A 72,089-nucleotide genomic window follows, 5' to 3' on the forward strand; every position below is an offset into this window, starting at 1 on the left:
TGGATGTAATGAGCAAAGCATCAGCGTTGTAGGAGTAGTGGGCTGTACGCCTGTCTATAAAAGTCAACTAATCTGTTTGTTACTCTGATTGCTGTGTAAAACACTGTTGCACGCAGTGAAGTAAAACATGTTTAAACATGATAACCATTGTCTTTTTCTATCATATAGCTCACACATAATTAAGCACAGCACAGGGTAACTGGCCTCCATGTTGTGTCGCTGCATGATGGCGACATCTAGTGTTAGTCCAGGACACGTGGGATACAATCCCAGAAAGAAAGAAAAACAACGCACAACGGTAGACAATAATACCATGGCCAAGTTCACTAAATGAATGAATAGATGGATGAATGAAGAACTGGATTTTAATCGCAGGGTTGTACTGCAAATAGTAATCGACTTATGTCAGCATAAAGTGTCTGCTTTGTGAGACAACCTAGAGGCATGACCCTTTTTAGCTGAAACAATTACTCTGTAGTAAAATTACACCATTATATCTAAATGGGCGAATGCATGAAAAGATCCTCAGGTGAAAATTAATTACATGTTACAGTATAAAATAGCAAGTTTACTCTTAACCATAACGAACAAAGTTGGAGAATTACGAACACTCTGGCACTGGGTTTCAGGGTAATGAAGTCTTCAGAGCGCTGCCGAAATGCAGGGAAATTCGTTGATTTCTAGCCAACTTATGTATATAATTATATTAACACAATTTCATCATGTTGGTTTTGCGTTACTGGGTTATAATCCACAAGATAATTTATTCATGATTAAGAAAGCCAATCAATGAAAAAGGGAAAGAGTTAGGGAAAGAGTTTTCTGAGTTTATATGTACACTAGCCACACCCAGGCACGATTACTGCCAGACCTGTTGAATTTAAACATCATTTAAATAAAACTTGTCTGGCAATGTGAAGCAGGTTTGAAGATCTCAAAAAGCGGTACATGATGCCAAGTTCTAAAAAGATCCAAATACAGATGTGAAACAAAGTAATTGAAATCAGTCTGGAAAGGATTACAAAGCCATTGCTAAGGCTCTGGGACTCCAGCAAACCACACTGAGAGCCATTATCCACAAATGGAGCAAACTTGGAACAGTAGTGAACCTTCCCAGGAGTGGCCTGCCTGCCAAAATTTTACCAAGAATGCATCAATGACTCATCCAGGAGGTCACAAAAGAACCTAGACGAACATATAAAGAACCGCAGGACTTTTGGCAAAATATTCTGTGGACTGATGAAGACATGGGTCCTGTGGTGTAAAGCTATCATGGCATTCTACCATAAGAACATTATAGCAACAGTCAAACATTGAACAGTCATAATTCATGAAACCTCCATGTTTGACTGCCCTGAGATGGACTGGCGGCCTCTGTCCAGGGCGTTTCCTGGCCAATGACCACTGGGATAGGTTCCACTGACCCAGGAGGACAAACAACTTGTGACTGGCCTTTTCTTAGCCAGAAAGCTGTAGACTACTCCATCTACTGGAATACATAGTGCCAACAGTAAAGTTTGGTTTCCTGTTTCAGCATGACTGGAAGTTAGGTCCATTGTTAGCCACTCCTTCTCATCCAACATCAGTGCTTGACCTCACAAATTGCTCTTTTGACTGAATGGCACAAATTCCCACACTCCAAAATCTTGGGAAAAGCCTTCACAGAAATGTGGAGACTGTTGTAGCCACAAAGGGCAGGCTAACTTCGATGAATGCACATGAGTTTGGAATGGCATGTTCAACAAGCTCATATAGGTATGATGGTCAGGTATTCACAGACTTTTGGCCATGTAGTGTATATCGATAGTTGAGTAGGCTGTAGGAATGAATGAATAAATAAATAAATAAATAAATAAATAAATAAACAGACAGGAACAATTTGTTTTGTTAAAACGTTTATATGGCTTTATTATTGGAGCACATGTGGCTTTACCTCTTTGTTCAACATTGGTAAAGCTTAAAATCACATTCTGGCTCATGTGGTCAACAGGTTGCAACAAATGCTCTGCATTTTTTTTTAATGAAAATATGAGCAAAATGTATTGTACATTTTTTCCACCGGGGAGAGGCAATACATGGCCCAGAGTACTTCTAAGTTGTTATCATGGCCCTTTGATCAAAATATCAACAACATTTACAATAGTTTTATAATAATGATCTTATATCATATTACTTTAAATTGAGTAAGGTCCTTTGCGCTGGGGCCCTGGGTACGCAGTCTTTAAATGTTGTGTGATACCTGACCTTCTCTCTCTTTTGTGTAAATAATTCTGCAAATCCTGGCAGGATATTTACCCCAAACCCATGACCCTCTATTTACATAAATAGGTTGAACCTGCAACACAACAATATTTGCGATATGTTTTGCACATTAGTGAGCATTGATATGTAAGTTTCCCAGACCCAGTCTGTACGTGTATATTACTTGTACAACTCTAAGCCCTGAGACACATCAATGCGTGCATTATTAGTTTATTTATTCATAATATATTACTGAACTAAAAAGTAGCTTTTACCAAACAGGAGTACCAGAAGACTTCTCTTTTTTCCTGTATGCTTGAATACATACATACATACATACACACATAGGTAAATGTGTGTGTATATACTTATTTTCCCCACACACGGCACAAGCAACGCATGCCCCCTAGCCCACCCCCACCCATCCCCTCCCCATCCCTTCCCCCACTCACAAATGCCCTCCTATGTCTCATATACCACTGTAATACTTAACCTAGCACTCACACTCAAAAAGGAAAAATAATACTAGAAGTGAATAGAAAAGCCCTGCCCGAGGGGTGGCGGGCACCGCTACACTCTTCAAACTAAAGGCACCAAAAGGGTCTCTGAATTGATGCCAAAGATGAACCATTTTTGGTTTTGATAGTTCTGTAAGGAATACTCCATTACTTTTCAACCTAAGTGTACAATGTTGCCCAGTATTTAGTGAAAAAAAAGATAGAAAGAAAGAAAGCATTTTGACTCAAATCACACGTATAATGTGGAAGCCTATAAGGAATGTGTGCTCTGAGTGAACAGATTTTTGTTCTGCAGGGAAAAGCATTAAAATTATTGCCCATGATAATCGTCCGTATAGAGATGAGGCTGAAAAACACTATTCCTTTCAAGAATCATCCATAGAAAGCTTCTATAGGAAAACAAAAGTGGTTCTTTTATGACACTGTGGTACGATACTCTATTGTAAGAACTCTTTAGGTTGCTTTATTTTTAAGAGTGTAGCTGGTGGGCGGTGGCAGTTGCGTGCTTAATCATGAGGCCCAGCCCTCAGCCAGGCGCACGCGTTTGACAGATGGACTCTCACTCTCCTCGTGCGAGGGTGGACGCAGCAGTCCCATTGGTGAGTGGAAGTCAGAGCGGTGCTCATCGCGTTCGCTGCCCTCGTAGGAGCTGCCGCAGCTGCTCAGGCTGTCAACAGGCGAACGGCCCGAGTCCTGGCGCAGCAGGGGCTGCTGTGCCGGTGGCGGTGGCTGCTGCTGGGGAGGGGGGTTAGGAGGCTGGGTATAGCCCCCAGAGCCACTCCCAGTTCGGTCTCTTGGAGGAGAAACAGGTTCGGACTTGATGGTCATGCTCTGTGTAGAGGGCAGCGAGAGATTCGAGCTCTGACATAACTGAGTGCTAACACAGTTTCTGTGGGAGGAAAGGAATGCTGGTTACACACACAAGCGGTCACACAAACACATACACTTGTGTATAAGCTCTTAAAATTAAGGTTCTTGCCTTGAACATCTGGCCCTACATGAAAAAAAGCTTTTAAAAACTGTAAAATGCTGTCAAAACCCATTGATTAACAGTAAAAGTATGTTTTCTCGATTTTGTCAAAAATCTGTCAAATTAGTCATTTAATTTCTTGGAAATACTGCCTTTTACTGTAATTTAACAGTTTCACTAGTTCAACTAGTTATTTTGAAATACAGTAAAGTACCATAATAACAGTAAAGCAAATGTCTGTGAAATAAAGGTGATAACTTGTTTTTATAAATGTACATTCTATTTCTGTAAATTAACAACAGCAAAAATACAGTATATGCATGCTTAATTTACATGCATTTTACCTTTTTTGACCATTACATTTTACAGTACTTTGACAGTGAAAATACCTATTTTTTTTCTTTACAGTGTAGGAAAAACATTTAAAACCTTAAAACGTTTTCTAAAAACATCTTCACACTCACATACCTCATCTACAAAAATTTTATTTCATTCAAAGGTTCTTCTGTGAACCAAAAGTAATTCTTCTATCGTATCATTCCAAATAACCCTTTTTGGTACTTTTAGCACAATTATTCCCAATAGTAAGTACAACTGTAAAAGAAAGTACATAATTGTAAGTATATATATAAGCATATAATATTTTAACCTGTTAAATCCTAAGTGTGAGTCCACACTTCAGTTCTTCACTCGCGTAACTACTTTACCTACTTATTAGTTTCATAGCAGTTAATGAATTATACGTTTTCAGATTAATAACTGAATAATAAGAGTAAGATGTTAAATGACCCCTTAAAAAATGTCTCTCATCTCTCACAGTCCTGTAATAAAATCTAAGTTCACAGATATTCCTGGTGTGTGGAATGAAAGCTGGAGGTGGTGCTCACCCTAGGTGTCCAAGAGCTGGGTGCTGCATGTTTTGAAGATTTTGTTGCTGCCACCCTGTCATGGAGCCCAGGTGAAGAGAGCTGGAGCTGTTGAAGCCCGACAAACAGGTCAGGTCTGTGCTGCTCAAAGAATATTCTGCAGAGAAGGAGAAAAACATTTTTCCTACCCAATCTGTATTTAGTGTTGTTAGCAAGTACTAATTATCAAAACTGAATGGCTCCATTTTGCAGTGACAAAAGACTTCCAGATAGTTCAAAGAGCCACAGCTGCCCATGAGATCCAGCTTCTCACCTATTTTACTCATTCAATCTCTATGGCTTTTTACAGATGATAAAGCATGCACAAATGCACACATCAAATCTCTATACATTTTTTGGATTTAAAAGCTCTGAGGTCAGTTACTACGACAATTTAGTTGTAGTGGTAGGATGAGTTAACCCTTTCTTACCTAAAGTATTGTCTGTGATGCATTCAGACATTGGCAATGTCCCTTTTAATCCATTTAAAATGCCCCCCAGAGTAATTGAGAGTGAACTGATGTTCACAGTGGGCATAACAAAATGTATTAGCATGAGAAATCTGGGTGCTATCACTATGTAAAAAGAAGCAGAATGCTGCCTTTATTGTTGGATTTTGCTGTGATAGTTTCTGAGTGAGCATACGCACACATGTTGAATGGAAGTCAGATGGCTAAGGATTATTATGTATTATCCGAATAATTGCACACTCAGTATATTTAACATAATAAAATTTGACTTAAGTGTTAAGTATACTCCTATTTATATATAGCTTTTTTATATAACAAAAGACATCACTGACAAATCCCATTATTAAAAGAGAAGAGTAGATTAAAAGAAGAAACAGCAATGAAATTCATTCTCATTCTCACCTGTACCATATGAAGCAGAGATGGCTAAGGGGTATCCTCCCATTCCCTGCCCAGGCAGAGTGGGTGTCGCAACAGACACCACTGGGGTGGCCAAAGATTGGGCAGACTGGGAGTTGTTTATTCTCTGGTTCTGGGGAACAGATAATGCAGGACTTCAGACATAAAAGAGGACAGTGAAGATGTGTAAGTGCATGTTTAGATATCTCCATAGATGCTGCTTCCTAAATGCTTAATAGACCACATGATGCAAATAGCTAGCAATTACCACTCTACCGTGCAATTACGTAACATCTGAACAACTCTGTCATTTGCCACCCTCTCAAAGGTCTCACTGTTGCCATGGGAACGCCTAAAGCAGTCCCCTTGGCAATAGAGCACTGAAAATGGGGCTGTTTAGTAAGTAAGCGTAGAGGACAACAGAAATATACTGCTTTTATGTTTTTTTATTGACATGAATACTTCAATGCTCTCCAGAAAAATTAATTCTGCAGAAGGATATTGCAACAAATGGAGTGATGGTAACTCAGCAGGATTACTGCATTTAAGGTAAAAAAAAAAGGTAACTGTATGTAGTGGACTGTAATGTATGTAATCACTTTAAACCCCATAGAATCACTACTTCCACAAAGGTCTGTGAGGAGATACAAGTATAACATCTGTGACAGTAATGATTTTATTGTACATTATTTTTCTGATTTATTTGTTTGTTTGTCTCCAGTCTTAATAAGTAAGCCCCTTATACTATGCAACAGGGTGACAAATGTGTGAAGGAAAGGATATGTACAGCTCATCTAAACTGCATGATTTAAGGAGCCAGCCATACAGCACTCTTCTAAGTGTCTAAAAATATCTGTCGGAGAGCATGTAATGTTTGACTTTCTATACATTGTTGTAGCAAGCTGATGTGTGATTAACTCATTCTGAAACTCTTTGCAGTTGATAGAGCTGACCCTCCCCACTTTTAATGCAGCCAGCTGCATTTCCCCCAAACTCAGGCCACAGACAACACATTGCGCAGCTTGGATTTGAGCTGAGCTTTCCTGTGTTTGAATGTCTGTTTTATAGGCAGTGCTTTTACATGAGCCCAAAACGTTTAGTGTTGGCTGTATGTCATTAGATAAATGTGTAATTCTACAACTTACCAGTAGCATGTCAACATCCTCTGACTGGCAGCAATTAAAAGCAAGAGAATGCTCATTAATGCAGGTGATTTCATGGAAATGATCTCATTCAAAGGCATTTCTGTACTGGACTTAGATCTTAGACACAGGCATTTCTCACTGTTCATTCACAAAGTATTGTATGTACAGAAGTCTTTTTTTAAGTACTCGATTAATTATTAATTTAAAATAAATAAATAAATAAACAAAAAGATTTAAATCCTAGATGAATCAGCAGTAATTGGTTGGCTATTTTGCATCATGATTTGATGATACAGCACATTTTAAATTCTTATGATTTCTTTTTTGCATGTATTTTTTCCACACTTTTATTTTAAAGTCATTGTGTTTTCAAAGACTTAAAGTTCACTTTTTCCAGTAAAGTATTTAAAAATTTTTGAAAGGGTATGCATAGTTTTATTATCGTACAGTTATATGCTTTTTGATTGTTTCGCTTAAAAAAAACATCTGATTACTAGATTAATCATCAAAGTAATGGGTAGACTATCTATAGTGACAGCTCTAAAAAGATTATACACGCTGGTCTTAGAGAAATAACTTACAACAGAGGGCATGGTGTTCTTAGCACCAGGGGGGATCAGCACGCGAAGGTCAGGTTTGCGGTTGCTCATGTTAATGGACATGGGTGGGGGGGTCTTGGCCTGCATGCCTTTGTTCATGCTCCCTGGAGAGACCAGCAGACCAGGGGAGTTACGATGGTTCCCATACCCGTTTCCTATTGGAGTGATAGAAATGGGAAAAAAAAGATCTCAAAATCCGTATGTAACCACTAGGGGGTGCTTACACCACAGTTTACCATAGCAGACTATCTGCAGAGTTTGTCTACAGGCTAGGAAACGTATATAATTTTACACTTATGAGATTTTGCTTTAAAGCGACTTTGCTTAAGAGACAGTGCTTTAAAACTATGATAAAAATTTAACATTATTACTAAAATTCAGCATTTACTGCACCTCCTTAGAAGGCATGTAACTATTGCAAATCATATCAAAACCTCGTAATTCTATTTATTCACACCATTTAAAAACACCAGCTGCCCTTTGCATTCAGCGAACTATTGCTGTAGAACTACTAGTGCAGTCAGAACTCGAGATGTTTTTTCTGTCTCGGACATGTCTTGGACATTGGTCTCACCAAATTTAGTCTCTTGTCTGGGCTGAGACCAACTACCATTTAAAAAGTATATTTATTTATATTTTCTTTCTTTTAACTGTCATCAACGCTTACGGACTCATATTCAAACTACTCAAACCAAATCATTGCGTTTGTGTTTTATTTAGGCATCGGCACTGGTTGGATTCTTTAAAAACAGGCACTGGACACCACAAAACTCAGCATTTTAATGCAAGATCATTAATCATATCATGTTAATACTGTTGTCCCAAATGAATCTGTAGGTGAATAGCTTACTTTTAAATGACTCCACTAAACAATGTGAAGACTAAGGCATTTGGACTGGATGCAGAAATAAAACTAGTTAAGGCTTGGGCTCATTTTTATTGGTTTTGTTTATGACCCTCATTGTCATTCAGACTTGGTCTTTAATTTGGTCTTGGAATACTTTACACTCAGTCTTTACTTGATTTCGAATAGTCATAATTTTGGACTCGAGAAAGGTTGTACTGACTGCAGCCCTAGTGTGAATATATCATGACAAATGGATATGGCACAGGTCTTCTTGAAAAAAATCTCCTTTAATTTACATAGATTAAAAGCTAAGAACATTTTTTTCTTCTCCTGTAAAGTTTTCACTTTCACAAAACAAGCTTTAGGTTATGACTGCAAGTATCAAAACTGATACAAAAGGCTGTCTGTGGGATGATGAAGGGAGCCTCGATGCTTACTGAATATGCTTTGGGGGGGATTTCAACATTCCATAAGATGTAAACAGAGGTGCTGAAAGCTTTGTCATATTCAAAGTCATTATAAATTGTTATTCATGAAACTCTTCTTTAAGTATACTATTTGAGGTCCTTTACCTCAATATCCTACAGCAGTGTACTGAGTAAATATCTGGAGAGAAACTAGCCAAGCGAAGGCAGGCTTTAAATCAAACCAGTTGCCTCTATTTGGACATTAAGATGGCAAACATGCATATATGGTAAATATACATCACTCTTACCAGCACTGGTGCCCATGCTGCTGGTCAAGTCTGAACCTATGAGGCCACCTGAGGTAAAGACACAGCAGACATTAAACAATACTGACATGGAAACACATTTGTGGAATACCTTACTGCCTCCCCTTTCCTGCCTTTCCAGAAAAAGCTAGACAAAATCTTTCATCATTTGAGTTGTCAAGCTGTTGCTCCAGTGAACTCCAGATCTGCCGGAGCCGGTGAAAAAAACACCTTTCACTGTAAGTTAGCCATGTCCACAAACCCTCACATGCCCCTATAGAGAGGATGCCACTGTCCAAGAAAAACCTTTCAAAGTTGGCGCGGTTTAAGGCATCTCAGGTCGTGCCAAGACTCATATTTAGTTTCGCTCCTGTAATATGAAGAAAATTGTACGAAAGGGGCCAACGATAATGACAGGACTGACACTGTGGTGGACAGGCCTCCGACCAGAGCACAAAATAGATCTTTTTGACAATAATAACAAGCCCACCGAGGGATTAAACTCCCCAAACATATGCCACTGAAGACTGTCTCTTTCTGTCACTCTCTCCATCTCTTGCCCTCTTCATTCCATTATATATACACAATCTCAGTGAAAAAGTTAAGGGATAATGTGTTCTGAGAAATCCTGAGAAGTTTCAATTCAAAATGGGCCTACAAAGAAAAAAAAAATGTAAGCTGGTTAATCCTACAAGTAGCAAAGACACCCTTAGAGACACTTTTTGCCTGCAAAGAGAAAACCTCAGAAGTTCATGTTTAGATGTTTAGACTATATTTAAGCATGTGTAACAATCTCTACTTCTGGTCTAAATATCCTTTTTTGAATAGTTACACTGAGCGATCTTTTGCAGGGTTATACTTCAGCAAGGGAACACAGTATGACAGCAATTTTCACAGTGTTTATTACAGTCACTGGGGACATGCAGGGCAGTACATGCAGTGAAGACAGTACCTGTGTTGCCCACACTAGGGGGCCTGTGAGTTACTCCTGGAGACAAAGTGTTCCTCGGAAGGGAGGGATGGGCCAGTGGCAGCAGATTGGGGTTGCCTAAGGACCCTCCTGGGTGGCTATAGATCAGACTGTTGGGATTGCTTACTGGGATGGAGACTGGCATGTCATAGTTGGAAGGTGGGATTGTCTGCTGGTCAAGAAGAGGATGCACATGTGCAAATACACTGATAAAAATACAGTGTTTTTCAACTTAATTTCAACCTTCATACGGTTGATCATCACAGACAATAATTTTGATGCATTTCATATGCTTGTTAAAGCAACTGCCCACTGGCTTCAATTACAAGTGACTTCCAAATCAACCGTTTTTCTGTTCTTTTACGAAGTACAGGGAAATGCACTGACATTAATGCCTGTAGTCAACTCAGTTTAGAAACTAAACGTTTATGACACTGTACACTTCCATGCAAAAAATGAGCTAAGACCAAAATATAATGCTCTTTAATAATGGCCTGGTCAGAGTCCAGATTGTCTCACATTAAACACAAATTAACTTGGCAATGTTTTTCAATTGTATGAAGCCATCAATGCTGAGTGGAACAATAATGACTCTTCTTTCTAAAAATAACTGTTGTTTACCCATAAAACCTTACTATTGAAAGAAATCAAAGGGAAAAGCTATCCCACACTATGCAACTATATCTGTTTGTTTAATGATTTAAGATCATTAAAATGTTTAATGTTTTAATATTTATATCTTCCATTTTGGGCTTGGCCCCTTTTTTGCACAGGAGTATACAGCGGTGTTGAAGAAAAGCATACTTACACACAGCCTCTGTCTACTGATCATGAGGTCAATATCCTCGTTGATTTTGCGATATTTATCCTCAGACTCAGGACTGTGGCCTGAATCATCCGCATCAATATCAGGGCTGTCACAGCCATTTAGACCCTTCTTCCTCAGTGTCTAAAAAAAGGCAACAGACTCAGCCAAAATACTAGGATTTAAGACAACATAAATATTTTAAATACAATGATCTACAACCCCATTTCCAAAGTTGGGATGCTGTGCAAAATGTAAATAAAAACAAAATTCAATGATGACCCTATATTTCATTGAAAATAGTACAAAGACAACATATCAAATGTTGAAACTGAGAAATTTTGTTTTTTGAAAAATGTATGCCCATTTTGAATTTGATGCCAACAACATGTTCTAAAAAAGTTGAGACGGGGGCATGTTTAGCACTGTGTTTCATCACCTCTTCTTTTAACAACACTCTGCAAGTGTTTGGGAACTGAGGAGACCAACTGCTGTAGTTTTGAAAGTGAAACGTTTTCCCACTATATAATTTGATATAGGATTTCCGCTGCTCAACAGTTTGGGGTTTCCTTTGTCGTATTTTTCATTTTATAATGTGCCAAATGTTATCAGTGGGTGACAGGTCTGGACTGCAGGTAGGCCAATTTAGCACCAGGAATCTTTTAATATGGAGCAATGCTGCTGTAATACATGCAGAATGTGGTTTGACGTTGTCTTGCTGAAATAAGCAAGGCCTTCTCTGAAAAAGACTGGGTGGCAGCATATGTTGCCAAAACATGTATATATCATTCAGCATTAAAGGTGCCTTCACAGATGTGCCAGTCACCCATGCCATGTGCACTAATGCACTCCTATACAATCATGAATGTTGGCTTTTGAACTGCACACTGATTACAAGCTGAGTGGTCTTTAGCCTGGAGGACACAGCGTCCATGATTTCCAAAATTATTCCAAATAATTAGCATTTGTGGATGCAGCGACGAACTGTTTTCATAGACAGTATTTTTCAGAAGTTTTTCTGAGCCCATGCAGTGATTTCCACTACAGAATCATGTCCGTTTTAATGCAGTACCATCTGAGGGCCCAAAGATCACAGCCAGTAAATGTTTTTTGGCCTTGTCCCTTGCATACAGAGATTTCTCCAGATTCTCTGAATCTTTTAATGTTATTATGTACCATAGATGATGAAAAGCAAAAGTTCTTTGCTATTTTATATTGAGAAACATTATTCTTGAATTGTTGCACTATTTGATCGTGTAGTCTTTCACAGAGTGGTGAATTCCACCTATTCTTTACTTCTGAAAGACTCTCTGGGATGCTCATTTTATACCCAATCATGTTACTGACCTGTTGCCAATTAACCAACAGGTGTTTTTTTAAGCATTATACAACTTTACCAGCCTTTTGTTGCCCCTTCCCAACTTTTTTGGAACGTGTAGCTGCCGTCAAATTCAAAATGGGCATATATTTTTCAAAAAACAATAAAATTTCTCAGTTTCAACATTAGATATTTCATCTTTGAAACATTTTCAATGAAATATAGGGTTTAAATGCTTTGCACATCATTGCATTTTGTTTTTATTTACAATTTTTACAGCGTCTCAACTTTTTTGGTAATGGGGTTGTAATACAAAGTATAACTAATCTTAATAAAACAGTAGAACTACATTAAAATTAAAAGGTTACGTTTTAACTGTTGAATGTATGTGAATTCAAAAACTGCAGCCAAAAAAACAGTGATGGAAAACCAGAGCCAGCGGCATCCAGCTCTAGCATCCAGTTTCAAATCAGAAAACAGAAATTTCCTATCTTACCGCATGAGGGCTATATTTGAATACACACACAAGGCTTGAATGTCTGGTCCCATAGTACAGCGTTCAGCCTTTGACCAGTCACTTAACCGGTTTTGCGTGATTTTGGTCTCATATTTAGTCAATTATGTCGGCTACTATAATATTAATCACAGGACAGAATCAAGGCATTTTGACAGCTGTGGAAAAATATACGAAGATCAGGTTTGTCTCAAGTCCCTTCCAGAATTTAAAACAGTAGACTTTAAAAAGCCCATTTCATGGCTGTAAAAAAAGCTTTAACTTCACATATTATTGCTTTGGTAACAAAACCTCACATCTGAAATGGTAACTACAAAATAGAAGAGAGAGAGAAAAAAACAATGTTGACTTTTGGATCTTTTCTGTTTGCCCCTTCGTTATGAAATGTGCACACAATGTAAAGGATAGCTGGCTGCAAAAACTGAGTTACAAAGTTTTCACGTGACAGGAACACATTGCATTTCTAAATGGTGGAGAACCAACAGACTGAGCAGACCACAGACCTCCACTAGGTGGCATAGTGGGGCTAGTCTACATCTTGTCATGTACAACAGCTAAGAGCATTAAATTATAAGCAAGTATGCAGCTTGGTTTAGCTGTCTGTCCGGCCTCAGCACTCTGCTGTTGTTGCTGGTCAACAGCTATTTCACTCATTCAAGACATCCCCTCCACCTGTCAGTGGCTTTGCACCTGTCTACACAACCTTGCTGGCTGTGGTGGGGTGTGGAAAAGCACTCAGCAGCAGCCAATCACAGACCCAAACCCACTGGGATGGCCGTAGAAGGCTATTTTTGCCCCCAGTGCCACCCAGTGCCCCAGCAACCCTACACTTCATTCCCCACCCTTTACCCTTGCAACACACAACCCCACCAGCACACCATCTGCAGAGCTCTGACACCTCCAGCACAAGCTCTGTGCTGTCTCATCTCCTTTTAATAACGCTGGTCCATTCCCACACCCCAAGCCCCTCGCGCCCCTGACACTAGCAGACTAAACATCCCAGCTGGCAGAGGCAGCAGCAGGGAATGCTTCAGGGCAGGGGGATAAGCTATGTTGAGATCAGCATTCTTTCTCAGTTCATCACTCACTAAAGACAGGACAGAAGACGACAAGAAGAACTGCATCAGTTAAAGCTTGACTTCTGTGATTGTTGAAGATGTACAGCATGCAGACACAATTGATACATTCTCTTTAAGCAAAATATAGCAATAAACTAGAATGAGTTTTGTCAGCACAATACATGACAGAGACATTTGACCATGTCCATTAGGGCCGGACCAATCTGAAAAGTCTGTGACAAATACAATCATAAATGACGAACAATATACAGTAATTATCTACTTCCATTGTTCTGTCAAGTTATCTTTCTTAAAATTTTATCTCATCATTTTTAAATCTGATGCATTTAAATATTTAAATATTTCTTAATATTTATTTTACTATAACCTAATTATGTCATGCAGCTTTGTTTGGCTCCATTCAACATTTTGCACACATCTAACATTTCTTAATTTACATCTTCCTAGTATTCTCCTAATTCTTTGAAACCAGTGAAGTTGCACAGAACTAACATATCATAATTAATTTATACACTAGTTTGTGACCAAATTGGTTTAATATTACTGAAATCCAGGTCTGAAGGTCTGGAGGCAATTTACATGGTTTTATTGTTCTAATCACAATGGTGTTTGTATCTTAACATTGACTGATGATACAAGCCAACCAACTTAACAATTGGACAATAATGTTCAGCACAGAAATATTTCTCTGCACTGAGAGATGCAGAAGAGAGGTATCTCCTTTCTCTCCTACTCACTTCAACTCTATGGAGGCTTGCTCCTAATTAAACCAGCTCTGCATCCCTCTCCCACTTGGCACATACAGCCAGCCAGCAGTCTGTTAGGATGTAGACATGGTGTCCTACATATCGTCTGCTAGCCGATAACCTTCAGCCGAGATGGCTTTCTGTTCTGTGTGCATGCATACTAGCAGGTGGCAGAGTTGGGGGACAGCTGAGTTTTTTGTGGTCAGCAGCTGAATGCTTGACTGCCTGCCTCACCTCGTCTTCTGCTCCCCCTGACACACTCACACGGGGGGTCCCCACACCTCCATCTGATGGAAAACCCTGTCATGCTGCATATCAAGGGACAGTTTTAACAAGGTCACAGCTAAGGTGTCAAGAGCCAGTGTCTTTATGGCCTAAATGACAACATGCATGCATACACACACAAACATGTACACTCACCCCACACATACACACTCAATGAAGGCATCCTGGTCTTCAAAGTATGACATGCCACATCTGAGAATTCTCTTCTGAGATCAAAATAAGAACAAGTGTCCACAAAAAGTAGACTACGTGAGCAAAATGCTACCTCAATGTCTTGTGTGTCAAAAAGGACGTTTGTGTGTGCTAGACTTCATTCCACTACTTTAAGGCTGTGCCGACACATTTGCTCATGCAGAATTTTGACCACCATTGTGGTATCACAAATTAGAAGAGTGCCTACCTGCATTTCAGCACAGCACTGTGGTTTCTTATGGAAAAAGACTAGTGCTTGACACATACATTGGCTGGCTCAGAAAAAAGCGGCAGACATCAAAGTTCAGCGTATTTATCAGCCTTAGTGAAAAACTGGCAGAAAAAGCCCTAATAATGATTTGAAACGTGTTTAATATTAAGAACGCACCTTAGGAGTAAATCATTAAAGCACTGTTTAACCCAAAACTGCTGGGGTTGGATTAAGCCTAGTCTTGGACTAAATTTCAATTCACTGGTATTGTACATTTAAAAATGCTAGATGGTACTGAGAAACTGACTGTTGGAGTTAACCATATAAAATAACAGTGGTTATCAGGTTGATGGCAATTTTTTCATATTGGGCCCTAAAAGAGTATGAACAAGAACAAAACAATGAATAAATATGCTCCTTTAAATACAAAAGAAAAATATACACATTTTTAAGGTCTAAATCCACTTGTCAGGAAAAACAGAAACCCTGAGCACATGAGATTTGTGGATATGGCCTGGCTTGGAGCTTTATCAGAAACAGATGGGTACAGGAGAGAAACGGCCACCAATTCAACTGAGGCCGAGTAAGAGCAGTGGCAGGATCCTATTAGTGTCACACTGACAGACACAAGCAGGGAGGCGCCCATCCTGCTAGGGGTCACATGGCCACCACGTGGCCTGCCCTGGCCCGCCTCCAGGGATCCATTTCCACCCGCCATGCCGACCACAGCAGTTGGGCAACACTCACCAAACCCCACACCAGGGGGCTTTTGGGGCAATTCAGCTGACTTTGAAGCTCCCAGTCCCCTATAATAATAAATCAAAGGCCCCCTCTTTTACAAACCAAGTGCCAGGCGTTTGGTATTAAAAACACTCAAGGGTGCAGTTATGATCACATGAACAGGACTCTCCCCAACCCAGGCCAGTGGATATCCAATGCAACCACAAGGCAGCACAAGAGCCCCCCATAATTGAGTTGAGCTCACCAAAACAAACACAGTCAGACAATGTCCTGCATGACCTGTGTGACTTACAGGTTTGATTGTCAGTTGGTGAAAAATGACACCCCTTTACTGTGCATGCTTCACATGTGATGTTGCGTGGTTATTTTTTAACTGTCTTGTAAATCCTGTATTGTTTTCAGGGGTGGTTTAAGCTTAAATGCCTAATGAATTTGTATGAGTGTCCCCTAGGGCATTTCAGAAAGAGACTATACTTAAAAATGAAGCATGTCCTTTTTCATATTAATTTCCATGTGATTATTCAGCAGGCCTATGCTCTATCCCTTGTTGTTCCATTACAGCATCTCCAGTGGCTAGGACAGTATGGTTATTCATGTTAAATTATTTCTGATCAAGTCTGTCCAAGCACAGTGCAGCTCACTGTCATCCAGTAATGGCTGGACTCTTCTTCTTTTACAGCCACCAGACTGGGCCTGGGCTTTATTGCCGCAGAATGGACTGGACATCACCAGTCTTTCTGTTTCTCATGCTTAGTCTATATTTTGAAGAAGATCTGACACATATGCCATTCATATCAGTCATACACTGTAAAACTGTAAAAGTTATGCCTTGCTATTGTTCACTGGTGATGGTGAAAGGGGGTGGGACCATATGTTGGTAAACACAGGCCACTTGAAAACAGGAGCAAGTTCTCTGAACAATAGCTGAAATGTGAGTGCGTCACTGCCAACTCAGAATTCTGTTCTTTTTTTCCAGGTTACATAGCTCAGCAGATGGGAGATATGAAAAAAAACCAAACAAATTGGAAAGTATGAGGGAGTGAGCGAGGGAGAAAGATCACACGGACAACAGAAGTTTTCCTTTCTTCTCTTGTAAGTGTGAAAAAGTGAAAAAAAATCAGCCATTAATAAGTTTGATTTAAGCTGCAAGTGAAGAACAGAGCTGTCGTCATTCTTGATCCGTTGTAAAAATTCTCCAAGGGAAAAGTGTGTGCGGATCTCCTGCTCCACGCCTGTTTTTCTCCCTTTCCCTTGGCACGATGGCAAGCCGATGCTATTCTTAGCTTGTGCTGCTTTCTATTTTTAGAAAACTACCGGTTTTCAGGCATTTAATGGGGAGAGACGACAGAAAAAAAAGCGAAGGGGAAGAAGAGGAGGATTTTTGGCTTGTAAGCTGGCCGGCTGCACTTCATTTGCGCATGCCTCTGTGAGAAGTTCGTCTGCTCTATGGCTGAGACAGAGGACGGAAAAGAGGCAAAGCAGAGCATGCTGAAGAATGCAAAAAGTCCTCCATCTTATAAATATTCACAGGTCCCAGGCCAAGAGCGCAAAATACAACAAGCTGTTATCAAGTGAAGCAGTAAACCCGTGTTAAACACCTTAAAAAAAGGAGGGGGGGGGGGCAAAAAACAAAGGAGCCTCTCTTTGGTGAAATTCTTGCTGAGCACAACTTAATATGGCAAGGCACTCTTTTCACAACTGTGTAATATTTTACAGTTTATTTTTCCTTCACTCTCCAGAATACCCACACAAAGTTTGTCGTGTTCTTTTTTGTATGTTCTATGAGATTCTCTTTGAATAACCCCTAAGAACGTTTTTGCAAGCACATTTATTTTTCTCATTTTATATCTAAGAACCAGCTCAAAGTAAAGAAATGCAATTTTATTAAACTCAAGTTTATAGATATTATTTTTAGTAGCAATAACAAAATTAGCAGTAATAGTCAGACTGCCTGTCAGACTTGCTACTGTTGTTGTTCTGGCTACAATGTCACAATGCTAATGCAGGCCAGTAAGCTCAACAAATCTGCTTCATGTCTTAAATAGTACTGTCACCAACAAGCTACATTGTCCAGAGAAGGAACAGTGTTCTGGTCACAGCTACATTAACAACCCAACATCTCACAAATGCTACTACAATGCTCTATGACTTCAATTAGAGACACTGATTACACATTTGATTAACCGATGATTTGATTTTAACATTTGATCTCACCGATTAGATTCAAGTACATTCAATTCATATGTACAGATAAGCCTTTTTTTGTAAGTGAAAAAGGAATCAGGAAAAAAACTCACTGCTAAAGAATGTGTTGGCATGTGAGTACATGAAGACAAATTATCTCAATTAAGAGAGAGGAAAACAGTTCGAGGCAAATGTGCCTGAAATGCAGCCAGTGCATTAAGCAGGTCAATGACTTTTTTCAAATTTGAAATAATATCAATGTGCCAAATGCTTAAGGGAACACTTTCCAAGGTCTGTGGGCGCTTGACAGCTAAGTTTGAAGGCATGGATGCGGTCACCTCTGAGAGCTTCAAGCACATCACAACACACAAGAGATCAGTCATCAAGGCTTTTGAGAATCTCATTAGCCTGGCAGGTAGTCATTAACAGTGTGACCTTTGAAAATAATTAACAGACTTTTCCCTGTGCCACCTCATCAGTTTCTCTGCTCATACAGAGTCTTCTGTAGGTAAAGTGTGTGTACAAGTGTGTGTTGGAGGGGTTGCATACCGTTAGATTCAAAGATTAAAATGAGCATTTCACAGATTATGCTAATCAAGGAAATGGGATTATCCTGGCTCTTTGTTAGCTTCGCAGGTTGTCCACAAGATGTGTCTTGCAGAGATCTCACACTGTCAGTTGCATGAGGCATGCCATGCAGTTTCCTCAGGCAGGTGACCCAATCGCTCAACCAAGCACTCAAACTGCAGGTACCTAAGAACAAAAATGCTACAACCCTCAGACTATGTGTATACCAGCTTTATACACATTCTCTCACACATTGTCAGTGTGAACAGTTTACCTGCAGTAATGGTGCTGAACTATGGCTTAGTGGAAGTATAAAGCTTGTTCGGCATAACTATCATGTTGAAATGCATGCAAATAAAGAACACTCCCTTACACTTTTCTATAATCCACATAGTACAATCTTATAGTAATCTATAAAGATCGCTGTACCTTACAGTAAACTATAGGAATTCCTCTAGTTTTTTCCTGAGGGCTATTTTACTCAATGCTTGTGTATCTTCTTAATGATACTGTCTTTTGAGAACAACTCTAGCTGTCTATGATTTCTACTAGCTGTTTTTTTTTTTCACTTTAGAACTGCAGGTGGAACCTATTAGTAGGGCATGGCCAGTTACCTTCATGGAATCAAATCAAGCTGTGTTCCTCTGTTTGTACTAGAAAAGGGGACTTTTCCAAACCATCATCCCAACACTCCCTCTGGGCCCATCAAGCCCTTCATTAAGAAGGTACAGTGGGAACTTTGGCTTTCTTTGTTCTCCACAATAATCTGCCAGGTTTGACAGGTGTTTGACAGGATCTGCCTACTCATGCTGGTCTGAAATGAGTTTTGCAGTCATTTATAATGGCATCAGTTGGGTAGTGGCTCAGAAAGCTAATCTTAGGTCAGCATTAACAGACCACCTCTGCCTCTGCCCAACACCTGACCCATGACCTTTCTAAGTGCTCACATGTCATAAAAAGTGCCAGTGATGAGCCAGCGACATATTAAATCCCTTTGTTGACCACCTGCCTTGGACAGTGGAACCTGCCATGTTCTTTTAAACCTGTTGCATAACAAGGCTGTGACGGAATCAAGCAAATTCTCTATGGTGTCTATTAGCTCACCTTGAGCCACTGTTATTGGCCGCCATGTGCCATGCTTCTGTTGCAAGGCCCATATTTCAACAACACTCTTAAAATTCATGCCAAACAGAAGAGTATCCTAGCAAACACCAACTACATTACAATTTTCATTTCATAATTTCACAAATAATAAGCAAAAAAGTTGTCCCAGCTTACAGATTGTTGCCCGTTCTCTCTGTGTTTATATCTTTAATGAGCTGGCATTGGGCTGCTGTGGATGGGTCGTAGTTAAACAAATAAACCTGCACTCTCAAAAATAAGAACAGAAAGGCTTAAGGCAGATCTATGAAATCTATTTTTCTGAGAACTCAGCCAGAAGGGAACCCACCTCCACAATGTCTGAATTAGTCCGACTCTCATGGGGTTCATTGTACTCCGTGTACTTGAGCAGCACTTTATCCATGTCAGTGCTGGCATACTGGAACAGCTTGTTGGTGCTGTTGAAGATGATAAGTGCGATCTCACAATCACACAGAACACTCAGTTCGTAGGCTTTCTTCATCAGGCCAAACTTCCTCTTTGTGAACGTTACCTGAGAGAAAAAAAAAAGTCTTATGGCCTTTCTGTAAATTATTCAGTCATATTCCTGTCCAGTTTGAAATTCAACTCCAAATTAGCATGGCTTTACTTTTACATGTACATTTTCATGACTCTGACCCATCTAAAACAAAACAGTTGACAACAGACTCTGGTTAGAGAGCTATCAATGCATCACATTCCCTACTAAATTTAGCATAGCGAGTCCAAGGTGAAATTCTGCCCAGCAGGCTTTATAAATTGACTGCCCCTGGGTGGCAGGGTTCACAGTATTGAGTTGGCCAATGATAACATCAACCAGGCCCACAGACAGCAAAAAGCCAGCAACATTTACATACTGTAGGACAATCTGTCAAAGGTTCTTCTTCGATCCCCATTATCCCTTTGCATGTTTCTTTTTTTTTTTTTAGAACATTTAATTATATGACATAATTATTACAATACACTTTTCTTGCATATTGTGTGTATTGCCACTGTCACATCTCTTAACTCCGTTTTTTCTGGTTTTATTTTTTTCACAACACTATGCAACTGCATGTTTCATTAAAAAGACATCAAGAAAACGTGGCACAGTCTAAGGTTTCGCCCTATTGTCAGCAGATGTTCAGAATCCTGACAATGCTGCTAGTCCAATTAAGTCCTGCTTGACTGCATTTAGTGATGTGCAGTAACTGAATAACTGAATTCTGTGTGTTAAAGTGAAAGCAGAGTTTTAGTAAGTAATCTGGGGTGCAGGGTCATTAAAGGATCATTGGACGATGGAACTCTCTCTCTGTGTGTGTGTGTGTGTGTGTGTGTGTGTGTGTGTGCGCGTTTATGTTCTTCATCCTCATGCGTGGACGTCACAGCCTCTGTCACAATCTCCAGCAGGGTGAGCTTCACACTCCTACTGCTCTGCAGTCACATGCTCTCAACATGATTTAGATTACCGACACACACCACACATAGTCCAAACACACGTGCACCAGCAGTGACAGATGTCTTACACACGGGCAGTTGACACATGATCACATTCAGACAGATATACAGATTCAGTTAAACATGAGTTATCTTTCAGAAACATTTCTTTATTATTTAGAAATTATGAATTATTTAGAAATTATTATTTAGAAACATTTTCATAACATCACAAAAGATAAGTAAGGGGAGAAATGTTTGAAAAGCTGCTTTAGAAGAAGACAAATGGTACAGAGTGATGTTCAGAGACACTCTGTAATAATTCCACATGATTAGTAATAATTCCAACCAATTGGTAATTGAAGCAATTAGCCACATGAGTCTGTACATTACAGTCACTTTACATTAATCAAAAAGGCATGATGCATAGCAGTAGAATATTATAAAATATGTTCACATGTTTTCAGTAAATACCTTTTTAAAGTAGAATTCCACCACACAATGTAGTTTCTTAACAGAAAGTTCTGGTTGCTAAGCAATTTAATGGGTAAAGAATAGCACAAAGGTTTTTAATAACGACATATAAATACATAAATTAAGTATTTTACAGCAGCTTAGAATGTGATTTGGCCAGTCGGAGTTTAGAACTGGAACTATCCATTTCGTAACATGAAATAATTCCAAAGGATAGGGCCAGTTAATGTTTTTGAAACCTAAAGCTTCTCCAAACTTTTTATTTAGTTGTCTCAGGCACTGTTTTTTTCTTTTAATTCTGCATCCTTTAAGTCTCTGACCTCATAGTTTCATAGTAAAACATCTTTCAGCCTGTAGCTTACTTTAGATATACATCTTTACATGCACAGACAGGCATGAGGTCACTTGTGGCAGTTGGGGTGTGGCTGAGGTGGTAAACACACTTCACCACCTGCAAGACCACTGAAAGTCAAACATTTCCTACTGCCATGAGGGGACAAAAACAGGGAGACAAAAAGTGAAATACAGAGGTTGGATAAGAATGCAAAGGTCAGAAACACTAGCCCTGCCGCAGCACCAAGGGACAGGAAGCACATTTCAATGCATTTCCTGTCATAACAGGAAGGATCCAATGCTTCACCTCCACACTGGCTTTGCTTCTGCTTCCAGGTGTGGGAACAGGGGAAGGAGAGGAAAAGACGAAAAGATGGATCACAGGAACACATTTATCCTGTCCTGAGCTGCTGTCCACTGGGACACTGCTGCATCTTAAACCACAGTTCATTTTGCACAACACTTTTCAGCTCCAGTGCTCAACTGACTTATGCATGCTCCAATGGTTGGACAAGCTTTGGCGAAAATGTTGGAGTTTAGAGTCACTACATAACAAGTTCATGCTTCTAAGTGCTCTATTACAAAGATGAATTATGTATGTACCAGGCATTGCTCACATTTTTTCAATGCCAAAATTTTGTACTGATACCTAGAAAATTAGTCACAGCGATGTTAGATTTATTTAGCAGTATAGCAAGTGTTCAGTGACACTGCTGCAATTTGTAGCTGCACTTTGTTCACCAGACATGTATGGAAGCATATCAGTAGCAAAATTCAAATGAAAATGTAAAATGTAAAATGGCAATGTATTATTATGTGTGAATTTAAATTTCCCAATGCAATTTTTGAGTAACTGAAAATTAAATTCAGTTTTACTATTTACCATTTCATTTGGCATTTGGCATTCTAGCATTGACATTTCATTTACACAGAGATTTAGATGCCTTTAAAATAGCTTAATTTAAATTAAAATGTATGTTCAGAACTGCACATTTGTCATCAATGTGATTATGCAATAATTGTGTCGAAATGAGAACACTAAGTTAGAAAGATGGCAAAAAGTTAAATGTAAAAAAGGGAAACAGCGGCTGTCCTCTTTGCAATTATATATTCTGGTCTATTGTGATCATGCTGTGGTAAAACGTCTTTGAAATGCATTTGACAATACATTCGACCCATTTGCACTGTTATTGGCCATTTCTCTGTTATTGGCCATTTCTCCATTGGCAGGCGATTTATCGTTAGAAGATGAAGTGAAACCGAGCAATATATCCACTTGTTATAATTACTTTATCTACTTAATCTTTAATCGAATGTGTGACAGATTTTTCTGTTAGCCAGCTGGTAAAAACAGCAGATCGGAGCATTGTTTGGGAATGGAACATTAGCTAGAATTAACAATGCTTTTAGCTAAATTAATTCTGCAGCCTTCCACAATTCACGTAGCATATCATCAGGTGAGGAAATGGCAGTACAATATATCCACGTCTGATGATCACTTTGTGGAAGTTATCCCTACTTGGCATAAATTGGAATCTGTATGACAGGCCTCCTCGCTCCCTTTGTAAAGTCTTGCAGCCACTCTCAGATTATAAAACGATTGGCAATAGAGCTGTAACGTTTGGCCACATTTAGGCCCCACAATGTTCCACACTGTTTAAGGTGGAACGGAAAATACGCAAAAAGAAGCTGCTTAATTGGACAAGGATATTTTATGCCTTGTTTTTATAAACAAGGCAACATTTTCAATGAAACGCTTTCTCATGCCATATATGAAGACAGTAATCATCACAAGTGGAAAAACTACTCTGCTTCACCTCATCCGCTAACATAAAAATAGCTATAAACTCTTCAGTTGCCATGTTTTTAGATAAAGCCTCTCTCGCTGAGCATGCTGTTGGACCCTGCCCTGATGGAATGATTGACAGGTTGGAAAGTCTATGAAAATGAAAATTTTCATTGTATGTCATTAAGTTTATTTAAAGAGAAGATATGTTTATGTTGGGCTGTTTTACAGCATTGTGTTATCTTTGTCCAACTTTGTGGGTGGAGCATGAACAGGTCAATTCACTATGCTTATTCTCTCTATTAACACAAGAGCAAGCATCATGGGTACACTAGATTCATTTATGACAAACACATATACTTTGGAATTTAGATAGACGCAAAGGTATGAAACAGTCCATCTAAATTCTCAGGAGCTACTAGAAGGAAGCCAATTCAGTTCTCAGGAAAAGCAGGTAGAGATTATAATCTGCTTGGTCAGAAACCACACTGGCATAGTGTGGTGATAAGTACAAGGTCCAGTTCAAAATAATAATTTCACATGTGGCTTGGCACTTCTAAAAGTGATTTGTCCTTTCTCATTGCTTTAGTAGTGACAGTTTCGACATTTCACGTCATGCAAAATTATTGTCTACAAAAATTGCGAATTATTGTGTCTATCTGGGAAAAAATCAAGTAAAATATGTACAAGGAATTAACTTATATGTTTTGTGTATGAGGTAATACATGGAAAATCTGCACACCGTTCACTTCCACACGAAACAACAGGGAATTACTATGAACAGAATTCTTCTTGGCCTGGTTGGCGAGCATTAAAATGTCTCTAGCAGTGGGTGAATGGTCCACAAGGACAGGGCAACAAAGCACTGATCTAAATAACATATGTAACAAATGATGGAGAGAAGTGGCAGAGCAGGCAGTGACCGGTTAAGGGACTCAGTGATTAATCGGCACACAAGGTTTTCTCTGCCCTTTTTCTCTGCTAGTGTGTTGAAGGACTATGCCTAAAATGAAATATCCATGCTCCACCTACAAATGTATTCATTTGCAGCAACTGATGAGAAGTAGGACAAGCTTTACAGAAAGATTCACTACATTGCAAGTTTACAGGTTAAATGGACAATGTTGTTGTAGCTAAGCAAAATTTACCACAATGCTAACAACAGATTAATTACACAACTAAAAATTACACCCAGTCTAATCAATGTGAGCTTTCACATGCATATAAAAAATTAAAATAAATAACACACTCTAAATTTTCATATTTTGATAAAATTTGAGACCATTATGTTCCATAAATTTTCACTTCCAAGTTGAATGGGATTTTTGACAACAGTTTGTAAAGCTTTCCAATCTCGCAACAGATGCTACAAAGCAAAGCTCTATGCATCAAACCATTGCACATGGTTGTGCTCTTATATATTCGGAAGAGTCATGATTTCACAGCAGTTCTGACAGACAGCGGTGAGTAGGCCTGCACTCCACATTTTGGGCCTTTCAAACCAGGCCCAGTTTTCTTTGGGTAAGGGTACTCTGGGTACTGCTGCTATAAAACATGGCTCTTCTGAATATATAAGAGAACCTGAAGTGCAGGCCATTATAGTGCAGAATAACATGTAGAACACACACACATGCACCAACATACATAGCACATATAGGCAAGTTAGAAGCAGCTTGAGCTGAGTGTGTGAGAGTCTTATGACACTGTGACGTCAGCAGCTGCTGGCACTTCAGTTAGTGATGAGTGTAATGTGTGTCTCTGTGAAAATCTGTGTGTGTGTGAGAGAAGAGGCGGTGAGAGAGGGAGGGAGAGAGAGACGTGCCAAAAAGACATATAGATAGATAGATAGATAGATAGATAGATAGATAAATCAATTTTTTACATGTCTGTTGCGTTCATCCATAATTCGTGCAATCTGAATTTTTTTCCTCCCCATTGTTCCGCTCTGACAGTCCTTCCTTTTCCAAAAGTATTCTTTGCTTCCTTCCTTCCTTCCTTCCTTCTTCTCACGTTCCACTCTTCAGTGCAGTCTTCCTGCTCTTCTTGCTCCTCTCAGTTCAAAAGACTCTGGCACTCGTTTCTAAATGGGCAGAGAGAGAGAGGGAGAGAAAGAAATTGTATCAAGTAACAAGTCTGAAAACATGATATTGCTCTGTGGTTAAAGATGGTAAAGAAGAAAACTGGCTGTCATCAACAGAGATAGCAATGCTATACCGAAATTGCATTGCTTACAATTTCCAAAAATCTTATTCCATTGATTCCATTGATTCCATTGACCTGGAGGCCCGTCATGGAAAGTATGTTTTACTTTTTAGGATAACCTCTGATTAGCTCAAGTTTTAGCTAGCAGAAGACCTGTGCAATGGTGTTAGGCTGGTTAAATGCATTTGAGCGTTATATGTTACACTTGCACCCCTTCTGTAAGCTAACAGAGCAGGCTAAGTTTTGCAACAGTCCCCTGAGAGACCAAGCTGCTGGCTGTAGACTACAGCAATATGGGAGGAAATACATTGAAGGAAGGCCTCAGATGCAAATAAGAAAGAGTACTGGGCAGCGAATGTGAGAATTAAACAGTCTTCAAAAAATAATAACAGTTCTACATATTATGGTTTGGAAGAACCAGCAGCGTTCTGCTTCTATAAAAGTATATATATATTCATCAGATCTTTCTAGTGTTGTTTTGACTTGGTCACCAGTGGCAGGTACTAATCACATTTTGACCTTTTATTCCTGCCTCAAGTTGATTCCTAAAAGCCTCAAGATTCAAAGGATTTGTGACAGGAAGCTTGTGAACTTACAGCAACGATGCCACTGTGGAGGAAGTTACAGGAATGTTTTGACAGCAGCTAGGCGTTTGAATTTGAAAGACATATCAACTGATGAAAACCTCAGCAAGTTCAGTTACTCTCTGTCTGCGAACAGAGCTGAACAAACTGGCAATGCTAATAAATACAGTACAATAAAATCTACAGAGTTATGAACAAGGGCAACATACAATGGTGAATAAAAATGTATTCCTTTCAGGATGTTTATTAGGATTTATTTATTAAGAACAGGTTTCATTCCAAGTACATTTGGATCCATTTGTCATGAAATGTTCTCTTAATATAATGCACAGCTGGCATTTACAAGGTCTTCATTTGACACCAGTGACTGTTTTATTAGCTTCATTAGGTGTATTTTTTTTGTGGTAAATATTCAAGTGCATATTTCAGTGGAAACTTTCAATAACCCCACTTCTTTGTCAGATGACATGCTGCTTGTGCACCTTCGCTAAAACCCTTCACAGCTTCAACTGAGCAGTGCTTAAAGTAACTCTAAGCTGCTGGGTGGGTCCTTTAATCCATTAAACGTGGACTTAAAATCATTTGTTTTAGCTAATGCTCTGGTGTGCAACACATTCATGATTTTCCAGCTGAGCCCACTAAACCATAAATAATTTGACTGTTAGCCAAATTTTAGCTAGTGCTTTTTGGTTAAAGGCTAAATTAGGCATTTACATAGACAGTTCAGCTCCTATTCAACTAAAAGAAGGAATAATAAGAATCACCTATTACTGAGTCATTTGAGATTTTATTTTACAGTGGTGCTCAGGGTTGTGCTGTAAGCTGTTTCTAGGTACTTACTACGGTACTATAGGTATATACTTTAAGGTACTATAGGTGTAAACTTATATCCCTTTCCTTTTTCAGAGTATATCATAGCATAGAGTACGGGTGTAAAGATTCACAAAATTCAAAATTTGGTTTGATATGATACGGTAGTACCTTGCTTTGTTACATTTTTCAGTACAGCAAAAATAAAGAGTGCTTAATCTATCTTTTGTTAATATGTGAATGTTCCCATTTTTAGTTTATTCGCGCATTTAACATTATAAAAAGTCTAATATTTTATAATAATGCACTAACTACAAGCTAACATGTTAGTTCCAAGCTAACACACACTTAAGAGTAATGTGCTTTTCCTCCCTGCTGTCAATTTGAAGTGATGAGGAAGCAATTTTTTCTACCCTGAGAGGTTTCTTCTGTTTAATTTTCATTATACTTCACGAAATATCATTAGTATTACACTGCTTTATTTGCTCCAGTATGTTGAATTGAGAGGGATATACAGGCGTCATGATTAACTGATTAAACAAACACACACACACACACACGCACACATACACACACACATTTTCTAAACCCTTTATTGTTCTGGGTTGCAGGGGTGCTGGAGCCTATCCCAGCGGTCACTGGGCAGAAAGTAGGATACACCCTGGACAGGTCGCCAGTTCATCGCAGGACAGACACAGAGACATATACATTCACACACATTCATACCTAGGGGCAACTTAACGCATCCAACTGGCCTGACTGCAGACGCGTTGTCACCACGCACACACAGGGAGAACACGCAAACTCCACACAGAAAGGACCCTGGTCGCCCGGCTGGGAATCGAACCTAGGCCCTTCTTGCTGTGAGGCGACAGCGCTACCTTCTTGATAATTTAGCAATAATTAGTTGGTATGATTTGCATGATGATTATGCATATTTGTATTCACCTGCTGGTCTCTTTTACAGTAAGACAAAGACCCTAATAGACACAACTATTAATAAGCATTTAAAGTAGCAAGATTTAAATGTGTCAGAGCCTAATGGCACAAGAGCTGGGAGGTCTTAAAGATTTGTATGTTTACCCATGTTACAGATTTAAAAGCAGAGGGAAATGAGTGAGAAACCCCACAGAAAGGCTCCACAGAGAACTATGTGGGTCAGTGCATAACAAAGCAATAGTCCACCCAATGTTATCAGTAATAAATGAAAATTAGGAAATTTAGCAATGCTGTGAAATTAACAATTTGGTCATTTTGTTAATTAGCTCCTTAGCTCCTAACATCAGGAAGGGAAAGGGTTCTCAAGATGTTGTGAGAAGCACCATAGTGTCATAGAAGTAAGATAGTGGCAAGACAACACTTAGCTAGCACTGAGCTTGTCTCCTGAGCAAAGCCATTAAGCCTCAGATAACTCTCAATGCGGCTTGAGCAGAGACCTCATCAGCACCTCATTATAAACCCGCTTTGAGGAAAAGAAACAGCAGAGGTATTCTTGACCACCATTCTCGAAATTAGATCATATGCATTACAAAATAGCCATCCAAAGTAATTGATTACACTGAATTTTGGAAAGTTTTTAAGCAACAAATTCATAACATAAGCATTCTACAGTGCCCAGTTTAATTTAAGGAAGATCATAAAGTCAGAAGAGACAGTGAAGAGACAGGCAATGACATTATTTGCTCAAGTCTGCCAACACCTTTGAGACTGAGGCATATAACCTCATTAACACCATCTTTCAGGGCATTTGAAGCACTAAGGAGCCTTGCCAGGTTGAAGAGGAACTTGTCAGTGCTTGCTGGATCACATTGTCAGTGCTCTTGGCAGACCCCAGAGTTGCCAGACGGCTGACTATGTCTCAAAGAAGGAAGTGTCTCTTCGTGCACAACACCCAGCAACTCACACAGATGGACAAAACGACAGGAAACCTTTGCAGAGATGCTCTTGGAAGGATGTGACATCATAGAGGAAAGACAATAAAAAAGTCCAAAAGGTGCTTCCTCTCACCAACTGCTCCAAACTACAGAAAAATTAGATAAGGCACCCACAAAAATGAGTATGAATAGCCACAAATCAATAGCCGGTAATACAGACACCCCAAAGTTATCTTCAAATGAAGAGGACCAAGGCTAGGTTTACTGAAGCATACTTCCTTAAAGTCTGCTTCAAATTTTGTGTCACATAACATTTTGTGATTGAAACACGTGTCAACACAGCTTAAAAATAATGACACTGTGTGGACACTGTGTGAACATGTAAAAGTCCAGACAAACCACACTTCTCTTTAAATATTATTTCTGAATAACACATTTGAGGTGTAACCATATTCAGTTTTGTACCATTGCTGCAAAGGATGTCCTTTCAGAAGATAAGTGACTATGTTTCTTCTTTAATGTAAAATGTTTCTTTTCAGATGACTTTCACAACTTGCTTTCAATCAACATCTCTTAACCATCTCCTCAAAATGTGATTTTTCAGCCTTTATTTCAGTCTTTGCCAGTGCTGGTCTCCAAAAGATTTGACCTGGATCTTGGCTTAAATCAGCTGTTGCAGACCAACAAAGTTTTTTGCCAAACAACTACAAAAGATATTCTAATTCTTGTCTTTTTCTTATCTCTATTACTTCGCTTTTTTCATGGTGAGGACATTAAGATCTCTATGTTGTCTGTCTAGGGAGAAAGCTACAGCTCACAGCAGTGACAGCCAAATGTCTGTATCAATCAGAGCCGGAATGGGGACAAGCCACTCTCCACCCCACCCTTTCTGCTCTCCTCGAAACTTCCCAAGGACAGACAGGAGATGGGAAAGTATCTGACTTCTCACACAGAGTGAAATCACGCAAGCTGTAGATGGTGACCATTCTGCAGACGAAGCCCAGCTCCTGCTTCGTTCCTATGCCCTGACCCTGCCATTTGTCTCAGTGAACTGTGGAGAGTTATTACATAGCATAACCATGAAGCTGGCTGCTTAGAAGTGACTTTGCAGGGCCTTAGTTATTCCCATAGACTAAATGTAACTAACTTACTGTGTACTGAAGCATACAAACTCATTAACATATGACTGTTCCCTCAAACTGTTAGCACATTTTGTGTACCAAATTACTTCTCTACTCTGCAAGATGAATCAAGTGATGCTTTAGATTTTGCCTCAGACTAATGCTAGACTTTTAATGCCTTAATTACAGATCATCAATTTGTCACATTACACTTCAACAATGACAACAGCTCTTTGATATTATTCCTGCACATTCAACTTCTCACATCTTTTCATTGGAGACTGTTTCATACTTTGGCACGGTGCGGTTTTGGGTACTAATTTGCATAGCTTCCTTTTGCTGTAGAGATGTGTGTCACAGCTGCGATCTCACTGTGTGGGCTGTTTATGCACTCCACCACTAACCAGTGCACTCTGCCAACTGACACTCTGCGGCCCCATCCAAAGCCACATGCAAAGATACCATCTCTCTTCTCTGTGATCATTTTAGTTGCAGTCAAATAATGATCCGGCATGCGTACATAGCACGTGCTGCAAGCTTGGATACTAGCAAATGAATGCAAAACACATCAGATTATTTTGCTATTACATAGTGTTAATTTTCTACCTCTGCTTTATCTCACTGCAGCATGTGAAGCTAGCAGGAGGGTTATATCTTCAATGTACTAAACTGTTTCTTACAGTGAGACAGAGCAGTAGAATAATTTAAAATATGCATTATTATCATGTAAATGGACAACTGATTATTGAAGATTCATTAAAAATGTACATTTTCATCAACCATAGACAAACCTACTTAGCTCACATAATCAGCCCTAGACTCACCTATTTAGAATGTGGAAGTAAATCCACTGCTGTTCTTAGCTCATGGATTTGATTGACACCTTTTCTTGTCAGGATGGTGATGGGTAACAGATTGACCTGATGGTTTGCTAGTATACAGCTCACAAAGGGCACTACTCTTCTGCCTCTATACTCTTATCCCAGCTAGCACCTGGAGGTGTGTAGGACACAGAGTAGAGCAGGGCGTTCCTTCTTTTTTTGGGTGGGGGTGGGGGGTGTGGGGGAGGGTGTAAGGGGACTGGCCCAAACAAAGCAAGAGATTTTCCCACAAGCAGCCTCTAATCTGGATTGCTTAACTTGCTTAGCTTGTCGTAATTTGAATCTTAAAACAACACAGTCAAAGGTACAGACCAAGATATGGGTTGTGTTTAGAGACAGGAGGAGTTCAACATCTTGTATAGTATAAGATGCTTCTGTATTCTTAATGTGAGTTTTATCCCTAAAGGGATGACAATATCAGGTATCCATCCCTGTGCATCACTATCTTTTACACATTTAAACTGCTAAAATAAAACAATAATCTTTTTGTACTACACTACTTATGGATTCTATAGCATGTCATTTACTCCTTGAAGATATATTCATGAGTGTATGAAATACTGAAATTTAGTCACAACACAATTTTAAACAACTTCATATGGTCGCTAATGAAAGGAATCTATAGTGTCTTTTGTCTTTTACACATCAAATTGCACATTTTTTCCCTTTTAAATGATCTATGCATTTTCCCCCATTTGCTCACAAGTGCCAATTCTCAGTGTAGTATACTATTAAAAAAAAGTATTTCAAAAAACTAGAGCTGGTGGCAACCCTAGCTGCTTCTGAATTTAAGCATTATCTGGATTCTGAAGAAGAGTTTATTAAAGATACATTTGATATGATTATGATACATCCTACAACCAAGCTTCAGAAACAAGGAACTTCCCTCCTAAAACTGTGTTATAGCCAAATAGTTTGTCAGAGACCCCAGCCTACTTTAATCCCAACCATGAAGTGCACTGCCACACTTCTTAGAAGTGTTCTTACCAGTAGAGATCACTTCATCTACTGTATGCTGTGTTTACATAAACTACCATGAAGCTTACAGATGCAAAGGGGAAACAGTTCATTTGAACTGTAAACTGACATTTGGGAATCGTCTGAGGAATTGTTGCTTTAGCCATTAGAATAAAAATGGTCATGATTCAGACAATGAACAAACAGACCTCAAATCTTAGGCAGACTAAACTGTCACCAAACATGGATTTCAAATCTACAATTTGCAGACTGTACAACACTCACATCCTTGGGCTGGATCGCAAACTGTGTTTTTATGTACCCTACACTTGGAGCTAAACTTAAACTCTGCCCTTGCAGATGCATTTTTATGATCATTGTGAAATCCTTCACAAGTAAGTTGTGAAATCAGATAGGCAAAATAAAGTTTAAATCAGCAGGTAGGTTGCCTGACCTCAGCAGGTTATAAATGCACATTTAGGCATGTGAGTGGTACCTGGCCTAAATTCCAACTGCAGAGACTCTCTAAACTCAGCTGCTGGTCTAAACACAACAGTTGGAATATCTTTCGGACAGACAGAAAGTTAAAGCAGCTAATGATGGTCCTCTAAATCTGAAGGTTGAGGCCTTTGCCTAAAGTGCTTGCTCTCTGTAACTGCATCTTTTCACCTTAAAGTCACAAAGTGATTTGAGATCACCTCACTCCAAACTATGGGCACATGACCCACTAAAAATATGCTCTTTAATGGATGTCTTGGGCAGAGGGAGCATGCTGATTAACGCTACATAAGGCCGTCATATAAAGAGCTCTCTGTGTGTGAAGCCTCCTCACTGGACCGGTATAATGGGCTGAATTGAGCGTTTTACACCAGTGACAAAGATAGATTACAGTTAATATCTGAGGGGGGGCTTGGGCAATATTACTCTGTGAGCTTTGCAAAATGAACTGTTTTCAGGAAAGATCAGCAAATCCCTAAACCAGGACAGATCATGTTTCATCTGCTCATTTACATAGGGATAAATATGAGGTTAAATGTGCATAAAGTAAATATTGATGGATACACGCTCTCACTTTCCTTTCCCCTAAGTACCGTAGGGGATATATACATGATATCTGAGGAAAGTGTACACTCTTTTTTCCTTATTTGATGAGGAAAGTAGGCCACTTCAAGGCAATGGGCAACAGCATAAAAACCCATTATCATAACTTTTGCAAGGTATTGAAACTTTGATGACTTATTTGCATGAGTAACTTTAGCTCATTTCTGAATATTAGCATTTAATAGGCTTTAATTCCATCTTTGTTCAGCCAATCTGATCACTCCAGTTGTCTTATGAGTGATAACAGTGCGATTTCTGTCATTCTGCTGCGAATGTTTCAGAAGCTAATGGTAAAATTTAACGTATGCCATGGTGGTCCAACCATCTTTTAGACCACCCAGCAGGATGCCCTGCACATGTCTGACAGACATCAAAATCTCCTGTTTTGAATTACTCTAATAATATTAATTTTGGCCTCTGCGAGTTAATTTATTTAATCAAATATGTCAATTCAACAGAGGTAATTTTACTGTGCAAGTAGAAATGTGCTGCAGTATCTCAAAGTATTACATAGCATTACAGTGAAATCATTATGATTAATTCATGTAATATTTTTAAATGGAATAATCACAATATTATTATGTAACACAGCTATAGATATGTTACAAAAAGGGCTCTGTAAATGATCTACAATTTTCTGAGCATCAGTATATCAGCATAAGTAATAGTAGTGGGCTTATTATACAATTCACAATGGTTTAATTAGATTAGTTTCTGCTTATTTGTAACTTATTTAATTAAGACTGAACAAGAAATATTCTGTCATTTTCCTGCCCATAGGAAATGTTTTGTGTGCATATGTTAATGGGAACAACAAGTGAATACAAGCATGGCTGATCTGACACAAGCATGCATAATGTAAAACTTAAAAATGTCTAGTGATATTAGTTTCATCAACTACCTAACGGCAAAAGTTCAATGCAATACAAAATTGTAAAGATGCTTTTTTAAGCAAAACTTAAGACATACATTTTCCACTTCAGAGTGTTTATGCTATCTTAAAAATACCTATCATTAACTGCACAGCCACTCAACAAACTTGTCCAAGACTTTTTGCAACTTTCTATGTAAGTTTCTGGTTTTCCTGTAGTTTCTTGCAGTTAGGCACTAAAGGGGCTAAAACATGTTCAATAATGTGGAAATCTGTTTTTTACGTATCAGTAACACGTATCAGTAACAGTTTTGCAGATGTCTTCCTAGTTTTTTTACTTACATTTAAATTAATATCTATCTTGTAACACGAATAGCTCTCTTAATACATTACCTTAAGTTTTTTCTTACTCTATACCTCCATTCCAAATATAATCACCAACCCAAAAAGCGTCATCATTAGCTACTGAACTCAAATTCTACTTTCTACTACTAAATTCTACTACTCAAATATCAGTCTCACCCTGAGTGGTCTTACAGATTGCCCCAACGTGGAGACATTCATCTTACTACAAACAGCATTTACGGGATATAAAACATCTACAGCTAGTTTAGCTACCAAAAATATTAGTAAACTGGACCCCTTATATAATATTAAACCGGCGATATCTTAGTATCGAGCATTAGCATGGCAGAACGTTGCCTAAAGCAGAATACAATTTACTTACACTGTTAGACATGAGGATGACTACTGGAAAGAGTGACGGCGACCACTGGTGTTTTGGTCAGTCAGGTCCAGCTAAAGTAGCAGTCCACAGGACCACGCGAGTGCTGCGAGTACAATAAGCTCTCTCTGAACGCGAAGCAGCAGGAGATCACTTCAGCAGCGGCCGTAAATCAAGAGCATGATCACATAACTCCTCGTATTTCAGCGGTGTTTAGGCGCAACTACGAAGTGTCAACATCTAAAAGTGCTCAAAGATCCTTGTGTTTCTCTGGAAAGACTTCAGAAGAGTGCTCCGCGCGCTCCTGCTGCACTTAGATCCCAGTGTGGGACTCCTCTCTACACTTCACTGGCACGAAGCACAACACGACTTCGTCACGCACTGGGCGCGCGCAGTGTTGGGGGTGGGGGTGGGGGGGGTCGCTGTAAAAAGGGGCGGACTCAGTTCTCAGTGTACACTACACAGATGAAAACTGGCGATCAGTTGCCTCAAAGTTAGATTGAGTGTCGTTTTACTACGTTCGCCTTGCGTTAGCATCAAGTATATTTCAAATAAAAAAGTAAAACATAAATCAGTGAAATATTTATGTATTTAGAAAATAAATTTATTAAACAATAATATGCTTATTATTAGGCCACAATTACCATCCATTGCTTGCTTCAGCTAATCAGACCCTTATTAAAGTAACCAGGTGTGCTGCTAATGAATTTTAACGAATCCGTGCAATGGCTGGAATGCGCTTAGAAGGAACCAAACCTGTGTCGTACCTATCTGTATTCTTCTGACGGAGATATTACTAATTTTTTTAAAACAAAAACATGTTTTGCTGCGTTTATGATTATATGTATTTATTCTAATTGTATATATTTTATTATTTTTATATAGTGCAGAAAACAACAATGTCAACACTCTCTCTCTTTCTCTCCCTCTCTCTCTCTCTTTCTTTCTCTCTCTCTCTCTCTCTCTCTCTCTCTCTCTCTCTCTCTCTTTCTCTCTCTCTCTCTCACACACACACACACACACACACACACACACATATATATACACCCCATTTACAAAAAAGTTGGGACACTGTGCAAAATATATATATTAAAAAAAAAATAATAATGATGTGCAAATCATTAAACCCTATATTTCATTTAAAATAGCACAAAGACAACAAATCAAATGTTGAAACTTTGAAATTGTATTGTTTTTTGAAAAATATACACCCATTTTGAATTTGATGCCAACAACACGTTCCAAAAAAGTTGGGACGGGGTCATGTTTATCACTGTGTTTCATCACCTTTTCTTTTATCATCACTCTGTAAGTGTTTGGGAACTGAGGAGACCAATTGCTGTAGTTTTGAAAGTGAAATGTTTTGTTGTTTGATATAGAAGTTCAGCTGCTCAACAGTTTGGGGTCTCCTTTGTCGTATTTTTCATTTCATAAGGCACTAAATGTTTTCAGTGTTGACAATTCTGGACTGCAGGTAGGCCAGTTTAGCATCAGGACTCTTTTAATATGGAGCCATGCTGAAAAAGATGTCGTCTGGATGGCAGCATATGTTGCCAAAACCTGTATATATTGTTCAGCATTAATGATGCCTTCACAGATGTGCCAGTCATCCATGCCATGTGCACTAATGCACCACTATACCATCATGAATACTGGCTTTTGAACTGTGCACTGATAACAAGCTGAGTGGTCTTTAGCCCGGAGGTCACAATGTTCACAATTTCCAAAAAGAAATTCAAATGTTGATTCGTCGGGCCACAGAACAATTTTTCACTTCTCCTCAGTCCATTTTAAATGAGCTCGGGCCTAGAAAAGGTGGCAGCCTTCCTGGATCCTGTTAATATATGATTTCTTCTTTGCGTTTAAGAGTTTTAATTAGCATTTGTGGATGCAGCGACGAACTGTTATCATAAAGTGTTTTTTTAGAAGTGTTTCTGAGCCCATGCAATGATTTCCACTACAGAATCATGTCTGTTTTTAATGCAGTGCTGCCTGAGGGCCCCCATCACAGCCAGCAAATACTGGTTTTTGGCCTTCTCCCTTGCATACAGAGATTTCTCCAGATACTGTAAATCTTTTAATGTTATCTTGTACCGTTGATAATGAAAAGCAAAAATACTTTGCTATTTTACATTGAGAAACGTTATTCTTGAATTGTTGCACTATTTACTCGCACAGAGTGGTGGACCGCTCCTCATCTTTACTTCTGAAAGACATAGACTCTCTTGGATACTCTTTTTATACCCAATAATGACCTGTTTCCAGTTAATCATCAGGTGTTTTTTAAGCATTATACAACTTTACCAGCCTTTTGTTGCCCCCATCCCAATTTTTTTGGAATGTGTTGTTGGCATCAAATTCAAAATGGGCATATTATATGTTGTCTTTGAAGCATTTTCAATGAAATATAGGGTTTAAATGATTTGCACATCATTGCATTTTGTTTTTATTTACATTTTTCAAAGTGTCCCAACTTTTTAGGAAACAGGGTTGTACATATATATTTGTACACACATAAACACATAGGCTTTGTGTTAATGCAAGAGTTTGGCCACCCTTGGTCAAATTACATTTGGTTGATTTTCTAAGTGAAAATATGTGAACACATCCTCTATAAAGAACACACTCCTGCACATTTTAATGCACAATACACATTTACTGTTTATTTGCTGAATTTAACACACACACACACACACACACACACACACACACACACACATAAATGTAGTAGATAACAGATAATAAGACAGGTCTTACCAACTACTTGCACATATCGTCTTGTCAACAACTCTACTCTCTCATTCCTCTGTTTTTATCTTCAGCGTTTCTGTGTCTCCATAAAGTTGCTGCTTGTGGTATCCAGGCCTTTCTTTTGGCACCTGAGACAACATGTTACATATAAATAATATACATTTTTCCTTTTCTTTAGTAGTTAAATTAATAAATTGAGCATTTTAACATGTGTAAAGTCATGCAGCAGAAGCTGTGTTAAGTGTCAGTGCTGATCAGTGGCAGGTTTGAATATTACACTTTGATGCCTATTCGAAAAAGTCATTCTCTCCTATATCATGTGAACTTGATTATCAGTGGAGATATATATTATCCTAAAGACAAAAGTAAAGTGAAAATGAAATAAGCTTGCTCACAGTTCTACACACTGACAAACACAAACCTTCACCTCCATTGTCTTGCTCCCCTCCCAGCATTAGCACAGACAGTTACACTCACAGAAAGCATGGGCTCTCTCTTAGGAGAATGTTTTTCATTGACAAATTTCATCTGAAGTTGCCAAGTGTGGTGAAGGGTAAAAAAAAAAGTGAACTTTACCAGCATACTGAACCACATCTTTGTGTGTTTTTGAGAAGACTGTATAGCTCTGTGAGATCTTTATGGACTTATATATATTTTATGCCTTTTGTATTTAACATACTTTCATTTCAACACTGAGACACTGACTTGAGGAAAAATATGCAAAAAGACGTTGAGGGATTGTTAGCAGAACAGCCAGATCAGTAGTTGTGGATGGTAGACAAGTAGATGGTAGTAGTGACTTCTGAAATTTTCTCAATCGGCCTGTTGATTTATGAACTTATGCAACCATTCACATAAACAGCATTATAAGTTAAATATGTGAACAGCACTTTTAAATGATTCTGCTGATTTGTAGCTCTTTAGGGAGGTTAGCATGTGCGCAAGTCTTCCCATTTTGGGCCATATTACTCCATGATGTTTGCTTGTAACAAGGAGCTTATTTTAGTTAGATCAACTGGAGCATGACTCCATACTAAATACTGAAAGAAATTAAACTTGTATGTTGTACTCCTGTTTCAGCCAAAGACTTACACTATAGAAAAGCCACTTTGAACTGTACAGCATTATGTAGCAAGTTCTTGGCCATTGTTTGGCTAAATGTCGTAAAAACCTGTCAAAAAACTGCACTTTAGCTTGTGGAACTTGTGTAACATACAGTATAACTCAAAATCACTTTATTTCATTTGATCATTTGCAATCAATTACATGGATTTTTTTTCTCTAAATGGAGACAAATGGTGACTTCAATCTATCATTAACAGTAGTGACAATAATGGATTTTTTTGACAATTCTCTTTATGGTCCACACCCAAAATCAGCCACAAAAACATGCAAGAAAACAAGATGTTTTTACTACACAAGAAGGACAAAGAGCTAAAAAAGCATGAAATAAACACTTATGTGCACAGTCACCATGATTCATGGCCTACTTTATAATATAACATTTTCAGCATACAACAGAGCATTTTATTTCATTTAAGCATAAGCATTCTGGTCATGACAACTAAATGTGAGGTTTCAAAATATGTTTCTTAAGCTAAAAACCCTCACACAACAAGTACTGATCACTCTAGTTCTGGAACTATAAACTGGGTCAACACTCTTCAGATCAGTCTATAAACACTGATTCAACTTTTGAGTGCAATTCATTATAAGGGGGTACAGAAAAGAAAGCAAGCCAATGTCACCGTCCACTGACAGGACCAGTCATGAAAACACACAAACAAAAGTTCACAAGTTGTTGATGTATGATGTGAGCTCGAAAAAAAGACACGACACATCTTTTGTTTTGAAACTGATGCTGAAAAAGGAGAAGGCTGCTGTGGTTGTGGCCAGGCACGGGCTGTTTTGTGGGCTTTCTAAAATGCCCTTGATACGTCTTTGATTCTCTCTGCCACTCCTGATTGATTTCTTGCAGCTGTGGCCTCCGTAGTCACAAGGCAAGACAGCAGTGGAGAGGAGAGCTCAAGCAGTCAGCTGATTTAGCTTGAAGTGCAGCAGAGTAGGACATCTCATTTCCTATTTGTTTCATGTTCTTTCAACATGTAGTGACCTTTTTATCTCAGTGTAGCCATTAAAATCAACCAATTGCACACATATTAAATGTATAATGTGGAAGTGAAAAGAAAGCATACTTATATATTTGTGTCCACAAGTTGGCTATCAATACAGGATTGAACCATCTGACTTTACTTGGCTATGTACTTAACTTGAACTCTAACAATATTTTTTCATTGGTGTACCCTAAACAACTATGACAATATTAGCCAGTGATGACACGTACCCTGTTTCAGGACAAACATATCTCTTCACCAAGCCAAAACATGTGCCTCGTCTCTAAATTTGTATCTTTCTATTTCTATTCTCAGATCTGCATATATCCCAAAGGAGACACAATCACCATGCCACTCAAGCTCACACTCTTTTCTTCTCATCGCAGACATTCTAGGTTTTGCTCATGTCCAGCGCTTTTTCATAGTGAATTCTGACATAATCGCTGAGAACTTACCAGTCCTTTCTGTTTTCTTCCCCAGGAAGCACTACCCTCCAGCACCTGCTGTGGGCCAGCTTATACAAAAATGTTTAAAAAATAATTAATTGAAAAAAAGAACTGAAAGAAAAAAAAAAGAAATAAAGCCAGACCAGCTGGCTTTGAAGAGAAACCCAAAAAATGGGTTGTGTGTAGTTCAGATCTCAGTCCACAATGAAGAGAGATGGCATCTGAGCCCCAACCACACCCAAAAAGGAGACACACACACACACACACACACACCCACACACACACACATACACTTCAGTGTGACCTACAGTGTATGCTTGATCATTCAGTGCAAGTGTCTGACAGAGCCTCGCTCACCTGCTGCTGTCAATCTATGATATATTTAGATGCAAAAGTATCACTGACATGTAGGCTTTTGTCGGCCTTGGCCCGAGTGCCCAGGATTACTGTCCCTTCAAGCAGATACTGATGCTAGCTGTAAATGTGGGACAAATTAAATTGGTAATAGAAACAGAGCAACATAACATAGGTGTATTAGTAGAGGCATCACATGATGAGTTTAGAAAATAACCCAGCTGCTAAAAAAACTGTTTTTCTGACTTAGCAAATTGTCATGTCATCAGTCTCAATGAGAAAGCATTTCTATCACCCTCTCAAAAGAATGCCTCCATTCACCATGTACACCATGCCTGCTTTTCAAACGTAACCTCAGACCAGATTTTCCAAGTACACATCCTTTTTTCAATTTTAGAATTTTGCACTAACAATAAACTGATTTTATTTATGAAAAGACCAAACTTTCTTCATTCATCTCAAGGCTTCATCAAGTTTTTGACGTTAGAATAAAAAAATTGCTTTATTTGGAAAGTTGATCTAAGTACAACTTGGGCAATCTTAGCCATGGTCTAGATATGTAATGGTGAGCAAGAGGCAGGAGACATTCAGTCACATGACTGTTATGGATCATGTCCCTGGCTTGTATGTGATAAAGGGAGAACCCTGCTGGTCTGTCCAGGCATGCATGTTGACCAGCCCAGAGACATGCTGCACATCCAAGTGAAACCAAAGATAACAAACATTTACCTATACTGTGACTGCTTCAACATGGATGGGCATGGGTATAAATGTTCTGCAAAGCTTTTGGGAAATGACACTTTCTGAGTCATGAGATATGTTATGTTATGTTTTGACAGTGCTGACCTCTCGACATTGTTGACCACGTCATAAAACTTTGCTTTACTGGAATGACTCAAACCAGAGGAAAAAGTACCTGAATGAGGATGAATTGATGCACTGTTAACTCAAGGAATAACTGAGATTGGCCATCAAACATTAGAAACTGCTGGACATGCTAAACACTAAGAGAGGGTCGTTCGATACAGAAGGGTCATTACTTCGATACTGATGTTTACTTTTGAGAATCAACTCTTACATAAAAAAATGAATACCAAGTGTTTTCTTTAACAATAATCTGAATGAATACTTCTATGTCATATCCAAATGTATGCATTTTGTTATGGAATTCAAGTCAAGTCAAGTCAAATTTATTTGTATAGCACTTTTTACAACTGATGTTGTCACAAAGCAGCTTCACAGAAATCCATTAAAGACAAAGTTTTAACATGAAATGTAATTCCTCCAGGTGAGCAAGCCAGGGCCGACAGTGGCAAGGAAAAACTCCCTCAGAGCTGGGGAAGAAACCTTGGGAGGAACCAAGGCTCACAAGGGGGGACCCATCCTCCTCTGGTCAAACTACCTACAAAATTATTATACTACTAATATTAATAGTAGTAGTAGTAGTAGTAGTAGTTAGGGTGGGCAGCTAGTCCAAAGCAAGTGGCAGTAGCTGGGCAAGTGGCGGTGACTGGGGCATGGGCAACTAGTCTGAAGCGGGTAGCAGGAGAGCTCGACAGACAATCATCCATCAGTGTCCAGCCGGACAGGTGGGCAGTCATTTACTCGGAAAAATGTGGGGAGATGGAATTAGTTTTGTTCTGTTTGGCTGTGTGTAAAACAGAGAATGAACATTTCCAGAGTGTGGCTAATGACTCCGGAAGATCTGACTATAACAGCTTAACTAAAAGGAGAGAACCAAAAGGACACACAGACACGGGAGCACCCTGAAACAATTTGGCATCCCTCCGCTCCACCATCCACAAACCTGAGTGATCGCATGCGAGCGGCGGGACAACAGCACCAAAGTCTCAGTTTACTATAATTCCCTGTGTCCATGGACCCCTGGATCTGCTGCCTTTATCTAAGGGGGAACATTAACTACCAAAAGCTAAACTAAACAAGTGAGTTTCAGCCTAGATTTGAAGATTGCGACTGAGTCTGAGTCCCGAACATTTTCCGGAAGATCATTCCAGAGTTTGGGGGCTTTATAAGAAAAGGCTCTTACCCCAGCTGAAACTTTCTGAATTCTGGGAACTATTAGCCAGCACTCTGTGATCTGAGTAATCATGGTGGCTCGTAATGGGAAATAAGGTCTTGCAGGTACTCAGGAGCGAGCCCATGTAGGGCTTTATATATCAATAAAAGAATTTTGTAATCAATACGGAATTTAACAGGCAGCCAATGAAGTGATGATAGAACTGGACTGATATGATCAAATTTTCTAGTTTTAGTGAGAACCCTGGCTGCAGCATTTTGAACTAGTTGAAGTTTACTTAAATTCCTGCTGGTGCATGTCAGTAGTGCATTACAATAGTCTAGCCTTGAAGTAATAAAGGCATGTACTAATGTTTCTGCATCATGCAGCGATAAAGCATTTCTTATTTTGGCGAAGATGTAAAAAAGCTGTCCTAGTGATACTGCCTATGTGTTGATTGAATGATAAATCTGGATCAATTATGACGCCAAGATTTTTTGCTGCTGAACCAGGTATAACTGGGAAGTCAGCGAGATTTAAAGTCAAATCTGATAATTTATTTCTTGCCACTTTTGGACCCAGAAGGAGAACCTCTGTTTTGTTACTGTTTAGAAGGAGGAAGTTACGCAACATCCAGCCTTTGCCGTCTTTTACACAATCTTCTATTTTCTTTAACCTGTATTTGTCATCAGGCATGGCTGATATGTACAGTTGCGTATCGTCTGCGTAACAGTAAAAGTTAATGTCATGGTTACTTATAACTGTGCCTAACAGTAACATGTATAATGTAAATAATAATGGTCCTAAAATAGAGCCTTGCGGAATTCCAAATCTTACTTTTGAATAATTGGAAGATAAATCGTTTACCTTTATGAACTGATAACGTTCCGTTAAGTAAGATTTGAACCATGATAGGGCTGTCCCTGTGATTCCAACCATGTTTTCTAACCTTTCTAGGAGAATATTGTGGTCTATCGTATGGAAAGCTGCGCTGAGGTCAAGTAGCACCAACAGGGAATATGTAGCCTTGATCAGAGGCAAGAAGAAGATCATTTGTTATCTTAACTAGAGCTGTCTCAGTGCTGTGATGTGGCCTGAATCCAGATTGGAATTTTTCATATATGTGGTTATATATACATATATCTTATGTAGATATGAACTAAGTTGTTGGGCTACAGCTTTTTCTAAGATCTTAGATATAAATGGTAGGTTAGAAATAGGCCTGTAATTAGACAATACGCTAGCATCAAGGTTTGGTTTCTTGATCAGAGGTTTAATAACTGCTAGTTTGAAAGCTTTGGGTACCTGGCCCAGGCTAAGAGACGGGTTTACTATAGTTAAAAGAGGATTGATGATAACTGGTAGTAATTCTTTGAGTAATTTTGAGGGAATTGCATCAAGTGTGCAGGTTGTACAATTTGCAGAGGAGATAATCTTCTCTAGTTCTAACTGTGGGAGTGGGTAGAAATTTCCAGCCTTTCTTCTGCAACTACGTTATGTTTTATATCAGCCACAGCAGATGACAGCCAAGTTGGATTTAATACTGTGGGTTGAATTTGTTGTCTAATATTTTCGATTTTATTGTTAAAAAAGTCCATAAAAACTTGTGGTGAGAGTCGCTGGAATTTGTGGTTCAGTACCTGCCTGATTTTTTGTAATTCTGGAAATCACACTAAACAGTACTCTAGGATTATATTTATTATTCTCGATCAGCGAGGCCAGATATGCTGAGCGAGCTTTAGTGAGAGCATTTCTATACTCTATAAAGCTGTCCTTCCAGGCAAAGTGGAACACTTCCAGCTTGGTTGATCTCCATTTCTGCTCTAGATTCTGTACTGTTTGTTTTAAGGTACGGGTTTTATCATTGTACCATGGGGCAAGCTTTTTCTGTCTTTCTGTCTGAATTGACTATTTAATGCTGAGAAAGTGGGGGGAAAACATTGCAGCAAGTGAACGTGTTGGATAAGGTCTAATTTTCCTTCCACAGTCTCCCATTTCTTACACACACACACACACACACACACACACACACACACACACACACACACACAGATGTACAGTCAGTCACTGTCAGTGAGATGTGAGTGAATAACAGATTTTAATCATCTGGACTTGTTTTGCATTTTTTAAAATTATAAATACAAATAAACAATTTGATGTCCACATGTTCTGTTTTAAAACTTAAAAATAATCACAATGTTTTCCTATTTATGTGCAAAAGAAGACCTTTAAAAATATCAGTAATTACATCAGTAATATTAGTACCTAATTTACATAATTTGCCTTGGTAGCCTCAGTTGGAATCTGGTTAAAAAAGAAAATCAGCAGTGGAATTGGCTGTTTTGTTTGTCAACCATTTTGTCATATTACAAAAATAAGTATATATAGCCAACAAGTGCTCAGCACAGTGTATTTAGCATAAGGAATTTCTTCAAACCTCATGAAGCTGCTTGAGAGAATACCAAGAGTAGAATCTATACTAATATAGTTCAACTTTTTTATTTTTATTTTGGGGGATCACTGGATAATTCCATGTGTGTTATTTTATAGCATTGAGGTCTTCACTATTATTTTCTAAAATGTGAAAAAACAGTAAAAACAAGGAAAGCCCTTTTTTGAGTATGTGTCCAAACTTTTCACAGCTAGTGTTTGTAAACATATAAAATATATGTGTATGCATACTTTCAATATTTTACTAATTTATTTTATTCTTGTTCTTATACTATATATAATTATCCTTGCACATAGTAACAGTATTATATTTATTGGGCATTTTGTCTTGAATGCATCTGCTTTTATTCTGATTATAATTTTAATTATAAGTTTTATATTCATCTTTTATGTTCTATCTATTGTCTTTTTTTTTGTTTACTAACATGAGCACACTGACACAAATTCAAACCAACTGAGTTAGTAATAATTATTGAAACTTTAATCTGTTGTAAGAAACTTTTTACATTTAGGGTTAAGCAGCAGCTGTAAATCATTGTATGCAATAGTACTGGGCCTTGCACTTAATAATAAACCACAAAGAAATTGAGAAAAAGCTATTATCTCCAGGCACTGCAGCAGTTCCAGTAAAGTGAGGTTGGACTGGTTCGTTGGGCTGGTTCGTGCTGCGTTGGCATGTGCTGGGCCTCTGTTAGTGTGTCCTCCTCGCCTGGCACTCTGTACTCCACCGCTCCAGGAGAAGTGTGTGGCACCAGTGGCAAGGCCTAATGACAGAGCAGCAGAGCCAGAGGGAACTTGTGGGAACAGTGTGTCCGACACACCCAGGAGGGGCTCCAACAGCGTGACACATTTACAGGGCAGCAGTTCTCAACACAAAACTCCTATTTGTTTATGCCGCTGTTGTTAGTGGTGGTGGCTTTGCATCAGTAAGAGTGTCTGTCAGCACTGCTTTGCCTGGGTACATGCTGAGAGAGTGCAACTGGCTCTGGCAAATCAGGGGCACCCCTGAGCCATCGGTCAAAAAATTCGTCCAACTTTCTGTTTTGTTGCGGAAGGGGACGAAGAAGGTCAACGAGGCCAAGTCATTATTCCAATGAGTTTGCTGACAGATTTGCATGCGCGTTTTGTTAGCTTCCTCCTCACCACTAGAAGTATATAAAAAAGTTGTTATATAAGAGATTTGGTCTAGTTTTATTCAAAAAAGCCCTGAGGTTTGTGGTCATCCTGCCCTTTTTTTGCTCCTTGGCTTTCCATAGGGGCGCCACTGTGCAGAAGAACAACCATGCTGTTTCTCAAGTTGTGGCATGCACTGCCACACAAGGTCACACTGTGTGTGTTCAGACCAGACGCTGCAGCGAAACACAGCTCTCACAATGGCCCCTGGGGCCCTAATTTACCTCTCAAGACAGAATCAGAAGATCAGGAGAAATGTCACAGAGTGTGGTTATGGATGACAGAATAGCTTAAAAAGATCCTGTGAGGAACAACATGACAAAAGGGAAATAAGATGAAGTGGGAAGACATCTTGAAGGACTGAGGTGAAGATCTGTGTATTACTAGTGTCATAACTTTATTTTTCCTTGCCTTACATGTCTCTGACACTGCATTGCTAACTACTTCTTACCCCAGTGGATGGGCTGAAAAATGCTAATGCCAAGGCCACTTAGACAAGTCTGACAAAAACGCTCTGAGAACATTCATCTCAGCTCCTTCCTGCTCAGGATTGAGTGCTGAAGTGCTAAGGAAGATCAGTCATAAGAAATCGAATCCTTCACTCAATTAAGTTAACATGCAGTAGAGTAGGTTCAGTGACACAATAGATACATAAAAAATTGTTTCATCAGTTCAATATAAGAAAATTATTTAATGTGGTTTAAATGGTTTTACTCATTTAAAACTCAAGTAAATTTATTTGACTTTTTGATTAACTAAATACATATGAATTTTTTTATGGACAAAAGTAAAGGAACCCGCCCCCCATGGTGTTTTAAACATTGCATAAAATCAAGCACATAGCCATGCAATCTCCATAGACAACCATTAGCAGCAGCACTTCAGATGTGGCACTGTCATAGGATACCACCTTTACCACAAGTCAGTTTGTGAAATTCCTGCTCTGCTTTTCTTGAGATCTGCCCCGGTCAACTGTAAGCGCTATTATTGTGAAATGGAAGCAACAACAGCTCAGCCATGAAGTGGCACACTGCTCAAACTCAAACACATAAACAGAACAGGCCTGCCGAATGCTGAATCGCTTATCACTTTTCTTTGCAGAATTGTTTTAATTTTGCTACATTGCAGGGTTTTTAAGCATGAACTGCCTGTTTAAGGTCTTGCTACAGCATCTCAATGGGATTCAGGTCAGGACTTTCACTTGGCCACTCCAAAACCTTCATTTTGTTTCGTTTGGGCCTTTTGAGGTGGATCATTGTCCTGCTGCATAACTCAACTGCACTTTTGCCGATTCATAGGATTATCTGATATCGAGCAGAATTCGTGGTTCAATCAATTATAACAAGTCATCCAAGTCCTGCAAAAGCAAAGCAGCCCCAGACCATCACACCACCACCACCATGTTTGAATGATGTTCTTATGGTGGAATGCAGTGTTAGCTTTAAGCCAGATGTAATGGGACCCATGTCTTCCAAAAAGTTCTACCTTTGACTCATCAGTCCACATATTATAATAATATTATTCCAAAAGTCTTGGGGGTAACCTAGATGATTTTGCAAATGCGATATGAGCTGTTGTGTTCTTTTTGGTCAGCAGTGGTTTGCGCCTTGCAACCCTCACATGGATGCCATTTTTGCTCAGTGTTTTTCTTATTATGGAATCGTGTACATTGACCTTAACTGAGGCAAGTGAGGCCTGCAGTTCTTTAGATGCTCAACTGGGTTCTTTTGTGACAACCTAAATGTCTTGTCAGTGCTCTCTTGCTGAAAGTTTGATAGGTCTGCCACTCCTGGGAAAGTTCACCACTGTTCCAAGTTTTCTCCATTTGAGGATAATGGCTCTCACTGTGATTCACTGGAGTCCCAGAGTCTTAGCATTTTGTAACCCTTTTCAGATTGGCAGATTTCAATTACTTTGTTTTGCATCTGTATTTGAATCTCTTTAGAAGGTGGCATAATGTGCTGCTTTTTGATACCTTCTAGTCTGCTTCAATTGCCAGACAGGTTCTATTTAAGTGATTTTCAGATTCAACAGGTCAGTGGCTGGTCACTGGCAGTAATCATGCCTGGGTGTGGTTAATGAAATTGAGCCCAATAGTCAATTTGGTTAACTGGTTGAATTAGTAACTAAGGGGGCAATTCCGTCTTCACATAGGACTATTAGATATGAACAGCATTTTGCCTTAATAAATGAAATCCTCATTTAAACCGCATTTTGTGTTAACCTGGGTTATCTTTATCTAATATTAAAAGTAGACTGCCAATCTGAAACATTTAAGCATCACAAATTTGCAAAAAATAGAAGAAATTGGGAAGGGGGAAATTCTTCTGTATAGTACGTATGTAAGAACCAGAGAAACAGGATATTTTACTAGAAAATGAAAATTCAATTAAAAAGATTGGGTTGCCACAGTAATTAGACTTTCAGCATGTCAACTTGATTTTCAATTATTTAAAATACCACATTAAACTTTAATCACCACAACAGTGACTTCATGAATAGATCTTATTTACCATGCCACACATTTTGTGTGGCATAATGCCGTTACTGCCAAGTTTTATGAATGAGTTTTGTGACAGGTTAAACGCAAAGAAAAACAGACCTGTATTTGAACAAAACTGTGCAAAGACAAAGTACCTGATCAACAATATGCTCTCGTTCTAAAAAATGATGACAAGCCACATTCGTGCATGTGTTACAACAGTGTGGCTGCAAAATCAGAGAGTCTGTTAGGCTTGCCTCCTGGAAGTCCAGGACTGTCTCCTATTTAAAACATGTCTTATTAAGCTCAGAATATGACAGCAAAAGCCCTGTACGTTTGCACAACTGAAGACTTATATAACAGAAGAAAGGCAAAAAATGCTTTTAAAATTAGATTAGTTTGTGTCTTTAGACCTCAAACAACTATTAAGTGTTGTTAAAAGGAAAGTTGATGTAACACAGCAGTAAACATGCTCCTGTCTCTGGAACATATTGCAGGCATCAAACTTATAATGATCTTATGTTTACAAAAAAAAAATCATGTTTTTGTACTACTTCCAATTTAATACAGAATGTATTGATCACTGCTTTCTGCTTTCATTACCATTTCACATATTATCACAACTTTTGTACCACCTCATTTCCAAAAAAGTTGGGACGCTGTGCAGAATGTAATAAAAATAGAATGCAATGATATGCAAATCATTGAAACCTTATTTTTGAAGGAAAATACTACAAAGACAACATATCAAATGTTGAAACTGAGAAATTGTATTGTTTTTGAAAAATATATGCCCATTTTGAATTTAATGCCGACAACATGTTACAAAAAAGTTAAGACGGGGGCTTGTTTACCACTGTGTTTCATCACCTCTTCTTTTAACAACACTCTGTAAGTGTTTGGAAGCTGAGGAGACCAACTGCTGTAGTTTTGAAAGTGAAATGTTTGTTTGATATAGGATTTCAGTTGCTCATCAGTTTGGGGTCTCCTTTGTTGTATTTTTTATTTCATAATGCGCCAAATGTTTTCAGTGGGTGACAGGTCTGGACTGCAAGCAGGCCAGTTTAGCTCCTTCTCTGAAAAAGATGTCTTCTGGATGGCAGCATATGTTACCAAAACATGTATATATCATTTAGGATTAATGGTGCCTCCTCAGATGTGCACATCACCCATAACATGTGCACTAATGCACCACTATACCATCATGAATACTGGCTTTTGAACTGTGCACTGATAACAAGCTGAGTGGTCTTTAGCCCGGAGGACACAGTGTTCATGATTTCCAAAAAGATCCTGAATCCTGTTTATATATGATTTCTTTTTTGCATTTAAGAGTTTAAATTAGCATTTGTGGATGCAGCGACGAACTGTTATCATAAAGTGTTTTTTAGAAGTGTTTCTGAGCCCATGCAGTGATTTCCACTACAGAATCATGTCTTTTTGTTTTTAATGCAGTGCTGCCTGAGGGCCCAAAGATTATGGCCAGCAAATATTAGTATTTAGCTGCGTCCCTTGCCTACAGAGATTCCTCCAGATTCTTTGAATCCTTTAATGTTACTATGTACTGTAAATGATGAAAAGCAAAAGTTCTTTGCTATTTTATGTTGAGAAACATTGTTCTTGAATTGTTGCACTATTTGATTGTGCAGTCTTTCACAGAGTGGTGGACCCCTCCTCATCTTTACTTCTGAAAGACTCAGCATCTCTGGGGTGTCATGTTACTGACCTGTTGTTAATCAACCGCTAAGTGTTTTTTTAGCATTACACAACTTTACCAGCCTTTTGTTGCCCCCATCCCAACTTTTCTGGAATGTGTTGTTTGCATCAAATTCAAAATTGGCATATATTTTTCAAAAAAGAATAAAATATCTCAGTTTCAACAGGTTTGTACCTTTAATATTTAGAAGATTCATTTTTCAAATACAATAAATATGAGCTTGTATTTTGAGCATGGACAATTTAAATTGTTTTTTGTTGTTCCAACTCCACGTAGAGACATCACCTGAAAATTTACATTCTGTGGCCAAGATAATGCATGGCTCCACAAGACCAATCCTTTCCTGCGTCCAGACAACTGCTGCTTTTCTTTCCTTTCTCCACGCTTACACAAGCGAAAGTTATGGAACTGGTTTTAATATGATGTGCACATCCCTCAGACACTTTACAGCGCCTGTCTGAATTACATGTTCTGGATTACACTGATTTTTCATGGGACTGCCGTTGTGTCTTTTATAAAAGCGTCTCTCTAGTCATACACTGTATAACCATGTTGAAAAAGACTTAAGCCAACTTGTAACTTGATTTGAATGAAAAATGTTTAATGGTATCCATGAGAGAGTGCAATGTAAATATCCACTCTATCCCTTCGCTTCTGGACCAAGTGGTTTTGACAGGAGCTTGAACATCTGGTTGGTGTACAGTGTGTGAAGGCCACACTATTCTTTCTTCCAGTGCAAGTATACCGTGGCCTGAAGTAAGTCAACCAAGAACCCACCAGGTAATCAAAATAAATACAACACATTCAATACAACAGGTCTAGCAATATTACCAGTGCAGTGAAAGAGAAAGTCAAAAGAAGAAGCACGGTTTGTATAACCTAAACTTCCAAAGTTCCAAATGAAACTATATATTGTGCAGATTCTGGATAAAGAAAAGGTCTCATTCTCCATGCACTAATTTCTGAGTTTGTTCCAATGGTTTATTTCATTTAACCTCTTACATGGCCAGGGCCCACTGGCCAATGTTTTATTACACACTTCTGTAATCTAAGAATATCTCAACCAGTTTGCAGTTTCCCTGTATTAATTGAATAATAAGCCTTAGTATGTAATACGCTTGGGATGTTAAGGGGTTAACTGAACTTCAAATTTTCAAATCAAATTTTACAATATAGTAAGCTCAATGTGACAGTAACAAAGCTTTTGGAGAAGCTTTGACACTAGATTTAACGGAAGTCACTGTGACTAAAAGTTCTAAGAAGAAGGAGGAGGTGGGAGATGTGTGATGGCTGGAAGCCCTGCTGTGAGGGGCTGAGGGATAACAGCACATGGTTGCGGCCTGGAGCCCTGCCGTATTGCCCTTGAGACAAGTGGGGCTCCACAGTGACAGGGGGAAGTGGTGGTTAATGTGTTACTGATTGGAAAGCCTATCTCTTAACCCCCTGCTATACTGTTCAGTTACGAGTGCCTAAGAAATGGTTGGTAGAGTTTAATCATTGGGCTTGTCTAAGATACATTTATCTAAATTAAATTACAAAGCTAATGCCCACAATTATATACTTACACAAGTTACAAAACACATTTTCAAAGACAAATGCTTATTTTTACACATTCCATTCATCATACAGTACCACTCAAATATTTGCAGTGTTAATAGTGTTTGTAACTGTATGTAATAGCAACTTACAACAACATTTGAAAATACAGGCCAGATGCCAAGGAACATGTTTTATTTAATTTGTCAAGTATTTTGGAATCAACAAGAAATTATTAAATTATAAATAAAATACTGTATAATCATTTCTTGTCAGAGTATCTAGCTTGATGTTGGTACTGTATATATGCATTTTGTCTGTGAAATATGTCTTATAGCAGTTATAGCAGTGTGAATGTAACTTGTACAGAGTGTACACAAGTTGATGTTTGTCATGTGGATATGTTGAGAGCTGGTTTCCTGTAGCCTGTAGGCCGGCTTGGCTGCTTACTGGATAGAGTTACTGCTAAAGCCATGATGAAGGGTAAAGTAATCTCTTGCTATGATGCTGCTGCACATGCTTTGGCTCCATGGCATATATCTAGCATTCATTCTCTGGGGTGAAAAGGCTCACCTGCTACCTCTGAGATGCCACTCAGACTAAAGTAAACTGTAGTTAATGAAAATGTCTAAACTGCTTCAACTCCTGCTTCAAGTCCTTAATTCCAATTGATCATCAAGAATATTTTTTGAATAGACCTGTCTGTGCTCCACCCACAATGCTTTTTTTGTAGCAACTGCTGAGGTTGGACAAACTTTACAGAAAGTTGACAAACAACCCATTCTATCTAATGGGAAACTGAAGCACAATAATACTGAAAATTTCGAATTTGTGCATTATTAATTGTATGCGATATTTATTTCGTATACATGTGAGAGGTCATACTAATAGAATAGATGAGTGTTTTTGCAATGCATTTGTTGGCAGAGCATGGATAGATCTACGATGGTGCACACGTAGATGGAGGTTATATGTGGAATGAAACCAAAAACCAATATTATTGGCCGTTTCTTGGAACAGAATGACTATGTAACTTAATGGACTTGATCTCAAACCATCACGAAGACATTGCTGTTTTCTACATATCTGTGTAAGCAGTTCTGTACTGGAGGAAAGACACAGCTTTTTTTCTTCCATGACTCTTTCAAGTAGGAGCACATGAGATTGCGGGCCACTGCAGCTGTGTGGAAAAGACACATGACTAACCTCAAGCTCCACGTCAGCGTCATCGCCAAAGAAAACTGTGGTCAGAAGAGTCCTCTAATAGTGCCTTCTGTATGTCACCTGAGACTAGAATCATCTGAAACTGAGAAGCCACAGTCCCAGCCATCTATGTGGATATTTGCAGAAAGAGGGTCTTGCCAGATGAATCTTGTAGCCTGTTGCCCTGTCCCCCTTTGCAGCCTTCATTTGACCTACTTTTACTATTTACCATCATTTTGTGGATGGGTTATGACTGAGAGATGTTTGTATTTGTATTTTTTTTTGTGAAGCATTGTAGAACAATCACAGGCCACTATTTTACACAATTTACTGTATTGCCATTGTCCAACCTTAAAGATTGAGGAACACTCACATTATTCCATCATATGATATAGAGTAAGAGTGACAAAGCATAACCTGAAGATTACTCATTCCCAAACATCCCCACAGCAATGTTTGTCTGTTTACTGCACCAAGATATCTGCAAGAGCAAAAAAAAAAAGTCTTCAGCCACGCATATGCATCTTCAGCTTATACATATATAATATTGTGCAAATGTTTTACATATCTGTGAAAATTATATTTAAAAAGATAAGCATTCTTTAAAACACTAATATTTAAAAAAAATAAAAATAACATTAACACAAAATTAGTGATTTTATGTATCCCAGTGCTTAATCAATTCCAGACTTCTGCTTAAGGAAGTCAGTATTATTTATAGTTATCATATAATGCCTGATTCTGTTGATCAGTCCTTTATTACTTTAAACCAGGTGTGATAGTGATGGAATTTAACAAAAACTAGGTCCATCAAGAATAAATCTGTAGCCAGACAATTGCAGACAATTTTTTTTTTAACAATACATTTTTGTTACTTTTACAACATTAATGTTTGTTGGGTTATTCTAATGTTACATGGTGTTTTTACAAGCAAAAACACACTTACTGCCCTAATAAATAGTTTTAAAATATTTGTACTGTGACTTTTTCACAGTACTGTATAAACATACGCTATGTAACAGTACAAGTAAAGCAATGCCATAAAAGAAGCATTTTTGGTTCTCTAAAGAATCTTTCAGTGAATAATTTGTCAAAGAACTCCATTGAAACCACTCAATTTATAGAATCAAAAGTGGTTCTCTGGCGTTGCTTCAAAGAACTACTTTTATCAGCTTTATTTTTAAGAATATAAGTAAGATTTATTGTACATCTTTACTGTTACTAGTAGATTGTTTTGCATATTTATAACACTATATATCTCTTTCTAAATTTATATTGGATTCACGGAATCTACACCAAGAGAAATTGTACTTGGAAAATAAAAGATTCTGATTCTTTAAAAAGGTCCAGGCATAACATTATAGCTCCTGAAGCATCCACATGGCATGTCCTGAACACAGAGATCCACACTCAGTGATCCAAAGTCAGAAGTCTATAGTAAGCAAGAGGTGTCCGACTAGACTGATCAGTGACAGAGAGACAGGGAGACAGGCAAAGAATTGGTTGGATAATGTCACATGTTTGCAGAACACCCATTAGGAAGCCCACACAAGCCTCCAGACACATCCAAAGGCTGATAAACATTATCAGGCTGAGTGACAGCTGCTGGGACTAGTCTCCTGTCTCAGTCTCCGATATTCTCCAAGGAACAAGCTCTCTGACACATTCCAGTTATTTATCATCTGATATCCTCTTATACCATACAAATGGCTTACATGTGTTCCTTCACAGCAAGTCCTGGGCTCATCTCAAAAGCACATCCCTTTTTCACACTGTGATACTTCAGCAGATGGAAACCCAACAATTTGCAATTTGGGCAAACACCAAAATTCAGGCTATTTGTTTGTTTGTTTACCTCCACCCCCACCCATAATGTCCATGAACCCATATTTTCAATTATTGTGTTTAATTTTTTTCACAACGCTTTTCAAAATAAAGGTGCCAAAAGGGGTCCTTCACATAATGTTAAAGAGGATCCATGTTTGGTTCCTTAAAAAAAACTTTCAGTGGATGGTTCTTTTGAGAACTGTTCTTGTAAATGTTTTCCACATGATGACAGGGTCTTGAGAAGCAATGGGATGGAGGTTAGAATGTTTTGCATACTCACAAATCTTTTTTTCAAACTTATTTCATTAGGGAACCAAAAGTGTTTTTCTATTGTATAGCTCAAAGAACTTTGTGGTAAACACCTTTTTTTTCAGAAGACTTAGTATTCTCTTACAACTATATGCAATTTACATCCATCATTTGCTATAAAAACTGTTTTTTCCTCACAACAGGCCTTACTAAATGTATTGTTCCAAACTCATGGGATATTGGCACTTTGTAAAGTGAGAATGTTTGCATATTTTATCCTATCACTCTAATTGCTTTATCAAAGTAAAAGTGTGGAACATTTCCACAGATGTGTATATCATGATACATACAGTACTAAAGTCAAGATCCTTACCAGTCAGTGCTGATCTATATTGTCTTAACATTTGTGCTGGTAAACACAGCATGGTATTTCAACAATGATCTATATAGCTTTGAAGTGCATTTATTGCTATACAGTGTTGTTGTATGTGGGTCAGCGTAAACAACAGGTAGCAAAACAAGTCTTGGTCACGGGTGGCCAAAAGTAGGTAATATAATTCTTGGTTTGGGACTTTGTAAATCTGGTTACTACTGAGGTGTTCCACCATGACAGTGCTTTTGACTTTTGAATTTTTCTCAGGTATGGACAGGTATTCCCAACATTACACCAGGATGCTAAAATTACTGGCCGATCCACTATTTTGGAAGGATACAGAAGTAAACTTTTACCATCAGCTGTGTCTAAATATGCAGGCCATGTGTCTCCCAAATACAGCAAGGTAATACAGAGCATGGGAACAGCACCGAGTGCTGAGACTTTGGTGTAGGCAGACGCCTGCTATTTAGATGTCAAGAGGGCAAGTGCTCTCATATGGTCACATAGCTGAGGTAATAGCTGACAGGCCTCAGCAGTGACAGATCACTGACCTTACACCCATGGAGATCTAGGGAGGACCTCTGATTTGTAAACAAGAACTAGAGTTCCTCCTCCTTGCTCAGCCTCTGGACACTCACAACTCACTTAATAGAATATTTGCCGTTTAAACTCACACCAGCGTTTATGCAGTAAAGGATGGGCAATTGCTCTGGGGCTTTAATACTTAGTGGCCCCCAAATGACTTGATTGGACCCCTTTCCTAATATCATTACTTACACAATTATTATAGCACCAGCTTGGTTGAGACATAGTAATTGCGATTTTTTTTCTTACATTAAACAACTAACACAGTTTTATCTCAACATTTCTTACATTAAACAACAATTCTTACATTAAACAGCATTTCTTACATTAAACAACTAACACAGTTTTATCTCAATGCTGATATGTTTAACATCAGAAAACTATCCCAGTTCTTCCAATTCAACATGACTGGCAGTTTGTTTGAATCTAATCTATGTAGTAACTGTCCCACATCACTGTAAATGTCATATTGTGATACCATATCAATGTGGGAAATCCTACACATATCTGATACTCAGAGAACTTTTGTGCAGTGATTTTGAAGTGAAAGTGTTAATGCTATCTAGAGTGACTGTTTACTTTAGATAAGATGTGGCAAAAAGCCTCCCTCAGTGATAACTACAAGCTGTTGAGTTGTTTTGACAGAGAACATTAACACATCTTGAGATGGTCAGTCACAAAACTGAATAAATAGGATGAGATTTCTAAAGTGTTGGGGTGTGAGAAAGAGAGATATCTTTTTAGAGATGCTTCACTGTGAGAACAAATATCACATGCAAGCTGGTGAAGAAACTGTCTTAATAGGGCTTACAAATTTGTATTCTATTTAACGGGCCAATCAATGTGGGCATTTGGACATTCTGTATGATTGCTGAGTGTCCTTTAATTGTATGTTTCTCATCAGCACATCTGTTTTCTATGATTTCAATCTTTCTGCAAGAACATAATACAGAACAAATATGTTTACGTTTAAAGGGTCATGACTGGGAAGGCTTGAATACAATGCTCTGTTGAGACCATGGATTCTAATGTTGAACTGCTTTTGCCAGATAGACATGGTTTTGTTCTGAATTTTCCTGTTTAAAAAGAAAGTCAATGAGAAAGTAATTATCCTGCCAAATTGAGCTATTTAGTGTGATTATTTTTTAGTTTTGGTGTTTTGCTGTGCTGCAAAGAACATTGAAACTTATTTAGAGGTTTATTATTCTGCTTTGGCACAGAATATGTTTCTGCATCAACTTCAAAGTGCGTAGTTAACCCACTCTTTGTTTACCCAGAAAACAGAACAGTTATGTTAACTCACAGCGTTTACAGATTCGCTTATGGATGATTCAAAAACAAAACAAAAAAAGGCTAATATCTGAATATGCCCCAGTGAAGATGTGAAGGTGTGATTTACATGCTGATCAGACAGCACTGCTACCAGATTAAGAATTAAAGCCATATTCCATTTAGTTTGTTATCATTCAGCTTTAAGTGGGCCCTAAGTGGGAGTAGTGAAAACTTCTATGGTCAACTGTACTCATCACCAAGATGAGAACTAACCTGGGACACCAACAGGCTTCAGAAGTGGAAATGATGCTGTTGCTCTTATTGTGCCTAAATGGTTACTGCAAATTATGTGTAAATTTTAGACTTTAGCATGAAAAGAAGCTAAACATGTTTGATTTGAGAAACAGATTGAGCATTGCATGTTCCATGGATTTCTCATTTCAGCAGAACTTTGGGTGGGCATGTTCAGCTTAGCAAAAGTGCTCCATGAACTGTATTTCACATTTCCATTGTGTGGGAGTATTATTGCGATGGCAAGACAAGTTTGAGAAACACAACCCACTTCTTTGGCTCCATGGTGCCTTTTCACAGTAGGGCAGCAAGCTATAGTGGGTTGTGACTGTTCTGAGGACAATGCTGCTCTTTAAAGAGTGCCACAGTGGTGGTAAATATATATCTGGCAAACTGGCGTCCTGGCTCAGCAAAATCAAACTGGTCAGGCTGTCCTGCCACAATCATGCAGTTGGCGCCACAATCTTGTGGAAAAGAACCACGCCTTCCATCATCAAAACATACTGCATATCGTGTGTATATAAACATGTTGTGTATGAGGAATCTAATAGGGCATTTTTACTGTGGTAGATGAGGCACTGTAGAGTTGTAAGTAATCTCTGTGGTGACAGATTTATTTAGCCCATGTTCTTTGACTGATTTTATTTTATTTATTTATTCATTTTTTGTCTTGTTGTTCTTGAATTTGTTTAATTTAATTATGTTCTACTTAAAGGGCCTTTAAAAAGGCCATTTCAATTTCCATATTAATTTTTCATGAGAAAAAATATTGTATCTAGTACTGCTCAGGACCAGACCTGACAAATCATGAATTGTTATCTATTTTCTTAGAAGCAGAATTTTACCATCTTTGAAAAAGGTGTAAAAATGGTCAATAGTTTCAAAATTCTACAAAAGTAACATGGGTCGTCAGCTCAAGGCCTCCACCTTCAGACAAAACCAGGCTGGTAACCTCATTCACTCTCAGCACCCACAGTGAAACCACATGAGGGTGTGGACTGGTCTGTCACTGGGGAAGAACAGTGAGGCTGTTTATTTCTGGTGCATCTCTACTGAATGACTCACATGTTGGCTGGAAAATTGGCCAAGTCTCCAACAGCTGAGCATGTGCCAACTCAAAGGCATATAACTTGTGCATTACCCACCTACTTAGCTTTAGCCCCCTCCTCAACTCTCGTCACTTACCTATTTTCTCCCCTGCGTAATCCTCTAATCATCAGATGCAGGTTTTATAATCAACATCAGTCTTGACCTTGTGCAGGTTTTAATGAAGGCCAGATACATTAGTGGATTAGAGAGAGAGAGAGAGAGAGAGAGAGAGAGAGAGAGAGATCATCCAACCATTGTGAATCCCTGTGATGTCAACCTATCCTGACTCCTAGCCTAACCATTACAGGCTAATAAATACAACCAAGGTAGCACTAGTCTAATTCCTACCTGGGCCATCAAACAAAATCATAAAGAAAACAGCTATTTTAGCTTTATTCAGCACAAAATGGATGCCAGAGAAAAGAAGCAAAACTGAGGTAAGGTATCTACATAGCCAGATAGCTACCCTGCTAACTTTTGCTTTTAGTTTTTTGTTCTCCTATTGTTTCAGTAATCCATTCTCTCCATTGTACATTTTTAATTTTGGTGTGAGTGTGTCTTTAACAACAAAGAGAGGGTCAGTAATCAAGCACAAGAACAGAATATAACTACAATACTACAAAATATAACTACATTAACTGTAATACTAATAGTACATGAAAGAATATCAAAGGATGAGAAGGATGAGAATACAAAAGGATGTAAAATGTGCAAAAGTACAATGTGCCTTCTGGAAGACACAGTTTACCAACCATTGCTGCAAATATTTTCCATTGAATTTCCCACACCAGTCACGTAGAGAGCATGACTACATAAGTGAAAATGCACCCTGAAAATGAGCACGCTGAGCTGTGCCAAAAAGGAGTCTCTGTGTGTCTGCAGCAGAAAAAATATTGGATCATTATAGGTATTGGCCAATACAATATGTTTTGTAAAAGAAAAAAAAAGGTGTAGTGTAACCTGAAAGTGCTAGCATTGCATGTAGGCTACAGCCTCTCAAAGTGGTTCACTTGTACCACCTAAAATTGCTCTCCTACTTCCAATACAGGCTTGTTACTTTAGATAAATTCAATCTTTTTGCTTGATCAGAAGCGCTTGTTGTCATTGCTCTGAAAACCTTCCTGTACAGCTCTTAGACACCTTTCTTCAAGATTAATTTCCACAGAATTATAAAAAAATGCTAGAGTGAGAGAAAATGTGTCTGGAACAAGTCCAAGTTCAAAAAGGTCCAACAGGTTGTGATGACTATCTCTGGTTCTTCCAGTAAGGTGCAGCTTTATCCAGTATTTATCCTCATATAAACTGCAATAGTCTTTTTCTATGCCTTACTATTTATTAGATGGGGCAGGGAGTTTAGCAAGGGCTCATTACCCGAACCTGGTCAGGGGCATTATGATCTTTATTTTGTTGGCACCACTTGAATGCCAAAATCTACAGGTGAGAAGATCTACTGGTGAGAGCAGATACTATGCCATTCTCCCATTGATGCAGTGTCCCAAGCCTTACAAAGAAAGCAAAAATTACTTGCAGGCTTCTTAGAGAACAGCCAAGAGAACTTGATCTTCATTGAGTAGAATATATAAGAGTATTTGAAAATCTGTTTGTCTCTCTTACAGCCTGCAGGCAGCTAAATGACTGAGGGAGGTGCATACCAAAAAAAGGTAGACCTTCAAAAAACAAAAAACTTCTAGACCTCTGTGTTGGGCATTTAGCTCAGAAGCAGGTATGGAAACAAACCACACTTAGTGCTTTGGAACTCTGGTCAGCTTAGAACTGAAGCTAATGAAAGAAAATGAGGAGGATGTGAGATGTCTTGCAGAACCATTTCCTGAAGTAGCTTTCAAACAGATTTTGGGGATCCATGACTAGGACCACTGAAAAAAGCAAGCAAAAGCAGAATTTAAATGGTAGCTATTTTACCAGAAATAGTTGGGCTTGCACTTACGTCGTGAATAGGGCATATGCCTTGATTGTGCAAAGAAATTAAAAGAAGGGCAAGTAGCAACAAAACAGTCCTGTAAATCATATAAATATATATATTTAAACATTTTTACAACACTGAAAAAAGTCAAAGACCGCCTGTTGTACATTCAATTTCCTGTCAAAACAGCATTAAGTTATTGATTTCTTATAAGATCTTTCTGAGGAGATCAGATATTAAAAAATCGAATTGCATAAGGAAGTAAAAAGTAAAAGGATACAGAGAAAATAAATAGAGAAAATGAGACTCCTAATAACTATGCATGACTTGGTAGACCATCAAAACTGTCAAACTATCTGATAACTATCGATAAACAGAGCTTTAAGCTTTCATGTTGGAGAAAATCAAGCTCCACTCTTGCTTCAAATGTGAAAAATCCACAGGTGTTTCTGTGAATAACTCATGTTCTCACTATGGAAGTGTATCAGTATGAAAATGAAAATGAAAATGTAATATGTAAAGTGGCAATGTATGTTGTATGTTTGCATTTAAATTTCCCATTCATATATCCAATTAATTTTATTTAATTTGGTATACAAGTTTTACCTGTCCAGGGTGCTGCCTCCCCCCAGTGAGTGCTGGGATAGGCTCCAGCACCAACCCCCCCACCCATGCCCCAGAGGATACGCGTGATCCAGGAGAATAAGTGAGCAAGAAAGTACTCTAGTACTGTCGTTTCATTACACAAGGATTTAGATGCTTAATGATTACCTTCATTTAAATGAAAATGTATCAATCATACCATCAGGGCGGGGCCAACAACACGCTCAGTGGAAAAGGCTTTATCTAAAAACATGGCAGTTGAAGAGTTTACAGCTACTCTTATGTTAGCAGATGAGGTGAAGAAGAAAAATATAGCCACTTGTGATGCTTAATGTCTTTATACATGACCCCATAAGAAAGCGTTCAATCCAGGTAACATCTTGGTTGCTAAAAACCAGCCTGAACTTGGCTTCCTTCTCGCCAGATTCTATTTCAAATTTTCCAGTCCACCTTAAACAGCACAGCAGTTACATTTTGCTGCCTCAACCCAGCAAACACACAACACTGTCATAACATTGTCTACTTTCTTGCAACATTGCTACACCGTTGTCAAAAGGTGGAGCTGTTTATGTTGTCTGGACAAGGTTGTCACAATCTCATTATTCTGTTATGTTGCTGTATGGTATTATGACTACCTGTTGACAACTTCCATGCAAGTTCCATGCCCAACATAATGGAACTTATAAGGATTCTAGAAGTATGTGACAACGTACTGACAATGTTGCCCTCTATGAGAAATTACATTTCAACATTGTAAAAACATTGTGGGCATCAAAACAATAGGCTGTCACAACATTGTGAGAACATAACTGTGTTTGCAGGGAATGCACCCAAATGTTACGGCAGCACAGTTTATACTGTATCCAGTTGATGCTATGCAGGGATATCCTCTACAAAGTGAGCTTCAGAGGTTGAATTATTGCTCTGCCATTACCTCCCCTGCTAATATGCTATGTGAATTGTGAAGGGATGCAGAATTAAGCTAGCTAAAAAGCCATTGTTGATGCTAGCTAATGCTACATTCCCAAACAAGGTCCCCATGTGCTGTTTTTAACAGATGGGTAACTTGAGCCAGTTCACTGTTGTCACAAACACATATGTCAGAGATTTCTGTAATATTAATTTAAAAAAAGAGGAAAGCAATTTGGATGAAAATATGACATGGTACCGACAGGGTACAACGGCTGTTGCCATCTACGCCACTGTAACTAGGTGGTCATTTGTCTTACCTATGTCTCTGTGTACCAGTACAATTACAACTAAATCATTTTATGAGTACATTTTTGGTAACAGATAAGGTGAAACACACCAAAATGTGTTTGATGCTTAAATGTAAGTTAGAAAACACCCCTTAGTGCTGGATTCATCTCTATCTGCCACATCTGTAGCCCACAGTCTGCTGTTGGCCCCGCCCTGATGGGATGACTGACAGGTTGTGAAGTTCATGAAAAAAAAAGCAATCTGGTCGAATTCATTTTATGGGATATATATATCTGTTTTAAAATTTGAAAATAAATAACACAAGATCCACTAAAATAAAACGTGATTCACATATAAATAGTATGTTCCTCAAGAAATTGAGATCCACAAATAAATAAGATGTACAAATATTTCTGTATTTCACAAATAACTAATCACTACACATATGTCTTTCGTATTCAAAAACATGTTTTTCCCACTCATTTATTTGTGGAAATGGTTGTATTAATTTGTAGATTGCTCCATGTGCATTTATGAAACATGCAGCATGAGTTCAAACTGCCTGTATTTAGGTGTAGATTTCTGAAACAGGTCTCACGCCTAACAGAGCAACAGAAATGGAGTAATTTGTGCAGCTTTAGCATGGTTCCAGTCGCAGTGGTTTTTCAGGTACGTTTGGAGAATCTGTTTATGTTTGAACCTTAAAAACAACAGACTATTTAAGCTCAACCAAGAAGAAGAGAAAAATTTCTTTCACAGAAGATTCCTATTGCTGTGCAGACAAATGTATCGCTAGATGGCTAGCTAGCTTGTTAACTTTAGCTTCATGTTGTCCAAGCTCTTCATATAGGAAAAGGCATCACCCATCATTAACATTAGCTAACTAGCTATCTAGAGCTCTCTGGCAGCAAGACATTCAATCGTTGATAAGTGATCACATTTACGTGGGCACAAAGAATATGATTAATAAATCAAAGTGAATACATCTTTTTTAATAAATCAGTTTTTCTGAAGACTTAGATGGCTGCATGTGAAGACTGGCCATAGGTGAGTGTTACACCCTGCTGTGTTAAATGTTAATTTGCACATCAGTTTTCTACCTGACGCTAACATTGTTGCAACTTCTTACAATAAGAATCCCACCCACTATTAGCATATTTTTATGATTGAGAAGTAAAAAAAGAGTAAAATTTGAGAGTGATTGTGTTTATTCAAGAGAAAGTTGTCAGCACAGATTTCTTTACAGTGGTGGTGATAGGAACCAGTCAACACAAATATAGACATTTTATCTACATGCATATGAGTTTTTATAAGCAATGTTGATAATGGTAAAATTGTTGTAAATATGGAATTTTCTTTGTGCACCATATTGGTATAGGACACTACACATACCTCTCCTCTATTAATGTAATTTAAAAATACATATTAGTCCAAAAGCTTATCTTAAAACTATCACATACCAGTGAATCATGCATCAGACAATGTATTTGCAACCATTTCTTTAAATAGTTTTCTGCGAGTTAGCTTTTAGAGGCATTAAACCCTTTGGATGTTTGGTTCCCATCACTCTGAGTCTCTAGAACGCAGCATTTCATATTAAACCACTCTGAATTTTGATTTACATTTAATTTTGAACTTTGTTTAAATTGAAACATTTTAATTATACAGAATTTTTGAAGACACTTTAGGCATTTTAAAGCTAGGTTATTTGTTCTCTTATTAGCAAGTGAGAGTGTGGAAGATTATTAAAGGCTTGCTGCATGACTCTTTGGCTTCCTATTTCTGGACTTGTTTGGGGTGAAAGTCTATTTTAATTTGATATGCTCATGTGCACATTTCCTGACTCAACAGGATATTGCACACCAAAAAGAAGTTCACGTCTATGATTTATTTTTTACCTTCTCCTTTATCATTTGAATTTACAGTGTAGTTACGTGCATCCAAACATCTTATGTTATGTATAAAGAATCTGCTTCCCAGTCATAACATGTCCCTTGATACACACACACACACACACACACACACACACAAACACACTTTTTAAGCTGCTTATCCTTTCTTTCTGGGTCACCTGGAGCCTATCCCAGCAGTCATTGGGTGGAAGGCAGGAAACACCCAGGACAGGTCACCAGTTCATCGCAGGGCAGACAGACAGACAGACATACATACATAATACATATACATTCACACACGTGTGTGGTTTAGCATGTCCAATTGGCCTGACTGCATGTTTTTGGACTGTGGGAGGAAACTGGAGTACCCAGAGGAAACCCACACAGACCCCACACAGAAAGGACCCTGGTTGGCTCGAACAATACAAAAATTAACACAAAGATTGACACATTTGTATATTGTAGTATTCGCATAGTTTTTTGTATTTTAACAATCACAGTAACAAACTGGTACATAAATCTATGACAGATTTTACAGTCATCATATCAAGTAAGTCATTAAAAACTTATTTTGTGTCAGCATATCAGTATGTGTGCTTCTACCTAAACTGATGTATGGTGCATAAAAGCAGGTGCACTCCAGCAATTGATGGTGTATTTCAGGACAACACTGGCCCTGGAATGCCACAGTCCAGCACAGTCTGGTGATTTCTCAGCTCAAACACTACTGGGCCTGGTAATGAACAGATGAGTTGAACAAGGGTGCATGAACAGGGCCATCACAAAACTGTGCTGGACAAAGGTCCTCCACCAGAGCTGCTCATCTTTGGTAATGTTACAAGTAGTTTATCTTACCTGTGATTATACACACCAGGGTGGCAATACTGCAAAGCAGTGTTTTTTACCCTGCTCCTGATGACCTACAGCTTTGTGCGATTTTAAATATTCCTTGACTCAATACACCTGATCCAGCCCTTCAACTGATTATGAAGCCCTTCAAGAGCTGTATCAGGGGTGTTGAAACTGTTCAGTGCTGTGAGTTGCCAGAAGCAGGATTTAAAAATGCTGCTCTGGGTCTCTCTATGATATTTCTGAAAACTGTAACATTACCTTAAGGGAAACCCAACTTCTTTCCTGCTGCTTGGAAGATGGAAGGGATGGGCAAAATGGTTGGCATAAGTAGATGATCTAGCATAAATAAATAAACCAACCAGCTGCTTGCCCTTGCTCAGAACAATTACGTCTCCATACAAAGTTTACTTTGACAGATACTAAAATTTCTAAAATTCTGAGGTTGTAAAGGTTTGACTAGTGTAGTACTGTAAATTCTTAAATATTTCCTGTGATTTTTTGATCAAATTAAATTTTCTTGATCACTAAAACAGATAAGGACATACTGAGGTGCTGTTTCTTAGCAGGTAGAACTGGTGCGTCGTATCAGCTTTTTTACTCTACTTCTGAACTACCTTACAATCTTACAAGTAGCAATCAACATCCAAAAATGTTGTATTTGTTTCAGGGGAAAATTGTAATAAAGGTGTTTTCTACCCCAGCTGAGAGGCCCTACAGAACCAATCATTTTGAAGCATATTCAAAGCCATTAAGACACTGAAGGTTATAAGTCATCTAGAGGTGTCACACTCAGCTTGACACACACTAATATTAGACATCCAAGATCTAACTAATGGGACAGTAGAAATAAAAAGAGAGATGTATTCACTGTGATTTGTTAACCATATTATTGGTGTCTATGTAAATGTGATCAATTATCAATATTTGACTGTCCTGCTGCCACAGGGCTCTAGGTAGCTAGCTAGTTAATGTAAATGTTAATGACTGGTGATTGCCAATGAGCAAAATGTAAAGACAGTAAACTCTGTGTGCAAAACACACACAAAATCTATATCTGAAGTGCTTGGACAACATGAAGCTAAAGTCAACCAGCTAGCTAGCTATCTAGCTATACATTACAGTAAGAGCTTACATATAGTAAGAGGAAATGAAGAAAGCTGTTTCGTGTTCACTCCTCCATAACAGTGTTTTCTCTTCTTTTTGGTTGAGCTTAAGTAGTCTGTGGTTTTAACATCCAAAACATGAACAGTTCTCCAAATGTACCTGAAAAGCTCAGCCCCTGCGATCGTAGCCGCATGGAAGCTACCCAAATTACTTCAACCCTGCTGCTCTGTACAGCTTGAGCTGATTTTTTGAGGTAAAGAAGGCATTATCGAAAGGCTGTGTTATATTCTGATTGCCTAGAGTAGACCCAGTGAAAATCCATAAATGCACATGGAGCAATCCACAAATGAATGCAATCGTTTCCACATATAAATGAGTGGAAAAAACGTGTTTGTGAATCCCAAACACATTTGTTATTTGTGAAATACAAAAATATTGATCTCGTATATAACCTGTTTTATTTATTTGTAGATCTTATTTTCTTTAGTGAATAACAATTTATTTGTGAATCACGTTTTATTTTTGTCCTGACCTCAACCCGACAGAACACATTTGGGATGAATTAGAGTGGAGACTGCGAGCCAGGCCTTCTTTTCCAACATCAGTGTCTGACCTCACAAATGCGCTTGGTCAAAAATTCCCATAAACACACTCCTAAACCTTGTGGAAAGCCTTCCCAGAAGAGTTGAAGCTGTTATAGCTGCAAAGGGTGGGCCGAGATCATATTAAACCCTATGGATTAAGAATGGGATGTCACTCAAGTTCATATGCGTGTGAAGGTAGACGAGCAAATACTTTTGGCAATATAGTGTATAACAGATATGGTTATATTGCTTGTTAATGTGTTAGCAATTGGAACATAGGCACTGTATAAACACACCTTAAAATGGATGGACACAACAGACTTTTGAACAAACAGTTCCATCAAAATCCTAATTGTTATGTGTAAGGCAATGTCTAAAGCACACAAGGAGACTATGATCAAGTGGTTTCAACTAAAGATACACCAAAGCTAACCCTTCTCCTAATTACAGCTACTCTGGGACCCTCAAACCCTAAATTAGCAGGAGGAAACCCAAGAAGCACTACTGACTAATTAATTGAGTGATCGCTGTGTATCACCAAAGCAAACCAAGTAATCCATCTGACTTATGATATAAATGAAGCTTGAATTAAATAGATGTGTTTAACATGTCATTCTAGCAAAATACTAACTATAGCAGCTTGTGGTCACTTTAGCTTTTGATCAGATTTTAAGGTAATGCGATTCACTAATGGGTGTAAAAACCCTAATGAAGCATGAATGCTAAAAACTTAGTTTACATCCCACTTTTACATCCAGGCCCTTCCTTTATTGCAGTTACAATTTCTATGACTCTTTCCAACACTCACCAAAAAGCAAATGCTATGGGCTCTATTGAGCTGGGTGTACAGTACAGTAAGGGTGATCTTTAAATAATAAGCTGCATTGTTTTGGTTTCATAAAGGAGAGTCTCCCCAGATGGTACTTGATAAATGAACTGTTAATTTGCTATTTTAAAAGAAAAAACTTAATGTAAAGCAATATACAATCAAAAGAATTTTACACTATAGCTAAAAACTTTATAACCATCATTTTTGCCACAAAAACTCCTGAGAGTGTATAGTATAAAAATGTGAATTCTTCAAGTTACAACAAACTGAGACAACACAGCTGCTTTATATATTCTTAAAAGGAACACCAACACAATCTAAAATGCACAGGGAAATAGCATAAAATGTGTTTATACATCTGAAATGCCACTACAAACAATGTTCCTAGCAAAACATTTCAGCAAACACTATTAAAAGTTCAGTTAATCGTACTACAAATGTTTATTTAAGAAGACAGAAAAAAGACACCAAGCATTACTATAAAAATACATTGAAATGTTCGTCAATATACAAAAATACTTGAAAAACTACATTATTAATGATTTTTCACAGCTGTTTCCATTTAATAAACTGCAACACATAAAACAAATAAAATTGACACAGATGGATAAATTATCCTTACACAAGAATTCAATATATTTCAGCAACATGTGCTGATACTAGTTATAAGTGTTCCATGTTAACACTATAAAGCCTTTTAATGTGTCATTATACAGACAGATTCACTTATCAAGTCTCAGTATATCTAAGCTATTGCTGCAGGGTTGTCAGACAAGATTCCTGAAGCATGCTAGTAACTTCACTGTACTGAATAAAAATATCTAGTTAAATCTCTCCAGCTAATTGCCAAGCTCTTTAAGGGTTCAGTTATGCATGTTAGAGCTGGCTAAACACAAAGTGGATGCCACCCTTTCATATCAGTTAGAAAACACCAAAGCAATCAAGCATCACCAGAAGGTAATTGCTCAGTTATTGTCAAACTGTGAGCCATGCAGTCATTACCGTTTTTCTGGTGACTTTTCTGGGAAACAACGCAGAGGCTGGTCTCACTTCCTAATGCTTAAGTCCTTAAGTACAATAAAATCTATTGTAGGATCTCTAAAACGCATAGGAAAACAGATTAATAAGGCAAATGATTTGCATTATCTACACCTTCAAAAATGATGATGAAGGTGAATATGATCCGGATCTCAGATCTTGGGAAAGTAATCTAATTCAGTAAGTTTAGCAATTTAGTAATCTAATTCAGAACCATAATACAACAGGCTTTACATGTTTGGCAGACATCCGTTTACTGTCTGAAAATATTTTTTTCTGAAAAAGGCCCTTATGAGCACTTTTCATGAGCAACAACATATTTGGTGAGATGTGACCAAGCAGAATGTTCAGGAGTCTCCAGTCATAATAGATATAAACTCCTCTTGATTAACTAAAAAACAAAGATTAGGGAAACCTGATATTAAACTGCAAACAGTAAAGAAATTATGGTACAATGCAACTAACACAGCCATTCTTACACTGCTTCTAAGAAAAATAGCTGCTTGAAGTAACAATGGTATAATTTTTTGCATAGGCACTTGTATGCCAACAGACTAAGAGTGAAAATAAATAGGTTAAGAAGCACTTTGGCACACAAACATTAGGTTGTTTATTCTACACTCATAAAAGCACTGTTTACATCCTATTTGGAGGTCCTCTTGAATACTTAAACATAGTAGTTCTCAAACCAGTTCTCAGGGTCCAGCAAATTGTTTTTGCTCTATCACAGGTCCCAAAACACCTGAACGAAGTCGTTAAGAACCCTGAATACCTGATCTAGGAGTACTTGGAGCTAAGTAAACAATAACATGAACAATTTGGTTAAGGAACCCTGCTTTAACTGAACTTCCTCAAGCAGAACAAAACATGTTTCCTTCCTTACCAAGATCTTGTATACTTACTCTCTCCATCTCCATCAGCATCAAATTCATCAATCATAGCCCTCAGCTCCTCATCACTCATGTCTTCTCCCAGCTCTCTGGCCACACGGCGCAGGTTCCTCAGGCTGATCTTTCCCGAATCATCATCATCAAAAAGCTTAAACGCCTTCAAAATTTCTTCTTTTGGGTCCCTATCCAATATTCTGTCAGTCACTGATGAAATAAACGCAAACATCCACAGTGTCACCTACTATTCTATGGTTTAGTTCTAACTAAAATCTCCAACCACTGTAAAATTCCCAGCCTAAAATACACACAAACATACACAGAACAGACAACATGTTTTCTAAACTAATTTTAAGGCAACTTACCAACTTCTTTGAAATCTTCAAAAGTTATTTTTCCTGTTCCTTCTCTGTCATAGTCTTTTAAGATCTTCAATACATCAACTTTCTTCACCTCAAAGCCAAGAGCTCTCATAGCAACCTAGAAAAATATCAAATGTGTTCAGATAATTCCAAGTAAGAGGGAGAAAAAACATACACTGAAGAAAAATACCTTACCTTCAGTTCATGATAATCGATTTCTTTATCCTTGTCGGTGTCAAAGAGCTCGAATGCTTCTTTTATTTCATCCTTCTGTTCATCAGTAAGCTCTCTCCTCTTCTTCCGTTTAGTCTTATCAGTAGACAGTTCGGGCCTGAAGGAAATCACAGATAAATATGCACTGTTGAGCCTTGTAAAAATTAAAATCAGTGCTTAATGGTAGGCCTGCTTGGTTTCCCTAGCAACCAGCGAGCGATAGATAATCTGTTAAGCCAAAACAAAGCGCAAATAACTTTAACTATAACGCTTTAACAAACTTCTTGTTTCCCTGATCAAAAATATGGTGCTTCAAATGTTCTATTTCAGCGATAACATAATAACTAGATAACGTTACGATAAACGAAACGTAAAATGTCTAACCTATGTCCTTTAGTTCCTGAAAAATCTCACTGGCAAGCTAGCTGCGGTTTGATGTTGCAAGGTTAACGTTACCTCCTAACTAGTTAGCTAGCTAACCTAGCTATCAGCCCAAACGTAACTTGTATCTCCTATAAATCACAAAACACCTCTGTGATTATAACCACAGTTAGCTATCCTTGGAAAGTAAATTTAGACTATGCTGCGTATCCTTGTGACAGTTTCCTACCTAGCTAGCTAGCTACATAGTTAACCTAGCTAGCTAAGCTAACAAACTAACCGAGTGAATGGCAAGCTGCCGAGCTACCCACTTCTAGCCAGTTATGATGTTCAGGTTACCTTAACGACAGGCTCATTTCTCCACTTGCAAAGAATCCAACAAAATAAAAAATCTAAATATATACACAATTTTGTCAGAATTCTGGTCTTCTCAGCTTTATTTCCACAAAACCGAGTTCTTAGGCCAGCTAAATTCATACGCTTTCGGTAACACTGCTTTCTCAGATCTCGGTTAAATTTCCTGATTGGCTGCAAACACTGCAACGTCATTTTGAAGTTACCTTGTGATTGGTCTCTTGAAAGATGTGCCGCATTCACCACGACGATATGTTTTGCCTTGCTTAGATATAGCTTATTTATCATTTCTGTCTAACAGATTGTTGTTTCCTTAAGTTCACTTTATCTTTACTTATCTGATATGGGCAATTTGGAAAATCACCAAATTATGCAGAATTCCGGTGTTACGGTAAATTCAGTTCCCCCTGTTCCCCCCTCATTGCGCATGTCGAAATCATGACGTCTTCAGTCGACGCTCCTCTGCGGGGCTTAGATAAGCTTAATTCGTTTGTTTTTGTACCGTTATTTCGTCCTATTCCTCACGGTAAGCGAATCATCACGATGTTTGTAAAAGGACTTGTAGTTAAACACGTTTTAAAAGTATAAAATGTGTTAGCAGATGTTTTAATGCTCAAACACTACGTGGGTTATCTTGCTAATGCTAGCTTTGGCTCCGTTTTCAACTACTCCGAGTAACAGAAGTGAGATTTATTGCGCCGTTTCTGATTTAATTACCGTACATGCAGACACATTTTGTTGTTCAGACTTAAGTGATTTTTAAGGTGCATTTATGTCCCATATCCTCATCAGTCTCGCTAAGTTCTGTAGGTTAAATAGATTTGAAACATTTGTTGCTGAAAGAAATATACTGCATTAAGTTACACAGCACAGTAATTAGTCTGTGTTATCATTGTTAGACTACGTATCCCAGTGCACCTAGGAAGTTGGTTTCCCTGTAGTCTTTGAGGCTGAAGTCTAACTGTTATGGTACTAATGTGACTTGTCTTTACAGTAACTTTTATTCATATTTTATAATCTTTAGAATTGAGAATACAGGGGGAACATCTTTAACCAGAGCCTGGGAAAAGTGGTTTCCCCTTGTATATTACAGCTGGAGTGGATTTAATGTACAACAGTGATGCTGATAATCTATTTCAATGCATGATTATTTCACCCAGTAACTTTTATTCATATTATACCACCTTTACACTGAGAATACAGGGGGAACATCTTTAACCAGAGCCTGAGAAAAATGTTTTCCC

At 38.3% G+C, this 72,089-nt stretch overlaps 2 protein-coding genes across 5 annotated transcripts; both read right to left on the reverse strand.

Annotated features, from left to right (window-relative positions):
- Nucleotides 1-2,549: 2,549 nt before the first annotated feature.
- Nucleotides 2,550-40,257, reverse strand: mef2ca (myocyte enhancer factor 2ca). Of its 4 annotated transcripts, none has more exons than XM_036594418.1 (11): nucleotides 40,013-40,257; nucleotides 37,450-37,571; nucleotides 25,450-25,647; nucleotides 19,869-20,072; nucleotides 10,585-10,725; nucleotides 9,759-9,945; nucleotides 8,810-8,857; nucleotides 7,230-7,402; nucleotides 5,507-5,636; nucleotides 4,617-4,752; nucleotides 2,550-3,648 (listed from the first exon to the last, which is right to left on the reverse strand). In XM_036594418.1, the coding sequence occupies exons 3-11, from the start codon at nucleotides 25,501-25,503 to the stop codon at nucleotides 3,270-3,272; spliced, it is 1,452 nt and encodes a 483-aa protein (XP_036450311.1). In that variant the 5' UTR covers nucleotides 25,504-25,647; nucleotides 37,450-37,571; nucleotides 40,013-40,257; the 3' UTR covers nucleotides 2,550-3,269. The 4 variants fall into 4 exon arrangements, with proteins under 4 accessions (XP_036450311.1, XP_036450309.1, XP_036450310.1 ...); XM_036594416.1 differs by having other exon boundaries at nucleotides 9,759-9,948; XM_036594417.1 differs by lacking the exons at nucleotides 37,450-37,571; nucleotides 40,013-40,257 and adding an exon at nucleotides 34,696-35,056 and having other exon boundaries at nucleotides 9,759-9,948.
- Nucleotides 40,258-68,158: 27,901 nt separating this feature from the next.
- cetn3 (centrin 3) lies at nucleotides 68,159-71,006 on the reverse strand. Its single transcript, XM_036595458.1, has 5 exons — nucleotides 70,831-71,006; nucleotides 70,093-70,228; nucleotides 69,901-70,015; nucleotides 69,551-69,742; nucleotides 68,159-69,039 (listed from the first exon to the last, which is right to left on the reverse strand). The coding sequence occupies exons 1-5, from the start codon at nucleotides 70,845-70,847 to the stop codon at nucleotides 68,996-68,998; spliced, it is 504 nt and encodes a 167-aa protein (XP_036451351.1). The 5' UTR covers nucleotides 70,848-71,006; the 3' UTR covers nucleotides 68,159-68,995.
- Between the last annotated feature and the right edge of the window lie 1,083 nt (nucleotides 71,007-72,089).

Source organism: Colossoma macropomum, unplaced genomic scaffold, assembly GCF_904425465.1.
Source record: "Colossoma macropomum unplaced genomic scaffold, Colossoma_macropomum, whole genome shotgun sequence".
Classification (NCBI taxonomy): Eukaryota; Metazoa; Chordata; class Actinopteri; order Characiformes; family Serrasalmidae; genus Colossoma; species Colossoma macropomum.

Bases quoted from the DNA above. Each gene is read 5' to 3' on its own strand.
- mef2ca (XM_036594416.1), bottom strand. From the start codon at position 25,503: ATGGGGAGGAAAAAAATTCAGATTGCACGAATTATGGATGAACGCAAC. The intron at 9,949-10,584 runs GTAAGTATGCTT...CTTCTTGACCAG, and splicing joins TCAGTAGACAGAGGCTGTGT to CAGACAATCCCACCTTCCAA. The intron at 4,753-5,506 runs GTGAGAATGAGA...CCTTCTCTGCAG, and splicing joins CTCTGCTTCATATGGTACAG to AATATTCTTTGAGCAGCACA.
- cetn3 (XM_036595458.1), bottom strand. The intron at 69,743-69,900 runs GTAAGTTGCCTT...TTATTTCATCAG, and splicing joins TGAAGATTTCAAAGAAGTTG to TGACTGACAGAATATTGGAT. The intron at 69,040-69,550 runs GTAAGTATACAA...TTTGTTTTTTAG, and splicing joins TGCTGATGGAGATGGAGAGA to TTAATCAAGAGGAGTTTATA.